Here is a 72,089-nt window from a genome sequence, read left to right as displayed (position 1 = left end):
CATACGCACTGATAGTAAAGCTGCAAAGGATATTCTGCAAAAAGATGTCCAAAATCTTGTTTCTAAACAAATTTTTGCTCGATGGCAAGCAATTTTATCTGCCTTCGACTTTTCCATTGACCATCTGCACGGTTCTTCGAATTCCCTTCCTGACTTCTTAACCCGTGAATTTTTGCAGGGGGGACCATATCCATCATCTTAAAGAAGACAACAAGACAAAATCATTTCGCCCTACAGTTTTCTCTTCTCAAGGTTTGCACATCTCTAAACATATTACTAATCCAAAAATGAATCCTTCTTCCAAATCTTCCAAAGGCAAACAGCCAATCGACCTAATTCAAAGCAATAGATATGGGCCTCTCATGCCCAGTCATTCTCCTCTTGACCTAACCCCTATGTCGCCCTTAAGGTCCACAAATGTACCAGAATACATAATCCAATCTCCTCCACAAAGTCCATTTGTTACCCCAAGTCCAGCATTCACCCCAGCATCGTATCCCAATAAACAAACTTCAAATTCTCCCAAGTCAGTATATACTGATATTGCTTTCTTACCAGAAACTATCATCTCAGACAATCATATTGGCTTAGACCCATGCAAAATAGCTCCCCTATATTTATCCAACCATATGAACTCTTCTTATGGTATCAAGAACCGAGAATGGTATGAAGCCATACTTATGGAGACTGGTTCAGTTTCCATAGTACATTTCTACCAAGAAAATACCAAAATATTTGCATATTCAAAATTGCAAATCAAAAGGTTACTTTCATATGAAGATTGGGGCTGCAATCCCAATCAAGGGAAAAAGCTTCTCAATCCAATATTCCAATATAAATCATATAAGTATAGTGAATATATTGAAGCATGGCACAAAGTCTTTGCTTACCAAAATCAAAATAATACACACTCCTGGTATATTCAATTCAAATTCCCTATCCTTGAGAGATTCCCTAGCTGGTTCCGACATTGGTTCCTAATCTGGGGGTCCTTAACCCAAATAATGCCAGAGCCATTTCAAGCCTTACAAACTAAATTTGTTGAATATAATACTTGCACTGAAACCGATGATTACCACCTTTATTTCATGGCCATCTACCAAATTCCCTGGATTCTCAAATGGGAATATTCAATCTCTGAAAATAATACTCTTGACTATACTTACATTCCCCAACTTGGCAAAACCGTGAAGGTTAAATGGTGGGATATCTTCAATACTAATCCTACTACTTTACCTTTGAAAAGAATACCTCCGCAACCCACAACCTTCAACTCTGCTACATATAATACAGTCAGTCTCCCTACTTTCTCAGCCTATCTCAAAAGGTTGAAACAGTCAAATCCCAATGCTACCTTTGAGGAAATAGAGCAAACATTGCTCCATGTTTTCACCCCCAATAGAGCCGTACCAACATCATCAGAAGAAACAGTCCAATCAGGAAATCCCCTGTTGGATGATTTCAGCCAAAGGCCCACAGAATGACCCGACCCGGTGGTCCAATTCCTTCTTCAGCATCGACATGACTACACCGACATTGATATGACTACACCGACAGTGATAAGACTACTACAGCATATAATATTCTCTTTTCAATAAAGAAAACGCGTCCCTCTACAGGAAAGATTCCTTCTGCATAAACGACAAAAGCCACGTTGCAGTCCCTCTACAGGAAAGATTCCCTCTTCATAAGACGACAAAGGCCACGTCACATAAAGGACAACCTTGTTCCCTTTCAGGTCACATCAACCAACAGCCATCAGCAAATCAGTGATAGCCACGTATCATCTCCTTATCTTTACGAAGCCTTCTCCAGCAAGCAAACAATCCTGAGCCACAACCTCCTCCAGCCAATCACATCCTTTCCTTCGTCGGCAAGCAATTAATACCAGCCACTCATTGAAGACCAAGCCCTCTATAAATACCTCTTCAACCAAGAAGAATTCAGAGCATCAAGGATATCTTCCAGCACCAGCAGACGATCTCGCAGCAGCAGCACAGCAGCATAGTTTCTTTAAGATCTAGATCTTCTCATACTTTCTCTCTCATAAGATCTCTTCTCTTCTTCTTACCTTCTTCTCTTCTCAATCTGTATCTAAGACAGGTCATCGACGACTGAACTTCATAAAGTCGGTAACCTCCATAACTTTTATGTGTGATTGTAATCAGTCCTCTTTACCTTCCTATTTGCCTTCCGAGTGGAGGAAATTCGCAAGCTTGTGTATATGTAATCAGTGAGTAATGCAGTTCAAGTTAGTCTTTACTTTTTTCCGATTATACTCATACTTCTTGGATTGTCTTTGACATTTCAGTATTACCAATTATTGTTATAATATTTGCATTTCTTTATTATGTTTCTATACTTCAGCAATTAATAAGTTATAATACTACAATCTTTTCTTACTTATTATAAATTCCGCAATCTTTTATAATTTCCTGATAAGGAATTGGGATATTATGTCAAATCCTTGTGTTTTAAGATTTAAAGATAAACCATTTAATATGTTTGGGTCTGTTAATGATACAGAATAATTTGGAAAGCAATTGAAATATATCGGTCCACTACATAAACTAGTTTCTACCATTCCTAGTAACGAATCTGAGAATTTGTTATGTCTAGTATCTCGTAAACAAACTAAAATAGAATTATTTAGTCCTAGTCTAGTGAGTGGTTTAACTGCTACTTGTATTAATCCTATATGTAAATATTTATAATTCTTATTTTGATGAACTTGTAATATTTTTTTAGATAGTAATTGGAAATCCTCTTGATTACTAGTAACAGAAAGAGTTTCTTCTACTGTTTTTATGGCATATCCGACTTTAAGGTCGAATGTACCCTTTTTGTAAATATCAGATATGGGAACCTTGGGTATGTTCCAATTCTGGATTTGATTTTCAATATCATTTATAACAAGTTCTTCTTTGTTTTTAATTCTTAGAGTTCTATTAGTTTTACTAGTTGTGGTATCTGTTAGATTCTTAATAAATTTCTCCATTATTAGGTTGCGGATAATGACAACTCAGGACGACCAAAAGTCCAGCGTTTTCCCTAACGGCTCTTCCTCGGCCTTGGCGGTACTTTGCATAAGACTTTTTCGTCTCGTGTCTTAACACTCGGACCAACTTTCTCTAATGGATAAATTTCTTAAGTTTCTTAAGATAGCAAAACTGGTAATACTATAAGATCTCTAATACAGGGTTGGCTCTGATACCAATTATACAAATCTCTATCTTCATACCCTAGGAAAACAATCAAATAGAATAGAAAATTTATTACAACCACCTAGTCACAAAGAGAAAAAACAATTGTTTTTCAAACCACCTCCTGATTTGAATAAAGAAAAATTTTTTATAGGCGAAGATAATACTACCCTTATGGGACAACTAATCTCTAAATTATCAAAATTAGAAATAAAAGAACCTAAGCCAACAATAGTAATATCTGCCCCTATTCTCTCAGACGGCACTAAAGGAAAAGAGAAAATCCCTGAACATGATACTATGACATTACAAGAAGAAACACTTTTCCAAACAAATGAAATCATCGAACCATCTATAGAACCATCAATTGTTAATACAATACAAAATATGCAAAAGGCATTTTCAGAAATACAACTTAACCCAGAAAGTATCAATCGGATTAATTATAGTAAAAATTGGCAACCAATAAATGCTCGCCCATATTATAAGAGACCAACTCCTGTCGATATACAATTAGAAGAAGACTTAACAAGTCATACTTCTACATATTCTGGAAGGACCATCATAGATTGGAATATAGACGGTATCTCTGATCATAGGATCCTAGATACAATGAAGCATATGACTATGTATGCATCTGCTTGTAAAATGGCTGGAAGCCATGACCAAGAAATAGCCAAAGCTATAGTCTCAGGCTTCACTGGATGGCTGAGAGGATGGTGGGATTCATATTTAAATGAACAAACAAAACAAAATAATAGTCTTTTAAATAAGACATCCACATCAGAAACCATAAGCAACCATTCTTTTAGAGACTTAGAACCTCCACGAAAATCCGTTACAACCTATGATCGGAATTCTCATATATCAGCTACTCCAATTTCAAAACCACAGTTAGAAGGGTTTTTACGCACATCTGATAATATTATTATACCTCAATATGAACAAGCTGAATCAGGATTTATCCAAGTGCTACAAATTGAAGAAACATTTACAAAGGAAGATATTATAAATGATTTTCTATCTCCAGAAAATGATAATATTAGAAAATGGTATGTTAAAGAATTCAAACCTAGATTAGTAGAACTATTCCATTCCCAGTTCAATAGTTGGAGACAAAAAGGAAATAAAGGAAAATGTTTTTTCGATTGGCTAAGAGATACTCTTAAACAACATAATATCCCAATTCCTGAGTTTGAATTAAATACTGTAGAAACTCAATATACTACCTTTAATACAACAGAAGGAAAATCAATTAAATCCATACACCCTCCAGAACAAAGTCTGAAAATACAAGGGATGGCAACTACGGTACCAAAAGCTTCAGAACAAACCGAAGGATCGCCATCTACCCAAATAGTTGTCTATGAAACAGTAGCCACACCTTACAAATTAAATAATGCTAATATACCTCGTATAGAGTTACTTCCACACATAATTGAACAAAACAATTATACAAATCTCTATCTTCATACCCTAGGAAAACAATCAAATAGAATAGAAAATTTATTACAACCACCTAGTCACAAAGAGAAAAAACAATTGTTTTTCAAACCACCTCCTGATTTGAATAAAGAAAAATTTTTTATAGGCGAAGATAATACTACCCTTATGGGACAACTAATCTCTAAATTATCAAAATTAGAAATAAAAGAACCTAAGCCAACAATAGTAATATCTGCCCCTATTCTCTCAGACGGCACTAAAGGAAAAGAGAAAATCCCTGAACATGATACTATGACATTACAAGAAGAAACACTTTTCCAAACAAATGAAATCATCGAACCATCTATAGAACCATCAATTGTTAATACAATACAAAATATGCAAAAGGCATTTTCAGAAATACAACTTAACCCAGAAAGTATCAATCGGATTAATTATAGTAAAAATTGGCAACCAATAAATGCTCGCCCATATTATAAGAGACCAACTCCTGTCGATATACAATTAGAAGAAGACTTAACAAGTCATACTTCTACATATTCTGGAAGGACCATCATAGATTGGAATATAGACGGTATCTCTGATCATAGGATCCTAGATACAATGAAGCATATGACTATGTATGCATCTGCTTGTAAAATGGCTGGAAGCCATGACCAAGAAATAGCCAAAGCTATAGTCTCAGGCTTCACTGGATGGCTGAGAGGATGGTGGGATTCATATTTAAATGAACAAACAAAACAAAATATATTAACCAATACTAGGCAATGGACAGCAAAGAATGAACATAATCAGGATATGGTATATTCCGAGAGTGATGCTGTCAATTCTCTAATATACACCATTGCCCTTCATTTCATAGGGAATACATCAATACTTGCAGCAAGAACTGCTGACCTTCTATCCAATTTAAGATGTCCAACATTATCACATTATAAATGGTATAAAGACGTCTTTTTCTCCCGATTACTTATACGAGAAGATAGTCACCTGGATCACTGGAAAGAAAAATTTGTAGCAGGACTACCTTACCTCTTTGCTGAAAAGGTAAAAGAACGTCTCAAAAATAAAAATAGCGGTATGATCAATTATTCCCAATATACTTTAGGCGAATTATCTTCAGAAATTTGTGCTGAAGGCTTAGCCCTATACACAGACCTAAAACTCAAAAGGCAACTCGATAAACAAAATCTAAGTGGCAAGAAAGAATTAGGAGATTTTTGCCAGCAATTTGGCTATCATATGGACCAAGGACATATAGATAGAACCAAACCTCATAAAATACATAAAGTATATAAAAGGAAAAAACATCGAGATAAACCCGATAAAACGTATAAATCATTTCCAACTAAGCAGAAAAAATATAAGAAATTTACAAAACGATTTGCTTCTAAATCATTTCAAAATAAGAAAAAATTACCTGTTTGTTATAAATGCGGAAAAGTAGGCCATTACAAAAGCCAATGTAAAGTTAAACAAAAATTAGACTCGATTACTTTAGATGAATCCATTAGAAATAAAATCTACGATATTATTCAATTATATGATTCAGATAGTTCAAGTTCGGATACTACTTCTTCTAGTAGTGATACTTCCTTTATAGGTACAATACATAATGATGATTTTTATTGGTCGAATAATAGTTCGGATATTGACGATGATAATGAAATATGCAACTGTCCTATATCATCTGATATTCATACATTAACAAAAGAAGATAATCTAATTCTAGATTTAATAGAAAAAATATCCGATCCCAATGAAAAAAGAGAAATAATTACTCAATTTATAAATCTAACTAAATCAAAAACAAAACATACACCATTAATTAAACCTCCTGATAATTATAATTTTTCTGATATTATGAAAAGAATCAGCCAGCATGAAGCTACCCAAAAGGAACCTACTATTGCTGAACTCAAAGCTGAGGTTAATACTGTCAAAATCGAATTATCCCAATTAAAAACACGAATTCAAATTCTTGAACTTCATAATACTTCTGGAGTACAGACTGAGGAAGACATGGTAGAATTCAATCATTTACTCAAATCATATCATCCCAATGACTATTCAAATCATCTTAATGATTATTTAGATCAAATACATTGTGGTGAATCTTCATCCAATAGACATTCGGTTAATATAATAAATAAAGTAATCACACAAAAATGGTTTGTATTAATAACTATTGTAATAAATGATGAATTTGAGTTTCAATCTTTAGCATTAATAGACTCGGGAGCTGATTTAAATTGTCTTAATGAAGGATTAGTTCCTACTAAATATTTTGATAAAACCACCCAAATCCTTAATACAGCCGATGGTAGTAGACTATTTATCAAATACAAACTTTCCAATGCAAAAATATGTACGGAATGACATTGCTTCCCTACTCCATTCATCATGGTCAAAGGACTCAGTCAAGCTGTAATTTTAGGAGTCCCTTTTCTTACTTTATTATATCCAGTTACAGTTTCCCATACAGGCCTTGAAACAAATATACATGGTACACCCATTAGATTTGAATTTCTTGATAAACCAAGAATTAAAGAAATAAATACTGTTAAACAAAATATCAAAAATAAAGAAAGCTTCTTAGGATCATTACAATTGGAAATCAAACATAAGATTATAAGCGAAAACCTCCAATCTGCTGAAATAATACAAAAAATACAACATCTTAAGAATATTATTGAAACAGAAATATGTAATGAACTACCCAATGCATTTTGGCATCGAAAACAACATATAGTAGGATTACCATATGAAACCAGTTTTGATGAATCAAAAATACCAACTAAGGCTAGGCCAATCCAAATGAATACTGAATTATTACAAACATGTCAAACAGAAATAAATAATCTACTCAATAAGAAATTAATACGTCCTAGTACTTCTCCCTGGAGTTGTTCTGCTTTCTATGTTAACAAAAATGCTGAACAAGAACGAGGTGTTCCTCGACTAGTCATCAATTATAAACCCCTTAATAAAGTTTTAAAATGGATACGATATCCTATTCCAAATAAAAAAGATCTATTAGATAGATTATTACATGCTGTAATCTTCTCCAAATTCGATTTAAAATCCGGTTTTTGGCAAATCCAAATAAACGAAAAAGATAAATATAAAACAGCCTTTAATGTTCCCTTTGGACAATACGAATGGAATGTCATGCCATTTGGATTGAAAAATGCTCCATCTGAATTTCAGAAAATCATGAATGATATATTCAATCCCTTTTACAAATTTATGATTGTTTACATTGATGATATTTTAGTCTTCTCTGAATCTATAGAACAGCATTTCAAACACTTACATACTTTTATCCATTTAATAAAGACATCTGGTTTAGTAGTTTCCTCCACTAAGTTAAATTTATTTCAAACCAAAATAAGATTCTTAGGACACAATATAAATCAAGGAACTATCATCCCAATTGATCGCTCAATACTTTTTGCTGATAAATTCCCTGATAAAATCTTTGATAAAACTGAATTACAGCGCTTTCTAGGATGTCTAAATTACATAAGTGATTTTTACCAAAATCTTGCTTTGGATGCAAAACCTCTTTATGATCGCTTAAAAAAGCATCCTCCCCCATGGACTGATATTCATACTTTAGCTGTCCAACGTCTTAAACTTAAAGCTAAAGAACTTCCATGTTTAAACCTAGTTGATCCCCTTGCATTTAAAATCATTGAATGCGATGCTTCTGATCTTGGCCTTGGAGGCATCTTAAAACAATCTCTTAATAATTCTAAAGAACAATTAATACGATTTACTTCAAAAGCATGGAATCCAACTCAAAAGAATTATTCCACTGTTAAAAAGGAACTACTTGCTATCATCCATTGTGTTTGCAAATTCCAAACCGATATTCTCAATCAACATTTTCTCATACGCACTGATAGTAAAGCTGCAAAGGATATTCTGCAAAAAGATGTCCAAAATCTTGTTTCTAAACAAATTTTTGCTCGATGGCAAGCAATTTTATCTGCCTTCGACTTTTCCATTGAACATCTGCACGGTTCTTCGAATTCCCTTCCTGACTTCTTAACCCGTGAATTTTTGCAGGGGGGACCATATCCATCATCTTAAAGAAGACAACAGGACAAAATCATTTCGCCCTACAGTTTTCTCTTCTCAAGGTTTGCACATCTCTAAACATATTACTAATCCAAAAATGAATCCTTCTTCCAAATCTTCCAAAGGCAAACTGCCAATGGACCTAATTCAAAGCAATAGATATGGGCCTCTCATGCCCAGTCATTCTCCTCTTGACCTAACCCCTATGTCGCCCTTAAGGTCCACAAATGTACCAGAATACATAATCCAATCTCCTCCACAAAGTCCATTTGTTACCCCAAGTCCAGCATTCACCCCAGCATCGTATCCCAATAAACAAACTTCAAATTCTCCCAAGTCAGTATATACTGATATTGCTTTCTTACCAGAAACTATCATCTCAGACAATCATATTGGCTTAGACCCATGCAAAATAGCTCCCCTATATTTATCCAACCATATGAACTCTTCTTATGGTATCAAGAACCGAGAATGGTATGAAGCCATACTTATGGAGACTGGTTCAGTTTCCATAGTACATTTCTACCAAGAAAATACCAAAATATTTGCATATTCAAAATTGCAAATCAAAAGGTTACTTTCATATGAAGATTGGGGCTGCAATCCCAATCAAGGGAAAAAGCTTCTCAATCCAATATTCCAATATAAATCATATAAGTATAGTGAATATATTGAAGCATGGCACAAAGTCTTTGCTTACCAAAATCAAAATAATACACACTCCTGGTATATTCAATTCAAATTCCCTATCCTTGAGAGATTCCCTAGCTGGTTCCGACATTGGTTCCTAATCTGGGGGTCCTTAACCCAAATAATGCCAGAGCCATTTCAAGCCTTACAAACTAAATTTGTTGAATATAATACTTGCACTGAAACCGATGATTACCACCTTTATTTCATGGCCATCTACCAAATTCCCTGGATTCTCAAATGGGAATATTCAATCTCTGAAAATAATACTCTTGACTATACTTACATTCCCCAACTTGGCAAAACCGTGAAGGTTAAATGGTGGGATATCTTCAATACTAATCCTACTACTTTACCTTTGAAAAGAATACCTCCGCAACCCACAACCTTCAACTCTGCTACATATAATACAGTCAGTCTCCCTACTTTCTCAGCCTATCTCAAAAGGTTGAAACAGTCAAATCCCAATGCTACCTTTGAGGAAATAGAGCAAACATTGCTCCATGTTTTCACCCCCAATAGAGCCGTACCAACATCATCAGAAGAAACAGTCCAATCAGGAAATCCCCTGTTGGATGATTTCAGCCAAAGGCCCACAGAATGACCCGACCCGGTGGTCCAATTCCTTCTTCAGCATCGACATGACTACACCGACATTGATATGACTACACCGACAGTGATAAGACTACTACAGCATATAATATTCTCTTTTCAATAAAGAAAACGCGTCCCTCTACAGGAAAGATTCCTTCTGCATAAACGACAAAAGCCACGTTGCAGTCCCTCTACAGGAAAGATTCCCTCTTCATAAGACGACAAAGGCCACGTCACATAAAGGACAACCTTGTTCCCTTTCAGGTCACATCAACCAACAGCCATCAGCAAATCAGTGATAGCCACGTATCATCTCCTTATCTTTACGAAGCCTTCTCCAGCAAGCAAACAATCCTGAGCCACAACCTCCTCCAGCCAATCACATCCTTTCCTTCGTCGGCAAGCAATTAATACCAGCCACTCATTGAAGACCAAGCCCTCTATAAATACCTCTTCAACCAAGAAGAATTCAGAGCATCAAGGATATCTTCCAGCACCAGCAGACGATCTCGCAGCAGCAGCACAGCAGCATAGTTTCTTTAAGATCTAGATCTTCTCATACTTTCTCTCTCATAAGATCTCTTCTCTTCTTCTTACCTTCTTCTCTTCTCAATCTGTATCTAAGACAGGTCATCGACGACTGAACTTCATAAAGTCGGTAACCTCCATAACTTTTATGTGTGATTGTAATCAGTCCTCTTTACCTTCCTATTTGCCTTCCGAGTGGAGGAAATTCGCAAGCTTGTGTATATGTAATCAGTGAGTAATGCAGTTCAAGTTAGTCTTTACTTTTAAAATTTCCGATTATACTCATACTTCTTGGATTGTCTTTGACATTTCAGTATTACCAATTATTGTTATAATATTTGCATTTCTTTATTATGTTTCTATACTTCAGCAATTAATAAGTTATAATACTACAATCTTTTCTTACTTATTATAAATTCCGCAATCTTTTATAATTTCCTTACCAGTTTAATATTTAGGGAGATTCTTGGGCTAAAATGGTATCATATATATATATATATATATATATATGTAAGAGACTATATACTATGAGACCATTGAGTTTTGGCACATTTAGCCATTAGATGTGAAATTTAATAGATTAAAATGTGTCACAACATTTGAAAAATTTTATTTTTGACTTTGTACTCAAATAATAACCTCAACCGCCTGATTTTAATTCTACGGTCAATGCTTGTCATGAAAAATTATTTCCTAGAAGCTAAAAGAATTGGAATTTGCCCATGTTTGACGTTAAATGTTCAAAGTCCATGACTAAAGAGGTAAATGTGAATTTCTTGTTAAAATTTGGGTGAGATTCGTTACAGGCGCATGAATTGTCCATAGTAAAGAAAAAACAAATACGAGCTGCAACAAACCATCACTAAGGTACCATGAATTATACATAAAACAACCCGAGTTATTATATATGTGGATAAGTACAAGCTTTCTATACTTCCCTAATATACCACAGTGCCAAATACTACAGGGGGCAGACAAATTGATGGAGTAATATGTAGTGGGAAAGGCACAAAATCACATAGACATTATCATCAGAGAGATTTATTTTGTTTATAAGATTTTGTCTATATCTGAGTGAATCCAAACCCGATCCGACCCATTCTCCGCCATTTTGTCGCCAACCTGTTAAAAAGATCCTTTCCCCCATGGGTTTGAAAAGTATGATGCATTTTGTTGTTTGAAAATGAAAACGGTCAGTGCACGCTTCTACACCCCCAGCTCACCAACCACCTCTTTGGTTAACAACTTGCACTCTACGCGTAACCTCACAAGTTTCTTGTTGAGAGATTTTGTGCTCGTGTGAGAACATGTTATTTATTTACTCCCTCATGTTAAACCAGGACTATTTTTAGGACCTCAATAACCTCTTCAACCTAGAGGTCAAACTCAGAGAAATAAAAATAAAATGAAATAACTTAAATTCAAATATGTGTAAAAAGAAAAATTGTCTATGTATTGAATAGAGATTATCCGAGAGTAAAATCTAAGAGTTAAAAACTCAAATTTTACATGTTTAAAAACAAAATATTTATCTAGTGATCCTCACTTAGATTCGAAAATTTTAGATTGAAAAAGAGTACGCATACTATGCTCTTTATGGAGTATAGTTTACTTCTATTCCCTTGATTAGAAAATCTACTTGGGAGGATTTTTTCAATATGAAATTTAGGAACCACTTGGTAACTACTAGAAGATTATTCTTAAGAGAAAAGTTGAAATTTGAGTTTTCTAATATTTATATTTTGCTGTATAAAAAATAGAGAGTCTCTATTCAATCTCTATACATTGTCTTTTTCAAGTGCATAAAGGAACAATTAAGATTTTTTTTTTTTTTTTTTATTGATGTTAATTTATAGGATCCTAAAATTATTTCAAAGTGAGGTTTTACCTAAGGGAGTAAATGGATATTCTATTCCAATCGAAATAGAATATATTTTGGCTTGAAAAAAAAAATCCTCACAAACAGATATTTCAATTAAAGAAATAAGTATACAATATGCTCCTACATTAGCATAACATATATTCGCCTCTCTTATGTAAAACCACTTATAACTCGACGCGTCCATTGTTTTTGTTGCATAGTTGAAAGGGGAACTTTTCTCCACTCTCTATGGTCCAAATTTGGAAACCTTGTGTTGTTTTTTAGTGCTACGATTCAGGCTTGCGATACATTCAAGATACAATCATTAAAATTTTTTTTAAAGAAAAAATGATAAAACCCCCTAATTTACACTTTCAACGCATCCTCCCCCTCTTCCCCCTCATCGTTTTCGATACTACACTAGTAACATCAACATTATTTTTCTTTTGTTTTTTTGCAACTACCCGTTGAAAAAAAAAAAAAAAAAAAAAATTATTTTAGAGTAAAATACCCCTTTTTTTCCATAACATGATGCGAAAAATGTGATGGCCCAAGACCAACACAACTTGAATATACGGAGCTAGTCTCGCACATCTATATTCAAGTTGTCTCAGTAAAAACTGCCTTAGATAAAGTAAACAACATGGTCTAAACAAAAGTATTTGGTTTAAGTTTTTTATTTTTACTTTGGGTTGGTTGCAAATAAAAAATTTCTAGCATTAAGAGTGTGATTTATGAAGTGCCGGGGTTACAAATATAAAATAGATATTTATAATTTTCCTTTCTTAACGAGTCAAACCCTACCCGGTACGTTGCTTCTTCCTTATCCTCGAAGGTTGTGAAGTCACTCTATTGCTAAGTCATAGATACCTTCTCACTCCTATTAAAATTTTCAATAACATCGTCACGGATTTCTTGATGAATATATGGCTCCTTGATTACGTGTTTTTGAAACGGGAACTGTATACTCAAATAAAAGGGTTTTCAACTTGTGCAGAAAGGGGTTGGGTTGTAGCGGTAGCACCTCTATATCTAGTTATCATGTAGTTGTTTTCAATCCATTAATACCACGGATTGACACCTTTAAAAAGTTAACTCATCAAATATATAGGGGCTTGTTTTCCCAATTGAATTACTCAAAAAAAATAAAAATAAAATCCTGAATCATAATCTCCAACCATCTCTCTCTCCCTCTAAGGGCATGTTCTCTCTCTTTTTAAGGGCAATAGGAAGTTCTAATGCGGTACAAAACTTTGTTGTTGGATAATATGAACTATTGCAGGAAACTAGTTTTAGGTTTTCAAAAAATGAGAACCTGTAGTTTCCATTCCCTTATGAAAGTTCATATATTCTGTTCTTCAGGAAGTTCAATGAATACTCAAAGGTGATGTATATAGGCTATCAATAAGGGGTTGATAATGTTAATGTGTATATATATATATATATATATATATATCATACGAATACATAGCACTATAGCACTATGGATATGCATATGGATGGATACATATCTCTTGATAAGTTTAGGTGGTGTCTATTTATAACCGTTGTTATTATTTATATTTATACGAAGTCTTGTATATTAGAGATGAAGTATATTAGTTATGTATTCTCTCTTTTAGTTAGAAATATGGATATATATCAGTATGGAAATGCATTTGTATGGATGCATATCTTTTGATAAGATTAGGTCATGTCTATCCATAACTGTTGGTATTTATCTTTAATGGTTATTGATCGTATATTTATATAGAGTTTTGTATATTTATATGGAGTTTTGTGTATTCTTGATTAAAAAATTTAAAAGAGTTCTATGCAGTTATTTGAAAATTCTAACGTGGTATCAGAGCAATAGGCTCCTCAACCTCAGATATGAGGTGTGAGCTCAGATCAGAGGTTGCCGTTAAATATGAGGTGCGAGCTCAGATCTGAGGTTGCTGTGAGGTGCGAGCAGGTTGCCGTGAGGTGCGAGCTCAGATCTGAAGTTGTCGTGAGGTCCGAGCTCAGATCTGAGGTTGTCGTGAGGTGCGAGCTCAGATCTGAGGTTGTCGTGAGGTGCGAGCTCAGATCATAGTTTTGTTCCAATCCTTCAACAAAACTTTTACTGCATAGTCCTTGACCCGTCAATTTGCTTCACTACTTTGCTTCCCTTTTGATTCACAGTTTACATCAAGAAATCCTCCTAGAGAGACAGTAAATTTGAATTCTCTCTTTGAGGGGAAGCTAGTGGCCTAATTTCCCTTTTCACCTTTTGCAACACGTTAAAGCTACCGCCAATGAATCAGAGGCTCCAAGGCACGAGCTATGGCGGAAATGGATGGCGATCGGTGCCCTTTAAGCACCCTACAACTTTTGAAACCCTCTTTGGATGACGATCGGTGCCCTTTAAGCACCCTACAACTTTTGAAACCCTATTTCTTATGTTTGGCCATCCTCTCTCTCTCTTTCTGCTTTGTACTTTGTTGGGTACTTTTTGTTGGGCAACATATATCAATTTTTAGAGAGAGAAAGTACATAAAATTTTTTAGAAAGAGAAACTCTTGTAAAAATTTTAGAGAGAAATTATCTCAAATTTTATCTTTTAGAGAGAAAAAGTATCATAAAATTTGAGAGAAAAACTCTCATATTTTAGAGAGAGAAACTACTTAAAAATGTTTAGAGAGAGAAACTATCTCAAAATTATTGAAGATGGTAACTATCTCAAGTTTTAAGTTTTAGAGAGAGAGTATCTTAAAATAAAAAAGAGAAACTATATTAAATTTTAGAGAGAGAAAGCACCTAAAATGTTTAGAAAGAAACTATCTCAAAATTTAAAAAAAACAATTTCAAATTTTAAATTTTGGATAGAAAGTATATTAAATTTTAGAGATAGAAACCATATCAAATTTTAGAGAGATAAACTATCTCAAAATTTTGTATAGACACATTATCCCAAATTTTGAATTTTAGAAAGGGAAAATATATTAAACTTTTAGAGAGAGAAAATGTATCATGTTTTGTTACCAAACAATAGACATGGAAGTAATTGCAAGGAATCTATGAATTTTGTATAGTTTATCCAAGCAAGAGATTTGAAGAATCTATGATAAAAATCCATGATATTGAAAATCCATAGATTTCTTTGGATTTCAAATAGTTAAGATTTTTAATTTCCTCCTATCCAAACGGCCCAATAGGGTTTGTCCCTTAATTTCCTAAAGTTCTTTTAGGTAGATTTTAGAAATTTCACAAGAATATACGATATTTTTATGTACATCAAAAGAACAATTGGGTTCCCTTTTTTTGCATGGAAAATAATTACACGTCCTCTCTCTCTCTCTTTGAAGTTTGAAGTACTCGTATAATCGTATGGAAAACCGATTAAAAATTGTGCAAATCTTATCCAAATTAAGAAGGAAAAGTTGCATCCTAAAATCCTGGATCAAAAGGGTCTAGTTAAACTAAATACTAAATCCTACACTGATTGGGTTTTTAATTTTCTTTCATGATAAAGCTTTTGTCCAAATACTATCCAAATCAAGAAGAAAATATTGCATCCTAAAATCCGAAGTAATGGGTCTAGTTAAACTAAACCCTAAATCTTACATTGATTGGGTCTTTATTTTTCTTTCATGATAAACCCCAAATTCCTTAGAACTTGAGACAACCACTTATAAATTAAGAGATACTACCCTTTTCATTTTCTTTCAGCTGAGCATTTTGAGGGAGAGTTAGACAGAAAGAAAGAAGTGATTTGAAGGAGAGTTAGAAAGAGGAAAAAAAGAAGTAATTTGAGGGAGAGAAATACGTGCCCCGGTTTCTATCAATGGAGGTAAGCCTTTTGTTTCTTTTTTTTTTTTGGTGATTCAACTCTTTCCTTCTTACTTCCCCACTTCATCTGTTAATCCTTGGTCGCTTCTTGCTTCTGTTGTTTTTTTTTGTTGAAAGTTGACAATAAGTCTTGGCCGTGATAAACATGAGATAAATACTCCAAAATTGTAAAGGAAAATTGTTACATGCGGGCTGGAGGGCATTTCTATAATAGCCGGTCCAGAGGTATAAAGCATCCATCTTAAAGATGGATGCAAATAAGTGGTTCATTTAAAAATAAATGTAACTAACAGTCCAGATGTTTTTTTAATATAATTATTATTTTTAGTTTTTAATTATTACTATTTTTTCATATTCATGATCTCCATGTTAAACATTATATATTCTCTAAAAATTAAGATAAAATTATATTTATTGCCAAGCGTGCATTTCTACAATATGCGGGTATATAGAAACCGTATCCTAAAAGTAATTAGGCAATCAATATGGCCAAGATAAATATGAAATAAATAAAGAATTTTAATTCTAACGAAACTATTGTCCTCTCTTAATTGGCGCATACCTATAACTAATTTTCCTTAAGGTTAGGAAGATATAGTTACGTTTAGATATCGCTTAATTTAAGGAATTAGATTAGCGTTAGGATTCCTAATAAGTTTTGGCCGAGCTTCTCCACCATTGATTATTAACAATGTGTGGCATGATATGTGTTTAGGGCGCGGTGTATACAAATTTGAAAACCAAAAGTTTAGAGTCCTACATAGTTATAAACCCACCCTTTCTTTTTACACAACACCCCAAAGTTTAGGGTCCTTGGGTCCTCTTCTATATGTCCAAAAATTTAAGGTTCATAGTCTTCTTTGTTCAAGGTAAGTTTGCTTTCTTCTTCTCCTTAGTTCTTTGGATTTTATTTTGCTTTTATTTTTTTCGTTTTCTTAGTTCTATATATTGTTAGTCCTTTGCTCTTTTCTTTCTTCTTTAATCTCTATCTATTTTCGTGTTCCTTGTTTCGGTGGTTATACCCAAGTTTCTCTGTTCTTATTGCATGAACTGGTGCAACCAATGGTTTAAAAACCGGATCGGTGACCCGGATCGGGCTTTTCAAAAACCGATCCGGATCGGCGAATCGGCGATCCGGATCGGCGAATCGGCGGTCCGGATCGGAATCGGGTGAATCGGTCAGAATAAAGCTTCAAAAAAATCCGAAAAAATTATTAAAATTCATTATAAATATTGTTTTTTAGGAATTCAATAAAAAATGAGGGTACTCCATTAAGAATTTTCATGTTTTTGGATGAATATGCGAATATTGATATGTCCTATGTTTGGCAATTTTTTTACCTTTGCTAGCATTAAGAATTGCCACCATCTGTTTTTTTACATTACTAAGGACACTAGTGCATGCAGAAACTTCTCCCTTAACCCCTGCCAAGTGTTGCTTGAACCTATGTACCCCACTACTTATCACTCTTTGACAGTAATTACAAATAATTTTGTCTTTCTTGTTGAGATCAAGTCTGACCCCATGTTGCCATGCAGGGTCTTCTATAGATCTTGACATGATTCAACTGTTTTAAGATGTAAAAAGTTTAAATTAACCTGACAGTTCAAAAAGAAAAATAATCACAATATGTAGTGATAATATGTTGCGGTAGTTCATGTAGTCATATTCGTTGTTATTTGTTATTGCAAAATACCTTTTTTGACAATAATATTTCGTACATATCAATTACAAACATTTAGAATAATACAAAATGCAAGCTCCAAACATGGCTACAACTCAATTATCAAGAACATACATTTTTTGCATTAAAAAATTAATAATAAAAACAATTCTTCAAAGAGCCGGCTAACATCAGTCATTCCAACTTAAAAATCCATGAACAACAAATAAAAAAAATACAGTTTTGTATTGAAAATATAATAACATGCATTTTTTTGCATAAATAATCCATCAACATACAATTTTTTCAACCAAAACTTTAACAATAAAAATTTAAAATATGGTTTAATACCTCATGATAATTAAAACCTTGTCACGATTTTCACATCTTTTCGGAAAATCATCAATTTTCAAAAAATTCGATCATGAAAAAAAAAAAAAAAAAAATTACAGCAAACTCAAACAATAAAAATTAAAAATTAGGTTTAAATGTTTAATACATCATGATAATCAAAACTTTATCACGATTTTCACATCTTTTCGAAAAATCATCATTTTTCAAAAAATTCGATCATGGATAAAAAGAAATTAAAAAAAAAAGTACAGCAAATTTTCAAAAAATTCGATCATGGATTAAAAAAAAAATTAACAAATTTTCAAAAAGTTCGATCATGGATTAAAAAAAAAAATTCATAAATTTTCTAAAAATTCGATCATGGATTACAAAAAATTCGATCATGGATTACATAAAATTCGATCATGGATTACATAAAATTCGATCATGGATTACAAAAAAAAAAAAAAACATAAAAAAACAAAAAATTCGATCGTGGATTACAAGAACAAAAAAAAACAATTCCATCATGGATTACAAAAAATTCAATCATGGGTTACAAAAAAAAAAAAAACACAAAAAATTCGATCAAGGATTACAAGTAAAAAAAACAAACATTTTGATCATGGATTACAAAAAAGTTGATCATGGATTACAGAAAATTCGATCATGGATTACAAAAAATTCGATCATGGATTACATAAAATTCGATCATGGATTACAAAAAAGTCGATCATGGATTACAGAAAATTCTATCATGGATTACAAGAAATTCGTTCATGGATTACATAAAATTCGATCATGCATTACAAAAAAAAAAAACAAAAAAAAACAAAAAATTCGATCGTGGATTACTAAAAAAGAAAAAAACAATTACATCATGGATAACAAAAAATTCAATCATAGATTACAAAAAACTCTATCATGGGTTACATAAAAAACAAAAAACAAAAAATTCGATCATGGATTACAAAAAAAAACAAACATTTCGATCATGGATTACAAAACATTCGATCATGGATTACAAAAAATTCTATCATGGGTTACAAAAATAAAAAATAAAAAATAAAATTCGATCATGGATTACAAGAAAAAAAAAACAAACATTTTGATCATGGATTACAAAAAATTCGATCATAGATTACAAAAAATTCTATCATGGGCTACAAAAAAAAAAAAAAAAAAAAAAAAAAAAAAAAAAAGAAGAAAAAATTTGTTCTTCACAGAGTCGTTTTACATAAGCGATTTTAACTCAAAAAATCACCTCCAAGTGAATAAATTACATCCAATTGACTATATTTTCTGATAAACAACAATATAAGGAATCAAAAACCTAAATTTTTAACACATTATTTCTAATATATCATGAAAACAAAATCAAAAGGCGGAAAAAAAAAAAAAAAACAGCGGAATTTTTTTCCCCTGACATCTCACTGTTCATATCAAATTTCTTGCTGTAATTGACCAGATTACGTAAAATTAAAAATTTTAAATCATACTAGACACAATAAAGATTAAAAACCCTAATTATTGAACTCATTTTGTTCAAAATATACCATGAAATAAATCAAATGGCGGGAAAACAAAAAAACCCAAAGTTCTTACCTGTTTTTGTGAACCGAAGCCTTCAATCTCCAAAAAAGTCTGTTTTTCTCAACGATTTTCACAAATTAGTAACAAAATCTTTTGATTCACAGCTTTAAGATCAATATGCCAACAAATTTTGAAAGATTCATGCCCTATTTGGCATGAAATTTCAAAAATGGCGGAAACCCTAAACCCCGAATTTTTCTTGATCCAAAAAAAACCAATTTTTCCACCATTAAATCGTTAAAAAAGCTGAATAAAGCTGTTTACAGCCTGAAAAACAGATCACGTGCCGAAAAAACAAAAAAAATGATCAAAAAATGACAAATTTGGAAAAAATCCGTGAAGAACACTGTGCAACCCGTGTTCTTCACGGACTCGCCGATTCCGCACAGTGAATCGGCGAGTCACTGTGCGGAATCGTCCGGTTCTCTCTAGAACCGGACGATTCCCGGTTTTTGAACCGATCCGGTCCCTTTTTCACGAATTCCGAGTCGAACCGGGCGAGTCCGGTTCGACTCGGCGATTTTTAAAACGCTGGGTGCAACTGTAAGCTTTTTCTGTCAAGTTTTATGAATCAAACTTCTTGTAATTTGAAATCTTTGCTGGTTCTTGAAGAGCTAGGGTTTTTTTTTTTTTTTTTCTTGAAAGGCCAACTAATCGGGGTCAAAAGAGATACAAACTGATGAAATTACGTAAGGACATGAAAAAAGATTAAAAAAATACGGTATGTTTTGTATATACTCGAAAATTACAACGAAGGTCGGTAATGAGACTTTTTTTTAACAAAATTACCTTCGATTTAAGGATGCCATCCTCGGATTATATTTTAATTTTATTTATTTATATTTAGTAGAGGCGGTACGAGGTTTGAATCCTTGGACTGATCATTCTCTATTTTTTATAGAAAAAACTGCTTATTTTTTGAGATAATAACAATCCGAAAATGAGAACCTCAGACCGTAATATCATTTGAAAAAAATATCAGTTCGAGAATATTAACCTCGGACCGCTCTTTCTCTTCCCAATTTCTCTTCTCACTTAAAAACGAAAGGGGCACTCTCTTTTTGCCTTAATCATGAAAAGCCCCCAATTCATTATCTATTGTGAACAATACTTTGCATAGAATACAAAATTTGGCAAGGTAATGGGGTACAAAAGGAGCGGTTCCAGGTTAATATTCTAGGACTACTATTATTTCAAAAAATAAAGAGCAATCTGAGGATGGGGACGGGGACCTCGGACTGCTATTTTTTTTTACAAAAAAGAGAACGATCGGTCCGAGGATTCTAACCTCGGACTGCCCCTACTAAATAAGAAAACAAAAACTTAAAATTAGAGTGCGAACCGATGATACCATCCTCGAACCGAGAAGTAATTTTGTAGAAAAAAAAAAAAAAGTTGTATTGACCAACCTTAGTTATAATTTCTAGATATATAAGGAGCATACCGTATTTTCAGATCTTTTTTCAGGTCCATATGCAATTTTCTCTACAAATTACTACTCGAGATTCAGAAACATAGATTAGGGGGCTTTGATTGTGTATTTCAGGTGATGACCTAGAATACCTGGAGTTGAATGGTGCTTTCTTCTAAGGTGGCAGAATTATGAAGTGGGATATTTCATTTCATAGTGGAGTTATTAGGAAATAAATTTTGGTAGCATGCAGAGGAATATAAATTCTAAATTCTTTCTAATTTCTTGAGTTTTATTTTTAAAGTAAAAGCGAGGGAAGTGACCCTTTCTTAACTTTTGAATTCTTACAAAGAAGTTTTTATTTTTTTAGGAAGTTTAGGCCCTCTTTGGATCTCAAAGAAAAAAATAATCACATTAAAAAAAAATCCAATTTGTTTCATTCTCAATTGAGAAATATTATTATTTTATTTTATTGTGTTGGTAGACTGTTTGGATGTCTATTAAAATATGAGAAGAAAATTTTATTTGCCAGATATATCTATTTTGATGTGTTGCAATAAATTCTAAATTCATATTTTTTCTGTATTTTTTTCATTACATAAATTTTTTTTGAGCAACTTTAAATAACATGCATTTTGTATGCCTTTGACTCTGGACATGGAATCACATGCCTTTAAGCATTATAAATTAGTGAAATAATATGCTTGAGATTGCATGGTTTCAACATGTAAGACTTCGGAATTACATGTTTTAATTGTGATCAACCTTTTCTTTTATTGTGTTATAAAAACCTTCCAAATATATTTTCATATAACTTTGAATAACTATAAAAAACGAAAAAAAAGTTGGGAGGAGCCCATGAAAAAAATATGTTAAGCTATTGGAGGAGATTGAAGAGGTATATTAATTCAAGCATTATTTTTATTAATCTACTATTGTGGTTACGTTGTGTAATTTTTATTGTTTAAACACTAATTTTTTTGGATTTTATATTACATTTTTTGTGATAGTTGGATTGTATTTCTTTACGACTAATCTAGTCATATTTTAAATTTTTATATATTTTTTTGTGCTAACACATGTTTACGCACAAGGGAGATAAAAAAAAATATACTCATATAACAGGCTTAAATAGTTTACTAATAGACAATTTGAAAAACATCTTTTTAAATTTGATTTTTGAGGTGTGTTGTTATTTGGAAATAAGTTTTGTAAATACCAACAGACAAAAATGAATTTTATAAAGTTCAATTCTAAATCTTGGAAAAGTTTAAAAATCAATCATCTATAATTTATTTCTAAAAAATATTATTTTGATTTTTTTAAATTTTTCTTTTTATTTTTTGCCTATTCTTGATCTCCATATAGCAGTCGAAAATGGCAGAAAAATAACTCGAAATATGAAATTTTAAAGAAATCGATAAGAAATCCCAAACCCAATTTACATAATTTCATAATTTAATTATATTGAGAAAAGACATGAAGAGGGAAACGAAGAAAAATCTCATCATAGTTGAAAATGAGAGAAGGAAAGAGTTGTGAGACCTACTTGAGAGTGGGAGAGAGGCTCTTGTAAGTCCCACTAAGAGCGGGAAGGTTTGGGGAAAGGCACCAAGAGCGAAGACCAAAGAGAAAAAAATTTGAGCGTTTTTTTGCTCACATTTTTGGGCAATTTTGGCTTAGCTTCATAATCTATTTTGTTGGGGAATAAAATCTACTGAGGTTATCCAAACGGTTCCGAGTTGCTATCTCAAACTTTTTTGTCATTAAAAAATATTGCAATTTTGGGTACATCCAAATGGTTACCGGTTTGATTTTTATTGTTTTTTTGAGTTATTCATAGGGTATTTTTTTTTTTGTTCGAATTTCACATCCCAATATTTTGTGTCCAATGCTCGTGGATTGGGTTGGGTCATTATGATTGAATGTTTTTGTGCTCCCGCATGAGCACATAATCTTTCATGTTCATATTTTTCTAAAATTTTAAAATCCCGTTTAATGGGATGGTGCACTAGATGTAAAACTATTATTGAAATGTCTATTATTTTTCTTGAACATTATTTTTAATTTTTTTTTTTATTTCATCCTGACAAAATTCCATACACTCAAGCCCATTATAAACTGTAGCATGTCATTTGACCTAAATTATAATTTTTCTATGTCTCCATCAATTCCATATCAGTCCTAATCCAATCCTAAAAGTCTTTTTTTTTTTTTAATTCTCAAAAAGAGGTTAATGGGTACATTTATTTACCAAATATAAAGGAAAATCTTATCTCATTTAATCTCCTTCATTTCTTTAACTGTTTTAGTGTCGTAACCTAATTTTATGTAAAAAATAAAGATCGTGAATATTTGCTTTTTCATCCTCTTAGTGAGTATTTTTAAATTTTTTGAAATTTTTTATGTCATTCTTTGTGTTTAATATATTGCTTTGGTGTTTTTTTTTTTGGTAATTCAAGGAAAGACATGTCCCTATTCATTTTTTCAATAGATTGGTTTAACTTTATTATTTGATCAATCTTGAGGTAGTATATGTGGTTTTTTCTTTTTTAACATATTTAAGATCATACGTTATCTCTTGATTAAATATTATCTTTCGATTTTTAAATCCTTAATCTTCATAATTAAATATTATATTTTGATTTTTAAATCTTTAATTTTTATGATTAAAGATTATCTCTCGATTATCTCTTAATTTTCTAATGTATTTTCTATACCTTTAAATTAAAAAACAGTATAAGTACAAGTGAATTTCTCTCACAAACGCTATATTTAATGTTATCTTATCTACTCTTAAGAATTTAAACCAAAGAAAGTACGGGATGTTATCTTATCTTCTCTTACGAATTTAAACCAAGGAAAGTAGGGGATGTTAGAGACAGAGGATTTTGGTGGTTATGATAATAATTTGTAAGGTGAAGGTATGCGGTTTTTATAAGGTTGCCTTATATTTTTGTAGGATTATTTATTTTCTCTTTTTCTTTATTTAATAATTTTCTTAATTATCTTTCCTTTTTTTTTTATCTCGCAGTGAGAGAAGTAAGAGGCAAGTATTGCTCACTCCACCTTCCAATATTGATATGAAATAATTTGACTCTGCGGTCGTGAAAGAGTTTCTAATCACTATAAAGTCCTTTGCTGTTATCTATATTGGCCAAGAAGATGTGAACTATATAAGCAGAAGACCGTAAATCGTAAATGACAACATATGATTTAGAATTGATTACACATAATTTAGAATGACTTGCTACTTGCGTCTCAAATCCAAATGAACTCACAAGAGAAGTGGAGGAGTTGCATACAAGCGTAGAAAGCCTCTATGAGTAGATTACTCCTATTGGTTGAAATCATTCCCCTATGAAGAACTCTCTATCCTTAGTCAGTAGAGCACTTTGCCCAATTCTCTAGATGGATATTGCCTCTCTCCTTCATCCACAATCTCAATCTCTATGTGGATGATTGTTCTCTAAATGGATATTACCTCTCTCCGTCACCCATAATCTCAATCTCTATGTGGATGATTGACTGAACCAATTTCTAGTGAGGATATTTGTGATCCCATCAACGAAATTCTGCTACGTATATATTATGTTGCCGGATAATCTTGATCTTCACCGGCATCTATTTTGCTAATAGACGATGTCGATCTTGACCTCGATTATTTTCTGGACTTTTGTACTTAACCTTTGCTTTTGCTTTAAATTTATTGTATCAAACAACGTTCACTTAATTTAATTTAATTATGAGATTGTTGCACATTTGTTTTTAAATTGGATGTTCTCTCTGTGATTTCCTAATTGTTGAAAGCACTTTTTGAAATAATATTCAGCACAGTGAAATTTTGGATCGAAGTTTCTTGCATGGTTAGATTCTTTTACTATGCTGGCTCTTCTAATTCGGATTTTTCAGGCTCTTTCATCGACGAGAAATTATGTGGATCGATGAAAAATTGTGTGGAAATTGGATGTGTGTTTGTATACAGAGGTAGTTTTGTGTGGTTTCCATTTTGTTGAGCTGCAAGGGATTTGTTTGGGTCCTAACAAAGGCTATTTTTATTTATCATATATTTGTATCTTATTGGAAAAAGCTTACAGGGTTTGATAGTTGTGCTTGTGTCCTAGTTTGGTGTTTTTAGGCGAGTTTCAATTTGTTATTTACGACATATTTAGTTTAGATTAGGGTCTTACTTTTCAATGGTACGTTTTAAAGAGATGGAACATCAAAGTCATGTTCGGGTTTTTATTTTTTTTTGTTAATTGTAATACATTGAACAACTTAACAGATTTGTTCTTGTAAAAATGAGTTTGTTGTTCTTTTGTGCTTCTCTCTTTCCTATTTCTGTAAGTTGTGAGGTTGCTGTAGTCTCTCTCCTTCAAATCATCAATGATGTATGTGCAGGATTTTTCAATATGAATGTGCTCATTCACTCAATCTCTTTCTCCCTCTATGAGTTCTAAATTATTCGGTAAAAGACCAAGATGATTCTCTCTCTAGGGAAATGTTTTGATAGGGTACAGCCTAGCCTCACCGAAAATGGCGGTTTTTGTCGCTCCATCCTCTATAAATAGTGTATATTGTAACACATTATCTAAATCGTTTATTTTTTGTAACACATTATCTAAATCGTTTATTTTTTGTAACACATTGTAACACATTATCTAAGTTGTTTTTTTTTCTTAAAAAACCAGTATTCATGGATTTACAAGATTTATGTTTTTTTTTAGTTTCAAATTTCACAGTAGGTGTTGGAAATTGATTTTAGAGCCATCATGGAGATTATCGATATCTAAAGTGCACTAATTTCATAGCAATACTTAGGCCACGTGAAAACAAGGAGCAATTCAGAATCGCGCTCAAGGCATGAGTTTAAATTGTGCCCCATTTTCAAATAAAAGGAGGTGTGATTTCGATTAATGCCATTGATGAGTCAGCTAGCCATTATGACACTTGGCACTATTTTAAGATTTCATGAACATTTGTTGAAACCTTGGGGTCCACTTTTTTACATGTGTCTATCTTTAGAGCGCAATTTGGAATAATGTCATCTTTTTCACCCCATTTTTCAATAGCACTATTCTAAAACTCTATAAATAGCCCCTCATGGATTTTACCTCCCTTTTGGAGACTATGCTAAGATTGCTAGAATTTTATTAAAAGAGAGAAAGCTCGATATGTGTATTGTAGCCAATGCTTCAAGAGTTCTTTTTTTTTTTTTGATAATAAAAAAAGCTTCGAAGAAAACTCGATATATGTGTTTTATTTGTATGACTTGTTCTAAGTTTCTTATTATTCCAAAGCTTCTTTATTTGGCTTCTTACTATTCCAAAGCTTTTCTTTGCTCAAAGTTTCTCTTTATCCAAAGCTTCTTTATTTGAGTAAAATTTGTATTTGAAGCAAGTAAAAAAAAAGTACACCTCTAAGTTTCTTATTCCAAAAAGCCTGCTTTCATTTGATAGATGAAGCCTATTTATTTAGTTAAATTTTTTTTTTGTTGGGCATTATCTCTTTCATTCTACACGTGCAAAAAATGCACATTGAGCAAGTGCCTCGCTAGGTTCTTTACTATTTTATAAAAGGTAAATTATTGTTATTGTGCTCTCTCTGATCTGTCTCCCTGCCGAGTCGTGTTTCGATTCTTCGATCTGTTTTGGATCTTAATGTTCTCAACTCCGAATATAAAGTCCAACTGTTTTTGTTGATCCGCTGCTGACTTATGTTGGCTCTTCCAAGTGTCTCATGTTTGATGATCGAATTTCTCGATCCTGGTTGATGATCAAGTTTCCGTTACTTGATCATGTTTAATGATTGAGTTTTTCGTTGCTCAATCCTATTGGATGATGGAGTCTTCCATTGGTCCATCCTGTGTAATGATTGAGTTTTTTTTTTTTTTTCCTTCTCGCTACTCAATCTTGTCAGCTCCGGATGCCTATTGATTTGGTGTTATGTGAGATTGCTCTGTTCGAGGCATCGATTTCTGATGATCGCTAATTTGCATAATTCACCTCTGAAAAATAGCCTATGAAAACGGCCGATTTGCTCTATCTGGAAAATTGCCTCTCTTTGTTTTGCCTCTAGATATTGATCTCAGGGTGATCTGTCTGCAATCTCATCAGCCACTCTGATCTTTTTTGATGATCAAGTTTTCCGTTACTGAATCTTGTTTGATGATTGTGTTTTTTGTTACTCGATCCTATTTGATGATCGTTTTTTCTGTTATTTGATCATGTTTGTTGATTGAGTTTTTCATTACTCGATCTCGGATGTTCCTGAGGGCGCCTGTTCATGAGGTCTGTTAATTTTCTGTGCTTGTTGTTCAAGTAATTTGTGCTTGTTATTCAAACAATCTGAGCATGGAAATCACTGCTTCTATCGGTCACGCCATGAACCTAAAGCCCTGAAGATCCAACTCGTTTGTTTATGCAACTTATTGTTCAAACTCCAAGTGCTTTGTGTCAAAGCATCTTATGTTTGAGGGAAGGTATTAACGTATGGATATGGATATGTATGTATTAGACTGGTACATATTAGTATGGATATACATTTGTATGGATACATATCTCTTGATAAAATTAAGTGGTGTCTATCCATAATCATTGGTATTTATTTTTAACTGTTACTTGCCATATATTTATACGAAGTCTTGTATATTAGAGAGGAAGTATATGAGATATGTATTTTCCCTTTTAGTTAGAAATATAGATATGTATTATCTAATACATATCAGTATGGATATGTATCTGTATGGATACATATTTCTTGAAAAGATTAGGTGGTGTTTATCCATAACCATTGGTATTTATCTTTAACTGGCTGTATATTTATACGGAGTCTTATATATTTTTTATTAAAAAATTTAATAGAGTTCTCTGCATTATTCTGAAAATTCTAACAGATAAAAGCTTTATGCATTGATGCACGTAAGAGAGATAAAAGAGAAATGAGTGAGAGAGATGGAGAGAGTAAAATCGAGTGAGAAAGAGTAAGGTCGGTAACATATTTTATTGGTGAGAGAGAGAATATTGCAAGGATAAGTAAGAGATTGTACAATATTTCTATGCTTCCTCTACTCTATAAAAGTTATATACTTCTCCCTATCCAACCGTCCATTCCGAATGGGCGGCTGAGATGACTCTAATCACAATGTCATGTCTTTACATTATTTTATTTTTAATTTTTTTGTATATCAAAGATTTTAACACCAAATTGTGCGTGTTCACTCTTATCTTAGACTTGCACATGTAAAAAAATATTCTCAATAACATAAAATAATCAAGATGCCCCTAAAAGATTTAGGGGTATTTTGGTCATTATATTTTATCAAAAATCTTGTTTTTTAGTATTTTGTTTAGATGCATCCCATTAAGATGACAACACGTCCCAAATTTTATATTAATATAGTTTGTAGAAAAATAAGCTAAAATAAAATATATCTTTTATGTAGTAGGAGATATCTTCTATGTAGTAAGAGAAGTATAGAAACTTCCCCCCTAATATAACCCTATAAACTACTTAATAGAATATAAAATTAACTATGATTGTGTACATTTTGAGATATTTGAGATTCAAACTTGAGCAATTGACTCTTCAGGTTGGGGTTAGCCAGTAGCTTTTTATGTTTTTAATATATTTCACCATACCTTGTCAAGATCATGCCAGGTTTGATTTTTCACTCATGCTCTCTCCAAGCGAAAGACTCACATCAAACCCCCAAGCCTTTGTGCTCACCCAAAAAACTAATCCTTGTTCTCTTTGTGTTTCTCTCTTTAACCCAACCTCTTCTCACACCCATATAACTCTTTTTGTCCACAAATCTCCCTCTTCTCCGTGATTATCTATCTATCGTATCTTCTGTATGCAACTCGTGAAGCCTCGCTTTTCTCCCTTTGTTTCTCTCTCTAGCATGCCACTCCATAGTTAGGATACTCGCCCCTGTCATCTCCATGTTTCTCTCCATCTACTCTCACCCAGATTACTCTTTCTATCCACAAACCTCCCTCTTCTCTGTCTTTCTCTTTATCCCAATTAGTGTATTCAACTTTTATGAAGATGACAAAAGTACACATTGTTTTTTAATGATATTTATACAAACATCTTTACTTGATGAAAATATCATAAAAGTAATTTTTTTTTAAAAAAAAAACCATATAGTTAATAAATCCACCATTCACAACTCACTTTAACATTAATATTTGTAATTTGAAAAATTGTAAATCGTAAATTATCCCAATATACATATACCTACATACACACTTTTTCAGCCATAAAAAAGAAGTATAATAAGGTGACTTGAGTCTTTAGTTTGTCGATATGTTCACACTAACAACTCCTCTCCCCACGAATAGGAGATGATTTGTTTTTGTAATAAAAATTCATTGGATAAGAACTCTATGATACAACATGGATATTGCCTTCTACCCTTGAATATCTTCCACCTATTTCAATAAAAAAAGACATGTAGGATTACACATAAATTATGAATAGATAAATTGGTTATTTCGCCATTGAATATGCGATAGAAGATAAAGATTTAACAATAAAACTAGGATTAAGCGAACATCGTCTTGATCCCAATAAAGAAAAGCCCATAAATAGAAAAAAAAATCCTGGACAATGGGTCTTTCAGGACCTATTAAGCTGGTCATCCATTTCATGGTGGCTAGCTTTTTAATAATTTAAAATTATTGTTTAAAAATTGTTTGTCTGGTGATGTGAGGCAATTTACAAAATTTGGGATCTATGCATTTGAACTAATATTATTTTTTTTTTCCTAAAATGGACGACTAATATTCCTTGCATTTTCTCTGTCCTAAAAATCATTCTTTTGTATTTTATTTTATGATCTTTTTTTCTAAACCCAAGCGGAAGTGTGTACCAAATTTTAGCAAAACAAACGCCCATAAAGCCCCCATAGTAAGGGTGGCAATGGGCCTAGAGGGCTGGGCAATGGTCCTGGCGGGCTGGCCCGCCTGGTCAACCCGGCCCTAAAACTAGGGCATGGCAACCAAGGCCGAGGGTAGTACTGGGCCAGCCCGGCCCTCTTTTTCTTTGTTTTTTTTGTTTATTTTATTTTCACTTTTATTTGGCCCAGTCCTACCTGGCCTGTCTTGAATAGATCTAGGGCCTGGGCTGGCTCTATTGGGACAATGAGAATCGTTCATTGCTTTGGAGTAAGAACATTGCCACCAAGAAAACTAAACTTAGTCAACACTTATTGAATTGTTTTCAAACCCAACAAACCAAACTCTTACAAATCCAGTCAAATTTTGAAAGAGCTCAATTAATGACATTTGAATTAGTAATCCTAGAAACCATCCAACCAACCAAAGCAAGTAAAGAAGAGGTTCTCTTGCTCAGCAATTTAAAAATACTAAATCAAAGTAAAACTCATGCTGAGTCCTGGGCCAACAGAGTTAGGATAGTCCCATGTCATATTCCATTAAACAAAATAAAGTAAAGATTGTATGTTATTTATTTAATAAATAAATAAAAAATTCGTATAGAACCCTAATTCCTTGTATTATTTCATGGTAAACCCTCTTTCTATTTTTTTTTGAAGCCGTATAAAAAAACCCCTAAAGATTGCATCATACCCCTTTATTTCTTATCTCTTTCTTTTATTGACTTTTATTATAAAAATTAGCTCCAACAAATATTTTTATACCATTTCAACCCAATTTTTTTTTAATGGGTGGAAAGGAAAAAAGATGGTTAAAAAAGTTTTTGGGATAAAATGGTATAAAAATATTTGATAGGGCTAATATTTATGGTCAAAAGTCAATAAAAGAGAGAGATAAGAGATGAGGGGGTATGGTGCAATACTTAGGGATTTCCTCATGCCGCTTGAAAGAAAAATGGAAAGATGGTCTACCATGAAATAATATGAAAAATTAGAGTTCTATACGAAAATTTCCCTAAAATAAATGCAAACACTTATAGATACTCAACTCCAGAAGAAACAAGAGTTGCACCAACTAATTTCAAAGGGAGAAAAGGTTTCTGTTTTTCTTTGGTACTTAGGGAGAAAATGGAGGCTTTTGAGGATATCTTTTAATGCACTTGAGACAGATACAATTGCTTGGCCACATGCATGTTACTTAAGCTTTCAAAGGGAGCAAAGGTCTCTGTTTTTCTTTGGTACTTAGGGAGAAAATGGAGGCTTTTGAGGATATCTTTTAATGCACTTGAGACATACAATTGCTTGGCCACATGCATGTTACTTAAGCTTGTTGCATGCATGTGGATTGAAGGCATTTATCATTGGAAAAATTTTATATGTGGTTACAACCTTAAAATGTAGAACTAAAGACGCACCTCAAAAATCCATCGGAAAAGTTTGTTTTAATGTTGGAAAGCCCTCTAATTGATCATATTGACATTGAGATGTATAAATATGAAAAAAAAAAAAAAAAAAAAAAATTTGTGAGTCCAATAAATAGTGCGTCTTGCAATACATTATTTAGACCGTCCATTTTCAAGATTTTCATATGCTTATATATCTACTTGATTTTGAACAGGTTTGGAGTTTTAAAAATTTTATAATTAGATATGAAATAGATTTTTAGATAATTCTAAGATTTGTTTTACATCAAAATTACATGTTATAATAAAATTTGGAGGTGAGCTTTAATTGGATTGTTTAAGGTTGCAACCTTATAGATACAAAACCTTTGATATTTTGTAGCCATTTGCTTTGTCGTTGATAGTTTGATTTCTAAGAAAGATTTTTAATTTTTGTGGAGAGTTGGCCGTAATCCAACATTGAAATTAAAGTCGTCGTGAAAATGGATTCCCATTTCGGTTTTAGATTCTATCTGTCTTCATGTATTATTGGTTTTAAATCGGTATATATATTTTGGGATTGTATACTATGAGACCATTTATTTTTATTACAATGATGTTATAGTTACTCCTAGCCATGCGATGTTAAATTAGATGGATTGAGGTGTGAAAAGAAGTATGAGAATTCGCTTTTGACCTTTGAGTCTGGTAGATGATTAAAAGTTGAAAAATCACCTTGTTTGAGATATGAAGGACAATAATATTTGTGCCTTCCTTATACCAAAAGCAAAAGGTCCCTTTGTTTTCAATTTTTTTTTTTTTTTTAAAAATTAGAGTTTCAAGTTGTGGGTGACTCAAAGGAGGTATCATAAACCTTGTGTAATAGGTAAACAAGGTCCCATAGGCCTTGCATTGAATAGGCCGGCACACACGGCCCAGCCAACCACTGTGCCCGTCTCGTTTCTACGTGCGTAGTGCTGCTTAGTGGCCCTTGATGGGTTCAGGCATACGCGGGTCCCACATAGGCACCCATTACAACAGAAAATTGGATAGTCCCTCACAATGGGTATGGTAGTCATTTTCCTTTTGAGTTTTCGATTTTATTTCTTTAGTTTAGTCTTCCAGATAATTGGAAAAAGACTCTAATGATGTTTTTTTCTTTCTTTTTTTTCTTTTTTTTTTAATTTTAAAAAGTATAAGAAAATCAAAATAGAAATTGACATATATGTTTTCATGTTAGCTTGATGTGATGAATGTGACTTAGTCATGCTTTGCTTGCTAGCCTCACCAAAATCCCCCAAAACACTCTTGTTTTTGCATGAAAATTTTGTCCCGTATCAAGTAGTTGTATGCATTTTTGATGGTCATAGGGCTATCCACATGTCATAAAGAATATAAAGGGGGTGGTTTGTATAGAGCTTAGGCTCAAAAGAATTAAAATAAAATACACTTTCAAATAGTACCAAGAAATGTGGTTTCAGTACTGGAAATCTTTGTGATAGCCTTAAAATATATTTTTCATCACTAATTATAAAATTTAGCTTCGAAAATTGTGTAGATCAAGCAGATCTATGAAAACTTGAAAATCATGAAAATTGACGATCCAAAACTGCATTACAAGATGTATTATTTCCAAACTTGAAATCCATTTTTTTCTCGTGTCCATGCATCTTGATGTCGAGATGATTAATTTGAGGATATTTTGGCATCAAAACAACTTCTTCTAGTGAAATTTTTGTGGTGAGTTCTAACTTGATTGTTTAGAGCCTTGCATTTATATAAACTTTCTCTAAGTATAGTTGCTCTGGAACAATTAGGAGATTCTCCAGAAAAAATACGGGGTTCTGATTATGGGGGTAACATGCTATTGGGTGGTGGTCCTGCTTATGGGGTCAAATCAATACGTTCTAAAAAGAAAGATTTGAATACCAATCTCATCGATATCATTGATCTCATAAGCATCATAACAAATCCCGTCAATCCAAACACTTTTTTGATAAATACGAGACATTTAAATTGTACGAGTATAGAGATCTATTCATTGATAAGAAAAAGGAAAAACATGAAAAACGATTGGATTGATGGGAAAATAGAATCCTGGGTCGTAAAGAATGATTTGATTGATAATGAAGAACGAGAATTCTTGGTTCAGTTCTCTACCATAACGACAAAAAAAAAAGGATTGACCAAATTATATGGAGTTTGACTTATAATGATCATTTCTCAAAGAATGACTCTGGTTATCAAATGATTGAACAACTGGGATTAATGGGTGAGGTTTGTATAGAGCCGAGGCTCACAATCAAATTAGAGACTACCTTCAAATAGTATCGAGCAATTTGATTTCAATATTGGAAATCTTTGTGATAGCCTTAAAATATATTTTCATTTTTATTTATAACGTTTAAAGCTTTAAAAATAGTGTAGATCGACTGATCTATTAAAACTTGAAAATTTTGAAAATTGGCGGTCAAAAAATGCGTTACAAAATATACTATTTCCAAAACTTGAAATCCATTTTTTTCTGATGTCCATGCATCTTGATGTCGTGTAGCGGAGGTCTAGATGCACGACCGTAAACGGCATGGTCCGTGCTGCATGACCTTAAACTGCACAGCCTCTCCCTCACCAATGGCACTCGTTCTTCCTTCATCTCTCTCTTTCTCTCTCTCTCTCTCTAAGGCAAAGGTTTGGGGAAGACTTAGTGAGCAGCCATTGTTAGAGTGGGTGTGAGCTGTGAAAGAAGAGTTTTTGAGAAGGCACTACTACTGTTCATGTAAGTGGATTCATCACCATTGCATTGTGGTCATAAGGATACATATAGTTTATGTTTATGAGATGAGTAATGAAAGTGCATGTAGTGTGGTAATCTCTTATCCCTTGTTCATTGAAATTTGGAGTTTTTGTTTTATGATGAACTATATAAACTTTTCCCAATATAAATTGGTCCTAGATTTATAAAGAGACCCTTTATCTTTTGTGCATGAAGATCAAAATCATTGCCACTCATTAGATGTCAAATCGGATGGCTTGGGGTGAATCACGAATTCCTAATTTTTTTTTTTGGAACTTTGTTTCTACTCAATGACACTCTTACAAAACCATCCATTTTTAAACATTTAAGGGATAAGAATGCTTGTGACCTCTATGAACAAAAGATAATGGTCTCTTTGTAGACAATCCCTTACAAAAATATGATATTTGACTATAAATTGAAGGTATAAGGTAGCATACATTAGCAAGAATGCATCTAGGATGATGCACCACTTGCCATTGCAAAAAATTAGTGGGTTGATTTTCTGATATTATTACTAGCAATGGTGGCATAAAAATTTCATATTGGAACAGTATAAGTGGTTTCAACTTTCAAATCCATTGGCAATGGGGAAGCATTTTGAAGTCGACAATCTAAACGCGTATCTGGTTTCTTCCATAAACCAACAACACCCTTTCGACAAATGCACAGTCTTGAACATAGATATAGCCCAAGGAATGTAACTTTTGATGTAATAAAGGGAAATAAAATAGAATGTTGACAAATTTTCATGAGGTAAAAACAAATGCAATGTCTCATTCTTAAAGAGTCGAGGAATCCTTTATAGTTTATAATTTGGCTTCTATGCAAAAAGTGCCTTAGCTGCTATGGACTGTAACTATGACATAGTGTACCGAAAAATTATGCAGTCAAGACCTTGGGCTGAGGTGAATCATTTGGGCGAGTCCAAATAACTCATCCGAATCTAACATGAGTAAGAAAAAAAAAAATACAGACAAAAAAGGAAAACTATATTACATAACCTCCCCATTTCTTAAGTTACATGGCATATTGGTTAGGTTAGGTTAGTTTCTCTTAGCATGCCTCTTTATGCTAGGTCTCAGGTTCGATCCTCACGATGGCTCCTTTGTTTAACTTCACTTCTTAAGAAAAGAGCTAAGGCTCCTGAGGTTAAAATAATGACGGCAATGCTTGTGGAGGGTTCAAAGCCTCACCACGATGGAAAATATTGCCTTGCCCAAAGGGCGATACCACAATGACAATTGCGTCAATGTAGATTATGGAACTTGCTTCATGTTTCTAAGTTTTAGAAAGATGAGGTAATTGGTGAATTCGATGGATTCACCATGGGCAAAGTGTTGGGTGGTCAAGAAATAACATACTCATAAGATGAGTGTAGTTAAGATGATGTTATTAAGATAGATGAGTAGCAAGACAATAAGAGACAGAATTTGAAATGAATAGATTTGTGAGAACTTTGGTGTGACTATAGTAGGCAATAAGATGAGATAAAGTAGACTTAAATTGGCTAGCTATGTGCAACGTAAACTTCGTCTAACACCTATTATAATGTGCGAGTTTGTTCAAATTAAAAGCTCAAAAAAGACAAGGTTTAGGTCCAAAAAGACATTGTTGAAAGTAGTAATAAAGATACAAGGATTTATGGTCTCACCGAGGATATGACCCTTGATAGAGTAGAATGACAGACCAAGATTCGTATAATTGAGCCCAAATAGTAGGAAAAAAGGTCTGATGATGACGATAATGATATATATGCAAATAGCTTATTGTAATTGTACAGAACCAAGAGGTGGTCCACACTTCGAATTCTGTATTGAATATACTTGTCAGCTATGGACGAGAGCCACGTCAAAGATGAAATGGTATACACATCAGGTTTGTCAAACAACAAGGACAATTTGACAACTTGGTTGGTGAGTGGGTGGTGGTGTGTGTAGGGATGGGGTCCATGTTCCACAACATATCTACACCATCTTTGCATAATTTCACATGCATGGATATAATAAAGTGAAATTCGATGCTTCGAACCCAGGTTTTATTGAGTATTTCACCGCTACATTTGACATAGGTCTTGTTCACATGCTCCATTAGTGACATATTTCTCCAATTTGGTCTTCTATCAAATGCCACTTGAGGACGACCAGCTGACTCCCAAGGGCCTGAGAAAAAAGATCTAGAGGTTGGGTGTCTGGCAACAATACACTAAGATAAAACATTTGGATGAGCACAAACTCACCTTTTATTACATATTCCCATTCCCTTTCCCGTGGTTGTCCAATCATTAGACCCAGAAGCGAACCCATTCATGATTCCAGCCGGGAAGACCTGGAAAATGAAGAATCAAGAATGTCATATATCTCAGGAGCTAGATCAGTTCCCAATGAAAAAGTAAGAATTTCCTCAACAAAAATTGATGGAATTGGACCTAAAAAAGCCATTCGGGTTCGTTCTCGATTAGATATCAGTGGGAACATAGTAATCCCTCACCGCATCGCCCGACATCCTAGAGCAAATCTATGGCATTCTTCATTGGATACCATTTCTAAAATCAACTGTGACTTTACAAATTGAACCATGCTCTTACCAATCAAAAAATAGAAGAAACTCAACTTTGTTTGAGGAGTTAATGCAAACTGAACCATCTTCACTATATGTGATCCATATATGAGTTAGTCTTGTCGTGGATCATCTTATCGTTATATTTATTAGATATCTACTATAAAATGTAATTTGTCACTTTCTCACGAACATGTATGCTACAGTTTCATGTATAAGTTGATCCTCATTGCTTATAAATTGATTTTCAGTTATCATGGCGGATGATAATGGAGAATCAATTGATGCCTCTGTCTTGTACGACTCAAATAAGCACATATCAAAACTGATTTGGGAGAGGAGGGGAGGTACGTAACATTTTAAACTTCTTTTAATATCACTTGATTATTTTCTTATTTATTATAAGCAATACATTTTGAAATATACTCCTTATTTCTTTTTTTTCGGATTTCAGGAAAGAAATCCATATTGATGATTAGGTTGAGATGTTGTCTTAATATTTGCATGAGTTCAAGTCGGCTTCAATAACTTAACCATTATGTTTAATTTTTTGGTGAAGTACTGGATCTAAGAATAATCTTCTAACAATAACTAAGCCGAAAGAGATCCGACTGGATGAGCCAAGCACCAAGAGGTGGATGAAACCCATTAGCTACAAGAACCCTCATCACTTCCAATCTCTGATAGACCGGGACCTTGGTCTACTCCAACCCAACTGTACTCGTTTGATTGCTAATTTTTATTATTTTGGTAATGTTTTTTTCAAAGCATCTGTTCATTTGATTTGCTTTCTATTTTTCCTTGAGAGATTTTATTAGAATTGAGGGTATAACCCCTGATCGAGCAGCATGGTGGATTAGGATGCATGTAGCCTGACTTCAAAAAATTGAGAAATTGTTTTAATGATGATGATGAGATATATTTAAACCGATCCTATACATCTAGGCCTTCACAACTACAATGTGCCCACAATCATAATATATGAAAACATCACATAATATTACGTACCAAACCGCAATATTAAGCAAGGGATCCTCGAACGTCCAAAATCTAAACGGACAGTCCTTCCCGTGGTGTACTATGAACCATATATCACTAGTGTACTATACCATCGTTAATCTGCACCGCCTGTCTTTTGAAATGGACGTTAGATACAAGTATTGCGTACTTTCTTTCAAGGAATGCCACGCTCCCGCGATTGGGATTTGAACGATGGATAGCCACACATAATCGAGTCAAACCCAAGGGCCAACTCCCCTTCTCTCTCTCTACTGTCCACTGCTGCTTTTCTCTCTCTAGAGCTTGTACACTCTCTCTCTAGGGCCTCCGGCATCTTCTTTCTTTGTACTCTCTCTCTCTCTCTCTCTCTCTCATGGCATCTGCTCTTCTTTCTCGCCCTCCTATCACTCGAAAAAAGTGGTTTGCGTCTTCTTCATTACCGAAGAGGCCACACCTCTCACCACTCTCTGTTTCCTTCAACCCAACTGGAAATTTCGACCTCTCCTATAATACTGATCAAGGTATCATTACTCTTTCTCTCTCTCTTCTAATGCCCAATTTTGCGCAAGCATTTTCATATATTCTATGCGTCGGTTTGCATTATTTTGCATTTAATTCGGCTTTTATCGGAAAATAATAGATTTTAATAGTTGGTATTCAGTAGAAAATATACCCAAACTCTCCACCCCTTCTTCTAATTATTATCTCTCTCTCTCTGTCTCTCTTTTGTTCCTGCTCTTAGTTTCCTTTTGTTTTTCTTTGTGGTTGCCTGCATAATTATTTTTTGTATGGAATGGTTCATGTGAACAACATCAATTTTACTCCCTCTTGGTGAATTATTTTTTCTCTTATAGGTGCTAATTGAAATCAATTGTTGGGTGTTTGAGGTTCATTTAGATTATTGATGAGTGGCTATATAGGTTCTCTTCCTTCTTTGGATTATAGTGCTTAAATATTTTCAATTTCAGTCTCATTTCCTTATAGACGCATCTTATTTCAAAACTACTGGCTCAATTCATACCTTCTAGGTTGTATGTTCTTTATTTGTAACATTTCATTCCTATAGTGGAAAATTGAAAAAAAGGAAAAAGAAAAAAAACCTATGAATTTGCATTTCTGTGGTACATTGCTCTTCTTTGTTTTGCTTTAATGGACTTCAATTTTTGGATATTTTCTCTCATTCTTCAAATTTATTTCTTTACTTGATGCTTAAAACTCCCCGTTAGCTCCACCATGCCATATTCGTTTTATCTCAGACATTGATACTGATTCATCATCATTAGTCAACCACTCCAGAATTTGTTGTTATCAGACCTTTCTTTTTGGTGTTCTTGTGATTTCTTGTTTTGGGAACTTTATGGTTGGCTGGAATTCTGTGCTTCTTCATAGCATTCCACTACTGTAGGCCGTCAATACACATGGAAAAGATTACAGTGCTATTTGTGAGTTCTGGTTGCTTTGATGCCATCATGGATCATTTCTGGTCAATGATATTGTGAAGTTCGGATTCATGATTGACATTCAAAATATTTCTAGCACTTAAGTTATAAAAAATTGATCACTCAAATGGTAAGCATGAGTTCAAAATGTGACTGTATAGAAATTGATCTGTACTCTAGTTGCACATAACACCTATCTGAACTTCTACATCCTAACCTCACTGGAACTAATATCGCCCATGCTGCTATCCTCTTCACCCTATTTGAGGACCTTCTGCTCCCTTTCTTTTATCATCACCACTAAATTTATTTGCAACATGGATCTCCTACCATATTGTGGCTTTTGATATACTGCGCTCTTTAAAAATCAGGCTTGGGCTTGATTGCATAATGCCCAAGTTAGAATCCTGCTGCTGAACTACAAAAAGAAGTGTATAATAAATATTTATCTTGCATTCATTGTTTAAAAAACCAATATACAAGTTTGAGATTTTCACTTCAAGACTTCCAATCTATGACTGTGGCTCAGTATAAAACCTTTTAAATTTCTCAGGTCAGCTTTAGAAGGAGTGCTTTCCCTTGCCCTTCTAGGAACATATATCTCCAGTCATGACATAGTTTACCAGTAGTCAGACATGACTGATGTAGCTAGGTGTAAATACTCACATTTACTTGAGCTCATTGCCAGTGTTCTTTCACATGCATTTTCATCATAGTTTCTTAATCCCTTCCTATGCTGCTCCTCTCATTAATCATAGTCACTTTTATTGCTGCAAGTTTATGAACGGGTTATTGACTTATTTTAGAAACTAGAAATTGTTTTTATATAACATGAAATAGGACTAATAGTATTTGTGGATGGGGTTCTTTTATGATACATTTTCTCGCAAATCTTTATTTAAAAACTGTGCTGAAATTCTTTGTTTACAGATGCATCTCAAGTTGCACCTCCGTTACCGCCAACAGATGGACGGCTTGAGATAGTACTTGACAACGATATCCTTCGGCGCCTTGACTTATCACCTGTTTGTTCACTTATGGGAGGTATTAATTGATGCCTGATATTTTATAGATTATTATGACCTGATATTTTGCTTGGTGCCTTGGCCTGTATAAATTGATGTAGTTGTTTATTTGTGCGATGCATCTTATCCCACATGATCCTGTTTTACTTATGTCCCTTGTTGCATCCTGGATTGGACTTGAAATTTCATTGCTTTTTCCTTTGTTAACAATAGAAAAAAGGAAAGTATATCATTGTCCAATGGACCACAAAAAGGCATAATCTATTGATGTCATCACCGTCTGTTGAAGTGGTGGATGATATCGATTAGAGCATTAGACCTACCAGAATAGAGTGCTCCTACCAGTGGTTCCCATTCTTTTTCCATTACCATCCCTCCCTCCATCAAATAGTGATGCTTCAATGACCGTTATTCTATAGTCCACTGGACTAATGTATTTTCTCAGCCAATGATGCAGTCAACCCCATCCTTAGTGAGCCGCTTCCTTATTACTCCCGAGTGGGAACAGATGCTACCCAGGATCCACTCAAGAGCCCTTGAGACCACACTCTAACACTCCCCCATTTTCTTGAGCACGAAATCAGTCCTGTAGAGGCCAAGCCATTCCACTTTGATCTCATGTGGTTCAGAGAAGCTGAGCTACATTCCTCATTCCTGAGTGATAGTCCTCTTTCTCGATGATGGGGTGGGTGGTTCTACTTAAGAAAAAACTTCACCTGCTGGAAAACAAATTAAAACCATGGAGCTACCACCAGTTCTGCAGCCGCTGGGAGGAAAAGAAGTGTCTCCTTCAGGATATTTCAACACTAAATCAGGTTGAGGAGGTCAGGGCATTTTCCTCCCCAGAAAGAGCTCGTAGGATGGATCATGGAAGCCAAATTCAAAGCTTCTAAGCAAGAAGAGTTTTACTGCTATCAGCACTCTTGAGTGAAATGGCACAACTGCCCAAGAAGGGAGACCAGAACATCTCTTTTTTTCACATGATTGCTACCTGTAGAAGGAGATTAAACTCCATTCTTCAGATCTCCAACAAGGGTCATGCCCACTATGACCCTAGCTGAACTTACATGGTCATAACTTGGTCTTTTAAGAAACTTTTTATAGCTCAGAAATTGCTGTCCTGGGTTTGCAAACTAGAATTTCAGATCCCTCTTTCCTGAAAGGCAGTATCCCTGGAGGCTTCTTTCTTGGAGCTTGAGATTAGGAGAGTGATAGACCAGGATAAGGCACCTGGCTCCAATGGTTTTCCAGTGGCCTTCTTCAATCAACTTTGAGACACCCTAGCCCCTAAAATTCTAGTCTTTTGTGCTGAATTTCACCACTGAGTTATTTCACAAAAGGTATGAATGCTACATCCATTGCTTTGGTCTCAAAGATTGGGGCTGCTGAAATTAGTGAACTCCACCCCATAAGCCTCCTAAATAACTCCTATAAGAAAATCTCTAAGGTCCTGAGTCTCCTGACTACTAGGCTTAGAGGAGTTTTAGACTCAGTAATATCTCCTAATCAGGGCACTTTTGTCAAAGTTGGCCAAGTCTGTGGGCTGAGCGCAATGCACGCATCCACGAAGGGAGGACTTCTAGAGAGCACCTTCTACGGTAGATTACCCACCTCGTCAACAAGCTTGCAGAAGGGAAGGGTCGGGCTTTCCATCCTTCAGAGAATGGCATCTCCACAAATCTCAAGCTAAACTAGTGTATGGAGCCCCCCTTACCCCAATCCATGTTGCATGGTCCTTCCCTCCCACGCATCACTTCAAGCTCAAACTTGATGGGTCTTCTCTTGGGAATCCTGGCATAGCTAGTTGAGGGGGAATCATCCGAAATAACACAGGTGATTTTGTGGCGGCCTTTGCAGTACCCCTGGGTTTCACCTCCAACATAGTCGCTAAGTTTTATGTTCTAGATTGAGGCATCGCCTGACTGCTGACCCTTAATAATTGCGAGTGACTCCAAAATGCTTGTTGAATCTCTGACCCAATGCATAGACCCCATGGAATCTGCGCACACTTTTGTCCAATTGTAGGACCAAGCTCTTTTCCTTTGCAGACCACCAATGGCAGATCTCTCATGCTTTCAGGGAGGAGAACACAGATGCTGACTGCCTGGCAACATGGGCAGTATCATTGGCAGAAGCAATTATGTGGTGGGCTTGCCCCCCAGATGTTATAGACCCCTTTATCTTGCGTGATATTCCCAATGTTCCATTAGAAAGGGACGTTTGATGATTGTAATTGTAATATGTTCCTTGTTTAGTAATAAAATGGGTAGGGGCTTGTCAACCCCACTGATTTACCCAATAAAAAGAAAAATCTTCACTACTCCATGGACCAAAACTGTAAGATCTCAGGCACCGTGGTCCCTCTTGGTGGTATAGAAATCTGGTCCCCTAGGTTCAGGAGGAACCTCAACAACAGAGAACTACCTCAGCACAGAACTCTTATCTCCCGTCCATGCCTTCTTCTTTCCTGCTTATGGCATGGATAGAGTGCTGTGGGCTTCCTCAACCTCTGTTCTATTTTAAGTTTCATCCTTTTACCATGAAATCAGGGGCCCGTTCAACTGCAATGAGGGCGTGGAACCCAGCTGCTCTTTAGTTGCTTGAATGTACACAAGAAGTACTAACAGTGGACCAACTTAGAAGATGCGGTCTTGTTATACCTTATTGATGTGTCTTATGCAAGGATGACAAAGAAAAAGTCCACATTTTTCTTCACTGCCAGAGAGTAATACCCATATGGAGCTCGCTCTTAAACCTTTTTGGCTGTGAATGGGTTGTCCCGGCACCCATTCAACATCTCTTGCCAGCATTCTTCTCTCCTTCCTTTCCCATGGCGAGCTTGCGGCTTTCGAAAGTATCAGTTCTGAGTCTGCCATGGAACCTTTTGGTTTGAGCGCAATAGCTCAAAGGCAAGAGATGACATCTGAGTCTGTCTTGTTCTGTCTTGAACAGCAGCAAATCCAGTATTCTAGTCAGCCACTCAATGGAAAGAATTCAAAGCATTCACTAGATTGGATTTCCTGTTAAACAGGGAGTCGACAGTGAGGATTCCCTGGAGATGCTACCCCCTAGATCCTCATATTGTGACCCCTCCCAAATCAGGCTCGGTGAAGCTAAATTTGGATGGCTGTTCACTAGGAAAGCCTGGCCCGGCTTGGGTTGGGGATATTTCGGAGACAGCCATGGCTCCATTATCTTATCCTTCTCAGGACCTTTCGGCATTGACACTTTGACTATTGCTGAAGCCTTGGCACTCCTCCAAGGTCTCAAATTTTCAACCCTAGCTGGGCCTCGCCCTAGCGTCGAGGGGTAGAGTCGGGCTAACCAAGTGTCCATGTTCCCTTGGAGACTGCACCAAATTTATGCATAGGTCTTCAAACTTTGTGCCTTGATAAACATCTTTTAGCATGTTTAGAGTGAAGCCAACACTGTTGTGGACCAGCTGGCCAAATAGGGAGCTCAACAATAGTCTCATGATTAACTGTCCTGCCCCAGTCTAGACAGTCCTGCAAGGACCATCGTCTGCTTTCTTGCTCATTTTGCACAACCTTCTCTCTCAATGGAAATGTTGTATAGTCTACTCCTGTCTGGAGGCCATTTTGTAAGGTCCGAACTTACTTTTTGGCATTTGGTTGACCTTTTGGTGCTCTTTGTACGTAGTCAACAGCGACATAACACACATCTAGTAAATTGGTACTATACAGTCAATAAGAAAAATGAAAAAAAATTGGCATTGATTTTCATTTAGTGTGTCTCATCACATGGACTGTTTGTGCTTGCAGAAAGCACTCAAGCAATTGATCCAAAAGAGCTTCTTCAGAGGACTGTCGGATTCACCATAAACTATGAAAGGGAGGATTCAAGTGATCCACGTGAACTATCTGAGTTTCCTGAAATCAGGCTGTGGTTTGTGAGGCTCGATGCATCACTTCCTTGGTTGCCCGTTGTGTTGGACTGGAGAGCTGGAGAACTTGCTCGATATACTGCAATGCTCGTCCCTCATCAGGTATGATTCACTGCCACATTTTCAATCAACGAAAGTATACTGTAATCCAGTGGATCATGTAAGTTCGCACTCCATTGGTCTCATCATCATTCAATGAAATGATAGACTGTGATGAAGAGAAAGTGTGAGTTGTGATCATCCAGAACAGGGCATGACCCCAAAGGTGGGTCCCACTTTGCATCATCACCTATCATTTCATTGGATGGTAATGACCACTATGGTTTTCCATGGTCCATGGGATTATAGTGGAGTTTTTGTTTGTTCAATCATCTCTTCTTAATGAAATCATGTGTTGCTGGTCTTTCTATTTATGGAGGAAATGTTCTGCAGATGAGTTTAAGATTAGGTGTTGTGTTCAACCCAGAGGCATTGGAGTTATTTGTAATGAAAAAGGTCTTTATTGTTTACTCTTGGTTGAAGCACCACAATATTCCCAAACCTAAATTGAAGACGAGCGATATGGCACGCATGCTTGGATTCGGGATTGGAGACGAACTCTATGACTTAATTGATTCCAACCCTGCCCTACCATCATGAACGAAAACAATGGCATAGGAAGTTGCAATATTATATTAGTCCAAGATTTTGAAGTGCATCGGAGTCATACTCAAACCAAGGTTGCAGTTTCAAACCCCATACTCTCACCATTTGCAACAAAAAATGAATTCGGGGGAAACAGAGAAGGTTTTGATGCATATTGTATCATAATGGCACATGAATATATGGTCTGAGGAAATAGCAGATGATCCATCAAGGGTAGATGTATTCTTCAAACTGCATGCTTACTTTGGCACAGTGATGCATTGTTTGAGAGAAGAACAAGTGACAATGTGCTGTTGGGTGCGGGTGTTTTCTCAACTAGGAAGCATTGTAGCATCTTAGTGGTTCTTGAGAAAGATGGATTTGCCTTAGAGTTACAAATACTTCATTGAGCTAAACAAGAACAGTCCAGGAGCACTTTATGGCCTCAGTTTACATTTTTGTTTCTGGTATGTAAGTAAAATGAATCTTTTGTATTGGCTAAAAGCATGTGGTTTTCATCTATAGTGACTAGTTCAACTAGAAGGTGCTTGCTGTTACAACCTCGAGATTTTTGTATTACTGAACAAAGGGAGAAAAAACCATCAAATTGCCTGAGAATTCTTTCACACCCACTTCAATAGAAAAGTTCTTATGAATGGTATGACCACCTTTAACATTTCACGTACACCATACTCTTCAATGATTTAGAAGCATTTTGAATGCCTGTTTACACTAGAAAGCGTGCAGATGTCATTATTGAATTAGATCAGGAGGTGTTGCAGTTCACATCAGAGATGGCTGATGCAAAGGGGTATTTCTATTACAAGTTAACATCCAGTATGATTATATTTTCACAATTCTTTGAATTATTGTACCTCTATAAAGAGAAATACAATTAAGACCCTATCCCGATGTCACCCAAAATACATATTGGAGCTGTTGGGGCAACAATTTAGGTGATGACCATGAGAGAGAGAGAGATTTACTTGGGCCATTCCGAGACAAAAAATGCCAGATTTTGCTAACTTTGGGACAATAGCATAGGTGTTTTTTTAGATAGTTCATGGAGATGGAGTTTTCTACATGTGGTAGGAATGAAACTCATGATGTCATATACGTTGTGGTTACCTACTATCCTAACCACCTAGCCTTGAGCACGATCTTGAATAGTATAAATTGAAAGAACAACTATACAAGGTAAATTTTTGAGTACTAAAATGGTGATTTTGAGAGAGAATAGGTAAAGGAAAAAAGCCTAAATAATTAAATTAAGGCACTCCTCAAAAATTTACTAGAAGAGTATTTTGATGTCGAAAAATCCCCAAATCAATCATTTGGACCTCTAAATGTATAAATATGAAAAAAAAAAAAAAAAACGTTTTAAGTCTTGAAAATAGTTGCATCTTGTAATGCATTATCTAGACCATCAATTTTCAATACTTTCGAGTGTTTATAGATCTGCTCGATCTATACTATTTTTAAAGCTTTAAATTTTATAATTAGAAATGAAAATAAATTTAAGGCCATCATAAAGAATTTTGCTACTGAAAAATAATCTTGACACTATTTAGGGGTACACCTTACTTTGATTGTTTAGAGCCTCAGCCTTATACAAGTCACATCCATAGATAAAATGGCAGAATAAGAGCAATTAATCATTTGGAATCAAGATCGTATGAGACAGAAATGTAATAAAAAGAAGGGATCTCCCTGTGAATAATGCAAATTTTTCATTCAAATATTGAACCACTGGAGAATCACCTGATTTTTAAAAAATCATACTATTCACTAATTTTAGGCTAAAGTATCTCAATTTGCTACAGTGAACCAGGCAGATTTCAACAACTCGGGCCAGTTCACTGGTTCGGCCAATCTAGAACTGGTTAATAGGAAACCCAGGTCAGATCGGGGAAGCATGTGACTTTTTAAAACACTAGAACAAAAATCGTTCCAATTTTCATGTACTCGAGTTTGAAGGCACATAATTTTCCATGTTCAATCCAAGAACATGGATGCAACGCAAATATGCAATTGTATAGCATCAAATAAATTACATTTATACTCCAATATGGAAAAACCAATATGGAAAAACCCAGTCTTCAAAGCAATATCTATGAATAAGTAAACAGCATACTTCTTTTGATTCTCTCTATTTTCAAGGTAGAATTTTGGAAGAGTAAAACTTTCTTTATGTAACTACATATGTGTTGTATTTTCCGCCGATAAAATGATATTTTTCAACAATACCACAATGATTATACATCCCCATCAGTACACTTCCCACCAAAAACCTAGAAAGAAAACAAGAAGACCAAAATCCATGATGGTCGTTTCCTTTACGTGTCAGGATTCTAGCTTGTGCTTCATTGATTATGGTGTTGATGGTTGCAATATTATGTCCAACGTTTGAATGCAAATGATGAACTACCAAAAAGTTGTCTTAAGGCATTACAAATCCTAGCCATGTTCTTTTGAATGGGGAGCCCTCTTTTGAATGGGGAGCCCTTCCTTGCTCGATGCTTTGAACCTCACAAAATGTCCGTACTGGATCGTCACTTTTCTACACTTTTAACTTCAACCAATAGGGGAAAAAGAAACCATAAGGTTAAAAAATAAAAGAGAAACAAGTAAACTGAATAGTAATCTGTATATACCTGAAGGAATCATACAGAGACTGAACAATCTATGTAGGAGCGTCTTCTGTTTTGCCTAAATGCTTTTGGATGTCCTTAAATGAGACGGTTGCAGAGCCTCTACTCTTGGCTTTCTGCTGAGAAGGGTGCTCCCTCCATCCAGTCATATAAATAACCTAGAAAGGACACTATGAATATTATAAAAAAGGTACATACTACTAGCTCGAAGGAAGTATCTGATATGAGATAATGTGAATATTTAACCTGAAAAGTTGCTGGGACAGTACCATCCTCCTCCCCAAACATTGACTGATATACAGCAGCAGTTGCCAAAGCAGTGTCCCTCTTTAGTATCTGGATGGAATGATTCATTTATAATGTTGACCAGAGTTTGAAACCTAAACAGTTTGTTTTCTGTGTTGCAGATGCATCCAGTAGTTTTGCAAACTAAAGAATAAAAACCCTCACATTCCTTCTTTGAAGAAGAGCATTGGTTTCCCCCATAGCTCGAAGATGCTCAATCAGCTCCACAGCTATAGATTATAAGAAAACCAAGAAAATGGACCACAGAATGCTAGATCAAGTAAGCAATAAAATAGCATCCAAAGTAATGAGCTTTTATTTCTCGTACTGTCTAAATTCAAGTAGATCATAAAACAAAAGCTAATGCGCGACACAAAACAGCCAAGTGACAACAGAGCTTACAAATCATACCTCAAATTCTGACACCATATAAATTTCCCAAAATTGCAGTCATTAAGTTGGCAAATATAAAAATTCCCGAACTTTTTCCATTATCATATTGACCAAAAGCAGTTTTAAATTTGTGCCAAGCAAACCAAGGGGGAAGTTTCAGGCTTGACAGTCCAGGCAATTCACCCACAAACAACTGGGAATTCATTTCAATTAAATTAAGAATGTCCAAACTGCTATTCGATATTCATTGTCCTCAGTCATAAATTAGTTTCCCCTTAAGAGCTTGACTAGGGTCGAAGCACTAGGTCATAAGTTTCCCAGCTTACCCACCAAAAGAATGAAAAGAAAACAAGTGGGGCATCTGATTATACAGCAACAACCTTGGTTAAACATACAGGATTTGTATGCTGCACCATCTTGACATTCCCAAATCCTCATCTAATCCATTGCTTTTTTCACTAATAGATATCTAAGAGCCATTAAACGAGCGATGGATCCAGTATGTGCTTGAAGGAAGAATGCTAAAAAAGCCCTAGCTTTTTTGCTTTAGTGTTTTTTGATTACCTTGGCACGCATTAAAAAAAAAAACTTAGCACGCAATATTCTTAGAGTAAACTTCGTTTTTGTATAAATATTCTTTTCTACCAAAGTAAACCAGTCCATCTGTCTCTCTCTTCAATCCCTCGCCCTCATTCGTTTCAGCTGCAGCTACGGTACAAAACCCCAGCCTCTCTCATTGCATCAAGTATACCCTCTCTCTCTCTCTCTCTCTCTCTCTCTCTCTCTCTAGCTCTTGTCCAAGGTAAGAGATTAGAAGTGATAGCTTGAGAGAGGAGTGCATATGTGAGACGGAGAATGTGTTTTTTGTATAAAAGGGATAGAAGGTGTCTTGCATGAGGGAGTAAGAATGCATGGAGTTATGGGAGAGGGTGAATTTGGGGGGCTCATTATAATCAGAGAGAGAATCCTTATTATGGGAAAGAGAAATAAATGTAATGTAGCCGCAATCTCTCGTTCAAGGTAAGAGATTAAAAGTGAAAGCTTGAGAAAGGAGTGCATAAGTGAGAGGGAGAATGTGTTTTTTGTATGGAAGGGAGAGGTGTCGTGTGTGGGAGAAAGAGTGCATGGAGTTATGGGAGAGCGTGAATTTTGGGGGCTCATTATAATCGAAGCGAGAATCCTTATTATGGGAAAGAGAAATAAATGTAGGCAGTGTTTTAAAATGTAGCCGCATCAGGTGCTATGCGCTATCCAGCACATCGCACATGCCTGCATATGCATATGCAGTTTTGACAGATGTGCCCACATATGTACCGTGTCTCTCCGCATCAGAGCCGCATCCCGCATTGAGCGTATCAGGATGCATAATCTGTCTGTGATTTTTTAGAAACTGAACCCCTCGAGAAGGGGTAATAACGTCATTTTGACCTTTGAAAATGGGGGGGGAAGAGGTTTTGAGGGGGTATTAAAACCCCCAAACATCATTTTTCAACCACGTCCGTGGCTTTTATTGGATCAATTGAATCAAAAAGAAATTTTGGGTGAAAATTTTATTAGTTGAAGTTCTTTGATTTGTGCATTTGTTGATGCTTGGTTGTTGATTTGTAGCTTTTGGGTATTGATTTGAGGAAGTTTAGACGAACTTATGACATCAAATCGAGGGTTTCAAGGGCCGTGAAGAAATCGATACTTGTATTGATCCTTCTTGAGCTTGACTTTTAAACTCTTTAATTCTTCATGGACTTTTAGTTTGTAGTATTTTGCAATTTTAAAGTTTGTGGTTGCAGATTTGTGCTTATGATAGTTGATTGTTGAATGTTTTATGAAACTAGTTTCAAGTTTCTAGTTTCTATCAGGGATAGTTTATACAGAATCTCCGACAACTGATACTTTTGGAGTTCATGAATAAACTAAATACCTACTATCACATACACCTCCATATTTTTTCCATGCATTAACCTATTTTTTTAGTTTTTTTAGAATATTTTTATATTTATTAACCGCATCACAGCGATGCACCCGCATCCAGACCGCATCTTCGCATTGGCCCCCCCAACGCTTTTGGCCGCATCCCACATTTTAAAACACTGAATGCAGGTAGAAAAGGCAAGGGAGTAAAGAGGGCACATGGAAAGAAGATAAGGGAGAAGAAAAGAGAATGAGTAGAGAGGGAGAAGGTCAGGAAGAGGGAGAAAGAGATGAATGAAGATGGAAAAAAGGTAAGGGAGGAGGAGAGGGGGCACGTGTAAAGAAAGTGAGGGAAAGGAAGAGAGAATAATTAGAGAGAGAGAGAGAGAGGAGTTAAGTGAATTAAAGATAGAGGGGAGAAGTCAAAGGGCGGGTGGAGTGACGATGGATGGAATTAATGATGAGAGAGAGAGAGTTTGGTTGGGTAGCGGTGATGGCAGATGGAATCAATAATGACAGACACAAAGAGAGAGAGGTTGGAGAGAGTGGTTGGACTTTAAGAGGAAAGGGTTATGTCCATGTAACATGGATTGGCACGAAAGAGAGAGAAAATGGTCATGGGATCGACATGGGAATGATATGGGCATTGGACTAGGTGCACAAGGATGTACTATAGCACTATGGTCTCTAATGTGGATTAGGTTAGAAAAGTTGGGTTTTTGTAGGGCAAAAATTACAGGGTAGGTCTAGGGAGGGTCTAAGTCAGATTTCTACGCTTTTAGGACTTTCAGTTTCCTGGAATTCCCTTCAGTCGAAAATGGGGTATCTAAGACTAACTGATTTGGAAGGGAACGCTCAGAGAAACCGATTACATGTGAGAAAAGAGAAAGAGGCCGAACCATACCTCACCCAAACATCTAGAACTCCTGAACCTCAAAAACAAACTTTGACCTTCAAAACTCTGATCTTCCAACCATGCCAACATATAGCCTAGACCATACGGTCATCAGGAATAGAAGGCAACTTGGCATTTACTCAACCAGAGAAGTTCTCCGTTTTCTCTTCTAAAACCACTTTCAAATCACATTACAAAACACCGAGAACTGTTTTCCCTTGAAATCTAACACCACAACCTAAGCTCGACAAATGGAGCTCTCAGCAATCACCCCAACAGATTGGGCTAAGCTCACCTCCAGGTCCCAGAGACCACATGGGCCACTGGCTGACTATTGTTAGATGTTCAAGCGAGTACTCTGCTCCAAAATTAACTTTGTTTTCCCTAACTATGTGGCTCAGGTGCCTACTTCTGTGACACCCATCTCGTCCAAAATGCACAATACGAGCAACAAAGAGGGGCTATTTCAGACACCCCATTTTCGGCTAAAAGGAATTCCAACAAACTGAAAATAATCTTGAAATCCTAAGAATCTAGCTTAGACCCTTCTTAGACCTACCCATAACCAAAACCTTAATTTTTGCCTTAACAAAAACCCACTTTCCTAGCCTAATCCACACAAGGGACCATACTACTATAGTACACCCTAGTGCACCTAATCTTATATCAATATCATCAGCGTGTCCATCCTGACCATTCTCTCTCTCTTCCATTTCCATTCATGTTACATGCACCTAACCCCTTCCTCTTAAAGTTTAATCTCTCTCTCTTTTTCATCAATAATTCCATCCATCATCACCACCACCAACCTCTCTCTCTTTCATCATAATTCCATCCATCATCACTCCACCCACCCTTTGACTTCTCCCCTCTCTTTAATTCACTTACCTTCTCTCTCTTCACTCATTCTCTCATCTCCCTTACCTTCTTTTCTGTGCCCCCACTACTCCCTTACCTTTTCTCCATCTTAATTTATCTCTCTCTCCCTCGTCCTTACCTTCTCCCTCTCCACTCATTCTTCCTTCCTCTCCCTTACCTCCTTTTAATGTGGCCTCTCTCCTCCGTTGCATTTTCTACCTCGTCATTTATTTCTCTCCCATAATAGTGAGCCCCCCAGTTCAACTTCTCCCATAACTCCACGCACTCTCTCTCCCTCTCACTTATTCTCTCTCTCTGGCCTTCACACAAGACATGCCTTCTCTCCTATTCATACAACAAACACATTCTCCCTCTCACTTACGCACTCCTCTCTCAAGCTTTCACTTCTCATCTCTCACCTTGAACTGGAGAGGGAGAGAACACAAGCTTATACAAACTCGTTCTCTTCTAGCTAGAGGGGGAGAACGGAATTTTTGAGAATCCTATGAAGTCTCGCCGGATTAAGCTCGGATCTCTGCCATCTTCTAAAGCTTGGCAAGGCTCAGTCCATGAATACCCAACCGAAGGTCCCTAGGCCCTTCTACAATCCCGATCAATTTCTACAAAAGTACAAATTGAGCACCTTTGGCTCACGACTTGATAGACAACGGGAATAGTCCTATCACACCAACATCTCTGATCTAGGCCGCCAACTCCAGGTGACGGGCCTGTGGACCTGCTTCACTCCAAGCAAGCTTAATCTATTCTCTCAGTCATGTAACTTGTTTTATTAGTTTATCTAATTAATATTGTTGCTCTACTTGTAAGATGTTGTCCAAAGTTTCCCTATTTTTCCCTTAGGATTCAAAATTTTCTTTTTTTATTTTTGGTTTTAAGGTGAACTTTAGCTGACACGGCCAACGGATCACCAAAGAGGGGGACCAAAGGATCTTTTTCTTTTGTGGTCCATAATTTAACAGAACCTCCTAATCTACCATTGGTTGATGGTTTACACGAGAAATGAGGTGGGTACTATTTTCTCTAACAATTTCGCATATAAACACTTACCTCCCTTAACGTCCACTTTTTCCCTAGCCATGGTAAGGACAGGCTGGTGTGGATTCCAGCGACCTCGGCTACACCAAAATGCTTCCCTGCAAGGCCTGGATCTTCCCCCCACCCTAACACCAATAGAAAGGTTGAAGTCTTCACCTGGCTGGTAATAAACAAAAGTACTCCCATAGTGGAGCAGCTCCAAAGGAGAGCTCTATAGATCAGTGTAGGTAAAATCAGGCGGTTCAAATTCTAACCGCCCAATTAGACCCAGTTAGATTCGAACCGGCCACTAGCCGGTTCCGGTTTCGGCAGGTTTTAGGGAACCGTCAGGTATTTGAAAAAAATTCAAAACAAAATTATATAAAATCCTAAAAAATAAGGGATTTTTTTTGTTTGTAATGCATTTTTAATGTTTTCCATCATGCTGGCAAAGATCAGAAATTATTTTCGCCATTAATACTTATTTTTATATTTTCCCATCTTTTTTAGAAAATTTCAAAAATATCCTTGAGCAAAATCGATTCTTTAAAAACCAATATTTCATTAATTTTCAACTTCATTTGGATGTACTTTGTTTAATTATACTTTAAATATACTTTTCATATTTTATTTTTTTGTATTTTTTTATTTTTTAACACTATTTTGACCGCCCGGGACTTGCCAGGTTAGGCCGGATGAACCAGCCAGTTTACCAGTTAGACCGGTTAAACCGCTCCCGGTCCCATGTCAGGCTAACCATTCCAGTTCGATTTTTTCTACACTGCTACAAAAGCCTAGCCGTTAAATTATGTGCAAGGCTAGTGAGGTATATGTTGACCATCTCTTCCTGCACTGTCCACTGGCTGGGAAGTTTTGGTCCTTCCTATTAAATCTTTTTGGTGGACAGTGGGATGTAACAGGATCTACCCTCAAGTTTGCTTCTTTGGTGGACCCCAGTCCTGGTCCTTCTGTGGGCCATTTGGCGGAAGCATAACGGACAAATTTCCATAGGCAGGGAAGTGCAGCCCGGGGCTATCAAGGACAACATCAAGGCCACCATTATAGAGTGGGCTAGATAGTGAAAGGAATACAAGAGCAACACTGCCACAGACTTCCTACTAGACTGGGGAGCCAATAAGAGGTCTGTAGAAAGGTCTATAACTAGATCTGCCCATTGCTTTGATCTGGATCCAGACACTATCAAACTGAATTTTAATGGGTGCTCTCTTGGTAATCCGGAGATTGTGGGCATTGGAGGTATTATTAGAGAAATTTCGGAATCGGATTTCATGCTACCATCGTAATCAGGACCGATAAGCTTTGTCAACCTCAGCCAAGGCTCACACACTCCTTGAAGGCCTCAAATTGTCTGATCAAAGGGGACTACACTGGCCCAAAAGGTTATCCAATTGTTTCTGGTGACCAAAGCAAGTATATTGACCAGATATTTGGGCTGATTAGCTCCCTGTGACATACTTGGTGCAAGGCCAAGCATATCGCAGATTCCCACTCAAACCAAACTTTGCAATTAACCACCCTCTTCAGAAGGCCGGTCCTGTTGTCTCTCTTGTGCAAAACAAACTATAAGTTTTGTTAATGAGTCCCTGGTTTTTCTTTCTTTTTGTATAGACCAGTGACTTGGTAATTATTTTACTTATAACATCTATGTATAATCTGTATATCCTCATAAATTAATACAATAGAGTGAATTTCATAAAAAAAAACAGTGCAACACAATAACACAATGAGCTTTTTTCCCGATCCTTAAATGCTTTGCTAATTGCTAAACATTCTTAATTAAGCCCCTTAACATGCAAAAAGAACTAAACACGTTGTGAAAGCCCGTGTAAGCTCAAATTAGCAAGAAACCCGAACCAACAATACCAGATTTGAATCTCAAATTAGCAAGAAACCCGAACCAACAATACTGGATTTGAATTAATTCTTAGGGCTCATTCTGATATAAGGCATTCAATTTGGTACGAAACCTAAACCAACCTACTAAATGTGAATTGATTCTCAAGGCTTTTTCTGTTCAAAGATATTCCCTTTTTGCATTTTGTTTGGGAACATTTCAAAGGTATTCCTTTTCATGAGCTATGCAAGATTAGACTTTGATTAAAAGGAAAGAGTGGGGCAGTTCTGTTATCAAATAGAAGGCAATGCCTGAGCATGACAATTGCTTGAAATGGACAAAAGTATTTAAACAGAGTTTCATATCACTTAGCAAAGTCTACACTCGTCAGCGATAATAAAAAGAACATACTCATCTTGAACCCATTCTAATCCTAATGTAAAGTTTTATGAAAGGGAACTAGTGTACATCAAACAATCAATTAAATAATGACCCTTGAAAAATCTGACAAAGATTTCCAAAGGACACCATGTTTACCAAAGGCTTGTTATTTGAGACTAATCCCAAGTTATCTAATTATAGTATGATTGTATGAGTCAAATTTCACATGCAATTGTCAAAGTTTTTAGTAATAAAAAGCTGATCCACTGAAATCTTGCAATGTTTCCATCTAACTTAAAATTCACAATCATAGTAAATAGTGAAAGATAAGTACCACTGTTGTATTTCACTGTAAAATCATCAACATCAACACCTGGTAGGGTGAAGCCTGCCCTAGTCAGCAGATTACCTGCATCTCGCACCTGAATGAACAAAAACCAAGTCATTATTGAATTCCATTCTAGGTCAATCACATACTCTTCTCCCTTTAGCTATTACCATATTTCATTTTAGTAACTCATATTATTCGAGTGTGCTAGCAAAACTATCATCATGGTAAAAATAAACTATAATAAAGGCTAAATTTCAAACATAATGAGTCAACATCACATGTTTCATTGCTTGATGCAAATTCATTCCCCAAAGTATGGACAGAACCACTTAAATGAAAAAGTGCACATATTGCAAAAGGCTATGGATTTGTGTATAGTTCCATTACACTATGGGTATTCATGTATCTCCTATGCAAGTATATCATAATATGCATAATCAGGGTTATTTTTCATATTTTCACATTTATGTTCATGCTTGAATGTAAAGGCCATTGATTTAGAATGTAAAGAACTATCTTATTCTCCAGTTTACAAATAGGAGTGATAAGGCAGACGTCAGAAAAAAATCACCCAATAATGGAAGTAGAAGTGATGGAATGGAAAAGAAATGGAATAGTAGATAAAAGGAATGGTGAATAGAGAAAGCTTGGAAGGGACACATAGAGGAGGAGCTAATAGATGTCTGATTAAACCCCCAGCTTTATAGATCAGTGATCAATGTGTACAATCTAGGGTATATGGCTTTCTTTCGTAGTAACTTTATTTCAGATTACCAAAATTTAGAATGAATCATTGCAACAAAAGTATTCAGATTTATACTTTTGAAGAGATTTTCTAAAGATGGTGATGCATCATTATATACAAAGTATCCCAGTTTACATTGAGAATTACATATGAATCTATTTTGTATTCAAACAAAGAATAATGCACTCCACAAATTATCTGTTGAAAACGGCAAAGACTTTCATTTTAAGTTTGGTATCATCCAATAAGCACATCAAATTGCAATGATCTAATGTCAAAAATCCTTCCCATGCATTAAACAGTATGTCTATCAAGAGAATATTATGCTGCACTATTGCTACAACTCTAAATAGCATTGAGTTACAGATTAACAAAGGCACCACATCCTTAACCGAAAAGAGTAGTTAAAAAGATTAGAACCCCCTTTACAATGATACTTCATCTTACAATAAAGAATACCAACTTGTGCAAGAGGAGACATTCGAGGACTGATACCCCCCTCACGCTCCATTTGAGCCACGGTACAAGCGATTCTTAGCTCCCTAGTCCAAACAAAATAATCAAAATAATAAAAATCTTGACAAGGACCATAAAAAAATACCCAAAAATTCACGCCCGTAAATAAATAAATGTGCATAAAGACAGTAAAAAATAAAATTAAACAACTTTAAGGTCTCTCCTCCAAGAACAGCTGCTAAAAACAGGCCATCAGGCTTCAAGGCAAGTCTTCCCTGACAATAAATTAGCTACATGGTTAGATTCAATATTATTTAGCTGATAGTTTCCTAGAGAAATTTTATTGGTAAAAAGCTACTACAAAATACAAATAACAGATACAAGCTTACTTGTATCATGGCTCCAGGAAGATCATTTGTCCAGTGAAGACCCAAGCAACTGACAATCAAATCTAAAGAGCTTCAAAAGCAAAATTCAAAATTTAGACCGATGTGCCATTTTCAGTGAAATATTTGCAGGTAAGCTAACATAACATCCTTATGATTCTTAAGACACAATCTGAAACAAGAAACAATTACCATTCCTTCACAGGTAAGAACTCTTCATCACCAATGACATAGAATGTTTCCAAGTTACTGTGAGATGAATCTACCTCAACCTCCATACATCGTTTTATCATATCATGAGATGTATCCATCATAATGAGCGTCTCAATTGCACCTGACATTTAAAAAGGTCCATTGATTGTTTTAGAGACCATAAATCTACATTTGAAGCCTTCAAAATTAAAGACTTATGACTTCAGTAACTATAAGCTTGTGATATGACAATGTCAATATTAAATTGTAATCAACAAATGGAAGTATATGTCAACCAGGAGATTATTCTTCAGGCGAGTTGCTTACCTTTTGATTCCCATATGCTAGGTCAGTAATATTTTATTATCATTCATATGCTAGCTATTATTGTCCATAAGAGAAACTTCATATGATGATCGACTTGTGTAATGCCATGAGCATGGAGATATTAAGGTGATAAGAGGCTTTAGAGAAGAAACCACGAACGAGAACAAGGTTCATGGGTCTCTATCTCACATTTACAAGAACTTTAAGTTGCTTTAAGTTGCCAGGTGATGTACTTGGCTCTCACTGAGGTGAAATAAAGGCTAAATGAAACGATGATCTTTCCACAAGCGCAAATTTTTCCAATGTTGGTTATTGATGGAGAAGTTGGTTATCAGATGGGTAGAAAATCTCAGATTTGTTGTAATTGGTTGTGGTCTATATGATCCAAATCTATATGGAGGCTAATTTTGAGTATAAAAGTCTGATGGGGATATAAAATCTTTTGAGATTTCATGTCACCAAAGCCTAGGCTCTTCATTCCCCCTAAGTTACCATTTCTTCATACTCCAAAAGATAATTTCCCTAAAAGGAATCTGTGACTCGTCTACAAAAAGAAAAGAAACTAAAATCTGCTTGGCAGGTGAGATAAGTTACAAATACAATCATAGCAAATACACAAAATACCTGACCAAAAAGATAGTTGTCACAGTCAAGAAAAAGAATAGAAAAAATAATGAAAGAGATTAAAATGTAGAAAAATAATTTCTGACCTCTTCCACGCAATAAACGTTTCACAGATGTCAAGGAACCCCCCAAGCAAAGCGCGGTAGGAAATGTCCTTCTACAATCCTATAAGGCATGTATCCAAAGTTAACTGCATGAATACTTTGTTATGCATAAGATAACATAAAGTGATCAAACTGTAAAACAGAATTGCAAGTTCTTGGAACATTCTCTAAAGAACACACCAGAACTTACAACAGTCAATGAGAATCAATAAATTGCTTATTTTGAGCATGCTATTGAAATGTACAGAAAGACGATTAGATATCCTCATATATATATGTTAATACCTTAACATATATGAATTATTAAAAGAAGAAAAATAAAGAAAGAAGATAAGAAAAACATCTTCATATGTATTTTGAGCTACTTTGTTTCGGATACTACACATGTAAGTGCTGGAAATAATGGTACTTACTACTTACAAAATTGTTCAAAGATTCCACCACCTAACACCAAGAAAGGATAGCATTTGGAATGAACAAATACAAGGGAACTTAGGGGCTGGTTCCAATAAACGATATGATGAGGAAAAAAGATTAGGTGGGCTGGCCATGTACAAGGTAGACCTAATATAGTACCAGTTAGGAGGGGTGATTTGGCTCAAGTGGAAGGCTCTAAAAGGGTAAGGGGAAGCCCAAAAAGACATGGATGGAAGCCGTAAGAACTGAGAAGAGATATGGTGACTTATGGTCTGATTGAGGGTATGGCCCTTGATAAAGTAGAATGGTAGAACAAGACTTGTTTAACCGACCCCAATTAGTTGGGATAAGGGATGATGACGATGATGATGATGATTCCACCACATAATATCAGGAACCAAAATATAGCTAGAATAAGAGATGAACTCCTTACAAGAAGAACTAGTAGATTTGGCATGTCAATATTGTTATAGTGTTGTCCATTAGTTTGCACCATTGGGAACATATGTGAATGGGGAATCTGTAACTAGAGTCTTTTGAAGCATTACTCTGTGTTCAAGGAGGGATAAAAGGCACGTGACGTTGAATATTTGAGGAGCTCAGAGGTAAAGAAAACAAGAAATTTTACAGCATAATTTAATTTATTCATGTAGTTTTGACGTTCAACCTTTTAGGGTTCTCAGAAAGCAGGACTTTCCATGGGTTTTTCAAATTTCTTAAGAAGTACTCAGATTACATGAAATTATGCATTTAGATGGTGCAACCCCTATTTCTGTTTGTTTGAAACAGAGTGGCAATTGTGTCCATCTCCAAGAATGATCACGCTATTGTTAAGCTTCACAGAGAGTGGATGTGTAGCAAGTCGTTCACGACGACTTCCTTCTTCTTCTTTTTTATATGGTGAAGCATTGGAATTTTGTTGGAAAACTCAAACTGTAACATGTAAGAAGATTAGTCCATCTAGACCCTACTTTCTTACTTTATAAATATGGTTCATAACAGATCTCTCATTCGAGAATCATTCACGCAAATTGTATCACTTTACTGAGATTTTTAAAGCATGTAGGTTACATCAGACTCAATGAAGAGACTCCTATGCTGGTGGAGGGTGGTCTTTTCTTAAGAGAATCTTAGGTTCCATGGCAGCTTGCTGATGTACTTTAGTTCAACACAAATGAGAAAATCATTCCAAGGGGATAAGGCTTTTGAGATAGTTTAGCAGTCTTCTTTATAGAACAACATTCATTGTCCTCTAAAATTCTCCATACCAGTAGCTCGAATTCCTTCTTTTCTTGATAGCAAAGAGATGCACATGAAGGGCTGCATTATAAAACCATAGATTGAACCAAGCTGCCCATAATATCATCTTTAATAGTTAGTATCCATTCTGCATCAGCCAAATCCATCCCTTTATAATTAGCCATTGATTAAAGATATGGAATTTACACTAAGTTGTCTTCAAAATGAACACTAACAAACATAATTTCTTAATATATACATTCTTTGCTTAAGTCAACCTGAGGAACTTTGGTTCTCGATAATTGGAAGTGTCATCTTTTGGAGGATCTAGTTTTGAGAATCATATTTTGGCTATAAATTCAGTTTTGAAATCTTTGGATACATAATTTATTTAACCTACTTTTGATATATCCGATTAATTATTGAGTACCACAAAAAAATGGTACCTCATCGTCCCTGGAGCACACAAGACAAATCAAGAGTAGTCTAATTGTCAGCAAATTTAAGCTCTAAAGCTTCTATTCGTGGAGCACTACTACAATCTTCTAATAACATTCTAGTGAAGGATTTTGAAATTATTGAACGTGGTCATCTACCATTTAGCTAGCAAAATCGTTCGAAGCCCATGGTGGGTTTTCAAAAAAAAATTATTGGCTTTCTCGAGCATTAATGGGAACTTTAACATGTTAACAGTTTTGCCTATGACTCATTTGGTAATGACATGGTACTTGCACATCCAATTTTCTCTTTAATGAAATAGTGTTAACTATCCCCAAAAAAAAAAAACAGGAAAAAACAGTTCAAACTTTTTCAAACTACAAGATGGTTATTTAACTGATAACTCGATGATATGAATTTTCATTATAAAACTTCAATATGTTGGATTTCCACTATAGAACATCCATATGTTCCAAACCCTGATACATTATTTCACCATGTTGCAGACAATATGAGGACATAGTATAGTAGTGCTCAAAAATAACATGCCTGTTTTTTTCACCGTGTTCATTTGAAGATTTAGCCAATAACAAAACACAACAAAAATGGGTAATGAAGAAGATTAAATAACATTATAAAAAAAAAATTGATTAAATAAGAAAACCAAGTGACTCGTTTAGAGAGAGAGAGAGAACCTGGAGACGGTCCAAGAGATTGTCGGTCACAGAATCAACGAAGCTGTCGCTAGGATCCGCAAGCCATGCAGCCCTGTCCCTCTGCAAACAACCAACCAAACCTCACAATTTCAAATCAAAATCTCAATATCAATAAAAAATACATTAAAAAATAATCGAAAAGGTATCCAAAAAAATATCAGACGGATTCAATCCAATGCGTGTTTTTTTACCTGTTTTCTCTTGAGATCTCTATCGAATACTTTGAAGCTTGAGCCCTGAACCCCAGTTTCTTCTCCATTAGTGGAAAAGGAGAGTGAAGAAGAGAAGAGAGAGAAGGCAAACTGTTTTCCCCATTTCCCACCATCCACAAATAAACTTCTTCTGCTTCCCAAACACCTTAACAACGCGCCAACCATGGCAGAGCGAGAGAGAGAGAGAGAGAGCTATTCCGTCTGTGAAGGACCTCATGCAGAGAGAGAGAGAGAGAGCAAAGGTTCAATGGATGGATACTCGGGTTAGAGGCGAGAGGAGATGGAAAAACATTTTCGTAATCGAGAACCAGTGCTGGAACACCCGGATCGGCGGGACGGATCGGACGCTCTGATTGGATCGTCTCCTGCCTGGATCAGTCGGATTGGCCCGATCTGGCTTAGAAAAAATTATTAATGAACTTTTTTTAAATATTTTAGGCCTCTAAAAAATTATTAAATTTTTTCAATACATAAGTTTTTAGATTGCTAAAAAATAAGGTATTATATTATAGATTTTCATTATTTCACAAAAATATTTAAATATTGAGAATTTATTTCATGTAGTGTTTATGGGCCACTATATTTATTTTATAGTCAAAATAAAGTTTAAAATGCAACTAACGGTAATAAATTGGATATATCTACCTTTAAAAAAATTTATTTTTTATTTTTATAATGTCTAGTACCACTTGAGTTTGTGAAGATAATGTGTTTTTGCCCGTTCATTTCTTATTTTTTCCTTTTTCTTGAAAACTTAATTCATTAAAATTTATTATTTATTTATTTATTTTTATTTGTATTTTTATTAATGTTTTATCTCGCTAGAGGTGTTAAAAAAAGTGTGGTCTTTAACGTATCTCTCTAAAAAAGCATCACATTTATGACTCTTATTGCTCTATTCCTAGGAAACATGACGGAGGAAAGGGACAACGACCGACGTTTCTAGGGCTTGTTGTAGAGCAGTAGGGGGTTTCTTGGTGTTGGGCAAACCCAGGTGCAGCAGGTAGGACTTCTTCACCAGCTAGGGAGAGAGAAGGTTGGTCCCTTGAACATGGTAGGGGTGGGATGAGCCATCATAATCAATAATTAAAAACTAAAAAATAAAAAAGTAAATTATGGGAACTATTGCAGTTTCTTGACAGAACCACCAGATCCAAGCAATTCTATAAAGAACCAGTCAGTTTTTAGAGGGAACTATCCAGTTGCCGGTATGTTGAAGGAACTAGACTGATACTCCCTCAAAATTAACCTGGAATTGGCAATTTAGATCTGGATCAATGTTTTTTAAAAGGTCAAAGTTTATATAAGGTTGCAACCTTAAAATGTAGAACTATGGATGCACCTAAAAAATCCATCGGAAAAAGTTATTTTAACTTTGAAAAACCCTGTGATTGATCATCTCGACATCGAGATGTATGACTATGAAAACAAAAAGATTTTGAGCCTCAGAAATAGTACATCTTACAACATTTTATCTACACCGTCTATTTTTTAGATTTTCATATGTTTATAGATCTACTTGATTTTAACTATTTTTAAAATTTAAAATTTTATTGTTAGATATAAAAATAAATTTTAAGATAATCCTAAGAACATTTTACATCAAAATTATATATTATGATAAAATTTGAAGGTGCACTTTAGTTGGATTGTTTAAGGTTGTAACTTTATGAAACCACACCTTTTTTAAAATATTGTTAAGAACACTAAGTAAAGGATACGCTCCGATTGTTGCAACAAATATTTCAAAACCTTGATTGGTAGGGTGAATCATCCACCCCACATATATGTGTCGGATCGATGGATTGTTGTTTCAGATCAGTATGAATCGAGAATCTCAAAAAATAAAAATAAATAAATAATAATAATACTAATAAACATAAATTAAGAGTTTTTGAGGGGGGATTTAAGGGAGCCATAGGAAAACATTAGATGAGTTTAAAAAAAAACAAAAAAACAAAACTATCAAAGGGGATGTTTAACGGGGTACTAATACCATATTGGAACTAGTTCAGCTCAGTCTGGATCAGTAATTCAGAATTAATTGGGTTCTTAAGGTTGTAACAATAGTACAACACTTAAATTCACATAAGGAGTCTCGTGTTTATACAGCAAAGCAATCTGCTATTAGTATACGTCTTGGAGGATTTAGTAAAGGAAACAGTTTACATAAGGATGCAACTTTATTATGCAAAACTACGGATGCATCTCAAAAATCTATCGGAAAAGGTAGTTTTAATGCTGAAAAACCCATTGATTGATCATCTCGACATCGAAATGTATGACCATAAAAAATAAAAAGATTTTAAGTCTCAGAAATAATGCATTTTACAACATATTATCTACACCATCCATTTTCAAGATTTTTATATGTTTATAGTATTAGATTTATGTGGCCTTTAAAGGCTTTATGAGTGTGTAATGAAAAACATTTATTAGAGTGGAACATAAACTTAGTGGGAGTGTTGTCCCTCGAGGACCATACTAAGCAAATGATATTTGTTGATACCAGATTATGTTTGACGATCTAAGCCAGTCAGTTGAAAAACCCAAGGTACTTGGGCATAAAGAATAACCCGAGAAGGGTTTTTGGGTTAGCCCTTGATGAGGTCAGAGCTTATGCCTAGATGAGTGAGTCGAGGGACTGTGTGACCCTTGTGTGTGATGGTAGGCCTATAGAAACAGAAGCCAAAACCTCATCCATGATCCATCACACGGCATGCATATCGATAGACTGTTTGGGAAAGCCAGTTATCCACCTTTTGGGTGAAATGTATGCATGTGCGAGCGATACTCCTATGCACCATAAAGTTGTGGTCGCATCAGGTCGTGGTGACCTTGACTCGTCTCTAAGGGAGGACCTGTAATCCACAGACTGGGATTGTGATCCCTTGACTCATCGAGCAGACTTTGGTGACCCGCTAATGAGCTCCTACTTGGACTGTCGGTCATGAGAAATACTGGATCGGTTTGATAAAGCAAGTGTGGTCTGTAGTCCACAGTTGAAGGTGTAGTATCTCATGATCGTTGATAAAATTCCAGAACCATATGGATCCACTTCCCATCATATTAATTTAATTGTGTTCATTTTATTATTAAATTATTTTAGATTTATTATTTGAATTTTTATAAGTTATTTGATATTTTATTTATTATTTTTGGACTTATAAAAATGAAGTTATTAATTTACAAAGTTATAATGTTTTAAAATTCATTTTGTTCAATTTTAAAATATTTATAAAAAAAAAATACATGGGGGCTCATAGTGCACATGGGCCCACCATGTGGGTATTGGGTGGGGCCCCGCGTGCCTCATATGGGTGGCACACACCACCTTTGGATGCCTCTTCTTGATTACTTTGAGTACAAGTTTATTGAATATGGTAACTCTATCTTGTAGCATATGGTCAAATATTGATTAGGAAATATTGACCATATCTTATCTTGATTATTGAAGGAATATCTTGACTTGATATTATTGAAATATTCTTATGGAAAATATGAGATGGAATATGCAATTTTATGGTATTCACCAATGGTTTAAAAAATCGATGACCCGGATCGGGCATCTCAAAAACCGATTCGGATAGGCGAATCGACGATCCGGATCGGGAATCGGCTGAATCAATCGGATTAAAGCTTTAAAAAAATCCGAAAAAATTATTAAAATTCATTATAAATATTGTTTTTTAGGAATTCAATAAGAAATGAATGTACTACATTATTAACTTTCATTTTTTTCATCAATTTGTGAATATTGAGATGTTTTTTCCCTATATAAACTTATGTTAACCATTAAATTTGCATCACATAAAAGAAAAATCATATAATTATCATAGATAAAATATATAATTATACATGGACTATTATAAAGAGTAGACTAATCAATGAAAGAATGCCCATTAAAATCTTGTTTTGGTGAAAAACCCTAATCTGCTAAAAAAATCCTAATTATTACAGCCTAACTAACTATAATTCAAAATTATTAAAACCTAACTAATTATAATATTATATATTGAAATTATAATTATTAGTTTACATTTTATAATTATTTTATTAGACAAATAATAACAAATTAAAAAAAAAATATAATATTATCTAATTTAAAATGATTATTGACAACTGTAAGAAAAATAGTACATTACATGATTTATAATGTAAAAATTAATAAATAAAATAAAAGATTTGGTTATCAATGTAAAAATTAATAAAATGCGACACTTCAATTTTTCAAAAATTTATTTTTTAGGTTTCTATAATAAATTTAGTGAAAGAGCTTGTTAGTAGAAAGATGGAGATTTCAAATAGAATAAAATTTTTATGTTTTATTTTTTTATACCTTTCATATTATTTAAAAAAATAATTATACCACTATATACAACAAAAATTATCTGCTATACAAAAAGTTAACTTTTTTATTTTTCATTTTTTTATGCTTTTTATATTATTTACAAAAATGTTTATACAATATATACAACAAAAACTATACAACACAAAAAAATAATGCCTATGGGGGGACTTGACTTTCAGAGGTCACATGAAGAAGCAAAGGTCTTAACCACCACGCCACCTCACCATATGTGTATATAACTTGATGATTAATAGAATATATTTGAATTCCCTTTTCATTTAATGATGTTTGGAATTATCCCACATCGAAAGATGGGTATTCCACTTTGGTATATAAATACCTATGTAATTTAAATTAAAATATTTGTGTAGAAATATTAGGGTAACCTCACACGTGTCGCACGTGTGCACGTGCGTGTCGTATGCATGCACGGAGGGAACCGGGCATAACCGAGTAGAACCGGACCGAACCGGATTGGAACCGACGGTTCTTCTCTAGAACCGGGCAGTTCCCGATTTTGTATCGGAACCGGCACGGGCTCTGCGGTTTTCGAGTCGAACAGAGCGAGCGGTTCGACTCGCCAATTTTTAAAACACTGGTATTCACTATATCTTTGATATATTTAATTTATTTAAATATATTGATGGTAAAATAACTTAAGAAAAGTGGGATAATAGTTCATGCACCTTCCATAATGTTGATCGCCCATTTATGGAATGGATGGCTCAGATCTCTCACCCTACAAGTCACATTGATGAACGGTCCATATTCAATCTCAAAAAGGCGGCAAACTATAGGAAACCTTAGACCTAAATTTCATTATAAATAGGGGTGCTCTCCTCCCATCTCTACTCACCTCTCTCTCTCTCTCCTCCCTAGGGGCGACATCCCTCTCTCTCCTCTCAAGCTTTCTCTCTCTAACCCTCTCTCTCCGAAGACCCATAGGAGGCACGCCCCAACCCGAGGTCTCCTTTTTTCTCTCTCTTAACCTAAATATTTAAGGGTTGGAAAAATTAGGGTTTGAGCCTAATTATTTTGGGGTGAGGGTTTTGTAGAAATTTAAGGGTGGTTACCTAGTTTGGCCAAAATTAGTTTTCTCGGTTCGAGATTGAAGCTAGATCGCTGATCCCGGTCCATTGGATGTGGCGACTCAGTGTGGGGTGTAATAAGCCCGATTGAGGTAATCTCCGGCATCGCCTCTTTTACATACTTGCTCTCTTTTATTTTATATTCTCAAACATAGTATTAGGTTGAATAAATGGCATCAAGTGGTTGAGTTTTATTGTATTGTTGTGCTGTTTTATTTTTAAATATTTATTGATTGTAATAAGACAATCTGTAAGTGATCTTTTTTTCAAAATAAAAAAAAGGGGCGATTATTATCATTAAAAAAAAAATTGTATTCCTTGGCAAAATATCACATAGGTCTTTCTTTCATTGGTATCATAACTGGTTTTACTTGATTGCCTTTGGGAGTCTTTTCTTATTTTTCTTTGCTTGAGAATATAAAGGTATGACTGCTTGTACTTTCATCTCAGAGATTCTGAAAGCTGAGAAGTTTGATGAGACCAACTTTGCTTCATGGAAAAGAAAAATCAAATTTATGCTCTATGAGGAAAACTTGCATGAGGTACTCTTTAAGGATCGACCTCGTCGTCCAACTGACGACTCATCTCAAGAAATCAAAGATGAGTATGTCAATTGGAAGAATCATTAACCACCATGTATGGGAATTAGTACATCTACCTCAAAAGCGTAAGGCCATTGGTTATAAGTGGATTTTCAATAAAAAGTTGAACTCTGAAGGGAAAATAGAAAAATACAAAGCTAGGTTGGTTGTAAAAGGGTTTCACCCAGAAAGAAGGGATAGATTATGATGAAACTTTTCCTCTGTTGCCAAATTTCCATTCATCCGAATCCTTATAGCTATATCAGCCCATTTTGACTTTGAGATTCATCAAATGGATGTCAAAACAACCTTTCTAAATGGGGATTTAGAAGAAGAAATTTATGACCCAACCCGAGGGATTTGAAGAAAAAGGGAAAGAAAACTTAATATGCAAATTAAATAAATCATTTTATGACCTGAAACAAGCATCGCGACAGTAATATATAAAATTCCAAGAGACCCTTGCTCTTGCAGGGTTCTCTACCAAAAATGAGGATTATTGCATATATCAAAAGATCAATGGGAGTGATGTGGTCTTTATATCATTATATGTAGATGATATGCTAATAATTAGTAGCTCAATTGCCCTAGTAGTAGAGATGAAACATTTCCTTGCACAATACTTCGATATGAAGGATCTTGGAGAAGCTTCATATGTGTTGGGTATCAAGATAATAAAAAATAGGAGAGAGAAAACTATCCAACTTTCTTAGGCAACCTACTGTAAGAGGATACTGGAAAAGTTTGATATGAGTATGTATAAGCTCATGTCAATCCCAATTGATAAAAAGACAAAACTTAGTAATAAAATTTATCCTACCGAAGACATAGGTATAAGAGCCATGGAGAGAGTGTCATACAGGAGAGCAATTGGATCCCTTATGTACGTCATGATAAAAACAAGGCCTGACTTGTCCTTCGTCATGAGTCTGGTGAGCCGTTTTCAAAGCAATCCAGGAGAAGAGCATTGGAAAACAGTTTAAGAATTCTCATATATTTAAACGGGACCATGAACTATGCGCTAACGTATAAGGGGGGAACTGAAATAGCAATAGAGGGATATTCAAATGCAAGTTATCTCGTGGATTCAGATGATGCGAAGTCTACATCTGGATATGTGTTTATGCTTGAAGGAGGTGCGGTTTCTTGGAAGTCAAAGAAACAATATATTATGGCTTTGTCCACCATGGAATTCGAGTATGTGGCATATTGTCTAGCAGCCAAGGAGGCCGTGTGGATTAAGAAGTTTTTACATCAGCTTAATTTTCATCATGTACGTTCTAAGGCAGTACGAATTTTCTGCAACAACATGGCGGCTATTTGTGTCTCTAAGGAGTCTCAGTTTGATAAGAATTCCAAGCATATCAAGTCATACTTCGATCACTTGAGAAATGAGGTGAGATTGAAAGAGATCAAGATCACCTACATATCTACAGATTTGATGATTGCAGACCCTCTGACTAAGGGAGTTGTCCCTAATGTTTTTGTAAGACATGTGAGAGAGATGGGAATGAGAAAAAGTGAGGAAAACATAATGTAAGGTCTTCAAAAGCCAAGTGGGAAATGTTGGATTTTGTGACCTTTGAAGGCCTTATGAGTGTGTAATGAAAAATATTTATTATAGTGTAACATAAATTTAATGGGAGTGTAGTCCCTAAAGGACCATACTAAGCAAATGATGTTTGCTGATACCGGATGGTGCTTGACGATCTAGGCCAATTGGTTGGAAACCCAAGGTACTTAGGCATAAAGAATAAATCGAGAAGGGTTTTTGGGTTCGCCCTTGATGAGGTCGGAGCATAGGCTTAGATGAATGAGCCGAGGGACTGTGTGACCCTTGTGTGTGATGATAGACCTATAGAGACGAGGCAAAACCTCATCCATGATCCATCGCATGGCATGCAAAAGATAGATCGTTTGGGAAAGTCAGTTATCCACCTATTGGTGAAGCGTATGCATGTGCGAGAGATACCCCTATGCACCATAAAGTTGTGGTCGCATCAGGTCGTGGTGACCTTGACTCGTCTCTAGGGGAGGACCTGTAATCCACAGATTGGGATTGTGATCCCTTGACTCATCGAGTAGACTTTGGTGACCCGCTAATTAGCCCCTGCTTGGACTGTGGGTCATGAAAAATACTAGGTCGGTTTGATAAAGCAAGTGTGGTCTGTTGTCCATAGTTGAAGGTGTACTCCATGATCGTTGATAGAATTCCTGAACCATATGCATCCACTTCCCATCATATTAATTTAATTGTGTTCATATTATTATTAAATTATTTTAGATTTATTATTTGAATTTTTATAAGTTATTTGATATTTTATTTATTATTTTTGGACTTATAAAAATGAAGTTATTACTTTACAAAGTTATAATGTTTTAAAATTCATTTTGTTCAATTTTAAAATATTTATAAAAAAATACAAAGGGGCGCATAGTGTACATGGGCCCCCCACGTGCCTCATATGGGTGGCACGCCCCACACTTGGATGTGTCGTCTTGATTATTTTGACTACAAGTTTATTGAATATGGTAACTATATCTTGTATATTCTTATGGAAAATATGAGATGGAATATGCAATTTTATGGTATGCACTATATCTTTGATAGATTTAATTTATTTAAATATATTGATGGGAAAATGGTTTAAAAAAAGGGGGATAATGATCCATGCACCTTCCATAATGTTGATGACCCATCTATGGATTGAATGCCTCAGATCTCTCACCAACAAGTCACATTGATCAACGGTCCATATTCAATTTCAAGAAAAAAGCAAACTATGAGAAACTTTAAAGAACCCTAGACCTAAATTTCACTATAAATAGGGGTGCTCTCCCTCCATTTCTACTCATCTCTCTCTCTCTCTCTCTCATAACCTCTCTCTCTCCTCCCTAGGGGCCACGCCCCTCACTCTCCTCTCAGGCTTTCTCTCTCTAACCTTCTCTCTCTCCTAAGACCCATAGGGGGCACGCCCCAACCTTAGGTCTCCTTTTCTCTCTCTCTTAACTTAAAGATTTAACGGTTGGGAAAATTATGGTTTGAGCCTAATTATTTTGAGGTTAGGGTTTTGTAGAAATTTGAGGGTGGATACCTAGTTTGGCCGAAATTAGCTTTCCCCTTTCGAGATTGAAGCTAGACCGCTGATCCCACGCCATTGGATGTGATGACTCGGTGTAGGGTGTAATAAGCCCGGTTGAGGTAATCTCCGGCATCTTCTCTTTTACTGATGTGCTCTCTTTTATTTTTATATTATCAAACATAGTATTAGGTTGAATAAATGCTATCAAGTGGTTGAGTTTCATTTTATTGTTGTGCTGTTTTATTTTGAAATATTTATTGATTGTAATAAGACCATCTGTAAGTGATCTTTTTTCCAAAATAATAAAAAGGGGTGTTTATTAGCATTATATAAAAAAAAAAATTGTATTCCTTGGCAAAATATCACATAGGTCTTTCTTTCATATAGATCTACTTGATTTTAACCATTTTTGAAATTTAAAATTTTATAATTAGATATAAAAATAGATTTTGAGATAATTCTAACAACATTTTACATCAAAATTATATACCATGATAAAATTTGAAGGTGCACCTTACCTCTACAGCTACAGATGCATCTGTATGCCAACTGCACCCTTTAGTAAAAGGTTAGTATGTTTAGGGCACGTATGTTGTGCTCAAGGGAAATATTATACATATTCACTCCCTCTGGTAGAAGACTTTGGAAAATATTTTTTATCCAAAATTGTAGGAACCACCTAAAAATCACTAGATGATTATGTTCAATAGAAAAAATTTAAAAGTGGGTTTTATGAGACTTAGATCGCACCCTTCAAAAATTGGGCAATTTCTCTTCAATCTTGAGGCATTTATTTTTTCCAACCCATAGAGAATGTGATTTGGAAATTTCTTTTATTTATTTAGCATAAGGGTTGAGGAGGCTCTAAAATTTTTGGTCCAAAAAACACTCCTAGATTAGGTTGTACTTGAGGGAGTAAATGTACACTATCCTCCCTTGGGAGCATGAAATCTTTTGACTTAAGTTTATATAAGATTGCAACTTATTTGTAAAAGTAGATTTTTTTTCTTTTTTTTTTTTTTTTTATAAGACAATTTAATTATCGGAATCGAACTTGAGATATTAGCATCTTTTTTTTTATAAGACAATTCAATTATCGGAATCGAACTTGAGATATAGCATTGCTAATGCCAATTGCTAAGCACTCAAACCCATGCCTAATTCATAGTGGAAGTAGGGATGCAACAATCTACTACAATGTAGATTTGATATTATCTTAAAAGACGTCATTTTTTGACACTATCAAAAGACATGTCAAATATATACCATATAACTAAAATAGATGATGTAGAATGTTGCAACTTTATTTCTACAAGTAAGATTGCGACCTTATATAAACCACACTCTTTCTATACATTATTGTAAATAAAGTTTATTTAGGCTACTATTTCTCATGGAGTACTGATTTAACTTAGTCAATATTTTTTGGGAACTCATTATCATTGCTTTGTAGTACAAAAACTTTTCTAGAAAAGATATTTTTTATTAATAGGAGAGGTAAAATAAATATTTTATAAGAAACTAGTGGCATTCTATTAATTATTAAAAAACAGTTAATGCTCACCATGAGTAATGCCATATCTCATGTAGATGATATCAAATCCCATGCGAGTGATGTGATTCCTCATCATTGTTAATAAATAATTTTCTTTATACCAAACTTTTTTACTTTTACTTTTAAATAATTACCTAAA

The 72,089-nt window shown here is 35.0% G+C and overlaps 2 protein-coding genes and 2 long non-coding RNA genes across 7 annotated transcripts; 3 read left to right on the top strand and 1 right to left on the bottom strand.

Moving 5' to 3' along the window:
- The first annotated feature begins 21,931 nt into the window (after nucleotides 1-21,931).
- Nucleotides 21,932-24,978, top strand: LOC148779402 (uncharacterized). The gene is made up of 2 exons (XR_016045197.1): nucleotides 21,932-22,117; nucleotides 24,254-24,978. It is a non-coding gene; the product is annotated as an uncharacterized LOC148779402 (long non-coding RNA).
- A 13,179-nt stretch (nucleotides 24,979-38,157) lies between these two features.
- CRR6 (chlororespiratory reduction 6) lies at nucleotides 38,158-45,500 on the top strand. The gene is made up of 4 exons (XM_006843735.4): nucleotides 38,158-38,373; nucleotides 40,222-40,335; nucleotides 44,099-44,322; nucleotides 44,653-45,500. Exons 1-4 carry the CDS (start codon nucleotides 38,226-38,228, stop codon nucleotides 44,857-44,859), a joined length of 693 nt encoding a protein of 230 aa, XP_006843798.2. The 5' UTR covers nucleotides 38,158-38,225; the 3' UTR covers nucleotides 44,860-45,500.
- Nucleotides 45,501-47,010: 1,510 nt separating this feature from the next.
- Nucleotides 47,011-61,661, bottom strand: LOC18433654 (S-adenosyl-L-methionine-dependent methyltransferases superfamily protein). 4 transcript variants are annotated; one of them, XR_016045193.1, is made up of 12 exons: nucleotides 61,272-61,661; nucleotides 61,060-61,140; nucleotides 58,253-58,331; nucleotides 57,216-57,357; nucleotides 57,027-57,096; nucleotides 56,848-56,912; nucleotides 56,629-56,723; nucleotides 55,440-55,527; nucleotides 47,946-48,010; nucleotides 47,742-47,831; nucleotides 47,499-47,653; nucleotides 47,011-47,416 (listed from the first exon to the last, which is right to left on the bottom strand). XR_016045193.1 is itself a non-coding variant. In XM_088852738.1 (12 exons), the coding sequence occupies exons 1-11, from the start codon at nucleotides 61,455-61,457 to the stop codon at nucleotides 47,528-47,530; spliced, it is 1,071 nt and encodes a 356-aa protein (XP_088708864.1). In that variant the 5' UTR covers nucleotides 61,458-61,661; the 3' UTR covers nucleotides 47,011-47,416; nucleotides 47,499-47,527. The 4 variants fall into 4 exon arrangements, 1 of the variants encoding a protein (XP_088708864.1); XM_088852738.1 differs by having other exon boundaries at nucleotides 56,645-56,723; XR_016045194.1 differs by lacking the exon at nucleotides 47,946-48,010.
- LOC148779401 (uncharacterized) lies at nucleotides 52,292-54,524 on the top strand. Its single transcript, XR_016045195.1, has 3 exons — nucleotides 52,292-52,553; nucleotides 53,555-53,695; nucleotides 53,777-54,524. It is a non-coding gene; the product is annotated as an uncharacterized LOC148779401 (long non-coding RNA).
- Nucleotides 61,662-72,089: the final 10,428 nt, after the last annotated feature.

This window comes from Amborella trichopoda, chromosome 12, assembly GCF_054954075.1.
Source record: "Amborella trichopoda isolate Santa Cruz 75 chromosome 12, AtrichopodaSantaCruz75HAP2 v2.0, whole genome shotgun sequence".
Lineage (NCBI taxonomy): Eukaryota > Viridiplantae > Streptophyta > Magnoliopsida > Amborellales > Amborellaceae > Amborella > Amborella trichopoda.
Note: the sequence above shows the minus strand (reverse complement) of the source record. Positions and strands in the feature narration are given on the sequence as shown.

Coding starts and splice junctions, on each gene's coding strand:
- CRR6 (XM_006843735.4), top strand. CDS start 38,226: ATGGCATCTGCTCTTCTTTCTCGCCCTCCTATCACTCGAAAAAAGTGG. Junction 38,374..40,221: donor CTCCTATAATACTGATCAAG/GTATCATTACTC, acceptor CTTTGTTTACAG/ATGCATCTCAAGTTGCACCT. Junction 44,323..44,652: donor CAATGCTCGTCCCTCATCAG/GTATGATTCACT, acceptor AATGTTCTGCAG/ATGAGTTTAAGATTAGGTGT.
- LOC18433654 (XM_088852738.1), bottom strand. CDS start 61,457: ATGGTTGGCGCGTTGTTAAGGTGTTTGGGAAGCAGAAGAAGTTTATTT. Junction 56,724..56,847: donor CTTGGAGGAGAGACCTTAAA/GTTGTTTAATTT, acceptor TGTTTGGACTAG/GGAGCTAAGAATCGCTTGTA. Junction 55,528..56,644: donor GAATGTCTCCTCTTGCACAA/GTTGGTATTCTT, acceptor TTGTTCATTCAG/GTGCGAGATGCAGGTAATCT.